The 72,089-nt window shown below is 34.2% G+C and overlaps 6 protein-coding genes across 6 annotated transcripts; 3 read left to right on the plus strand and 3 right to left on the minus strand.

The window, feature by feature from the left end:
• The first annotated feature begins 15,821 nt into the window (after nucleotides 1-15,821).
• Nucleotides 15,822-19,680, plus strand: LOC120170349 (agamous-like MADS-box protein MADS4). The gene is made up of 7 exons (XM_039178309.1): nucleotides 15,822-16,171; nucleotides 17,289-17,367; nucleotides 18,663-18,830; nucleotides 18,947-18,988; nucleotides 19,067-19,108; nucleotides 19,187-19,329; nucleotides 19,418-19,680. Exons 1-7 carry the CDS (start codon nucleotides 15,987-15,989, stop codon nucleotides 19,491-19,493), a joined length of 735 nt encoding a protein of 244 aa, XP_039034240.1. The 5' UTR covers nucleotides 15,822-15,986; the 3' UTR covers nucleotides 19,494-19,680.
• Nucleotides 19,681-35,578: 15,898 nt separating this feature from the next.
• Nucleotides 35,579-36,511, plus strand: LOC120170369. The gene is made up of 2 exons (XM_039178324.1): nucleotides 35,579-36,225; nucleotides 36,323-36,511. Exons 1-2 carry the CDS (start codon nucleotides 35,850-35,852, stop codon nucleotides 36,325-36,327), a joined length of 381 nt encoding a protein of 126 aa, XP_039034255.1. The 5' UTR covers nucleotides 35,579-35,849; the 3' UTR covers nucleotides 36,328-36,511.
• A 325-nt stretch (nucleotides 36,512-36,836) lies between these two features.
• Nucleotides 36,837-37,321, minus strand: LOC120170380. The gene has a single exon (XM_039178328.1). It carries the CDS (start codon nucleotides 37,227-37,229, stop codon nucleotides 37,020-37,022), a length of 210 nt encoding a protein of 69 aa, XP_039034259.1. The 5' UTR covers nucleotides 37,230-37,321; the 3' UTR covers nucleotides 36,837-37,019.
• Nucleotides 37,322-38,581: 1,260 nt separating this feature from the next.
• On the plus strand, nucleotides 38,582-39,479 carry LOC120170358. The gene is made up of 2 exons (XM_039178318.1): nucleotides 38,582-38,783; nucleotides 38,883-39,479. The coding sequence occupies exons 1-2, from the start codon at nucleotides 38,646-38,648 to the stop codon at nucleotides 39,309-39,311; spliced, it is 567 nt and encodes a 188-aa protein (XP_039034249.1). The 5' UTR covers nucleotides 38,582-38,645; the 3' UTR covers nucleotides 39,312-39,479.
• A 7,002-nt stretch (nucleotides 39,480-46,481) lies between these two features.
• Nucleotides 46,482-48,122, minus strand: LOC120170393 (nuclear transport factor 2A-like). Its single transcript, XM_039178335.1, has 2 exons — nucleotides 47,708-48,122; nucleotides 46,482-46,560 (listed from the first exon to the last, which is right to left on the minus strand). Exons 1-2 carry the CDS (start codon nucleotides 48,023-48,025, stop codon nucleotides 46,486-46,488), a joined length of 393 nt encoding a protein of 130 aa, XP_039034266.1. The 5' UTR covers nucleotides 48,026-48,122; the 3' UTR covers nucleotides 46,482-46,485.
• Nucleotides 48,123-48,496: 374 nt separating this feature from the next.
• On the minus strand, nucleotides 48,497-54,617 carry LOC120170340 (histidine kinase 3-like). Its single transcript, XM_039178301.1, has 12 exons — nucleotides 54,051-54,617; nucleotides 53,495-54,017; nucleotides 53,017-53,253; nucleotides 52,612-52,781; nucleotides 52,185-52,397; nucleotides 51,738-51,924; nucleotides 51,603-51,654; nucleotides 51,236-51,465; nucleotides 51,014-51,112; nucleotides 49,754-50,874; nucleotides 49,164-49,525; nucleotides 48,497-48,823 (listed from the first exon to the last, which is right to left on the minus strand). Exons 2-11 carry the CDS (start codon nucleotides 53,981-53,983, stop codon nucleotides 49,282-49,284), a joined length of 3,042 nt encoding a protein of 1,013 aa, XP_039034232.1. The 5' UTR covers nucleotides 53,984-54,017; nucleotides 54,051-54,617; the 3' UTR covers nucleotides 48,497-48,823; nucleotides 49,164-49,281.
• Between the last annotated feature and the right edge of the window lie 17,472 nt (nucleotides 54,618-72,089).

Here is a 72,089-nt window from a genome sequence, read left to right on the forward strand (position 1 = left end):
AAAAAATAGGGGTTTCCTCTTCGTTCTTGTAAGCAGAGAGATCTAAAATAAATACAAAAAAAAATTCTTCCTGTATAACTCAGAGTGATTTTCCGATTTAAAAGTCTAAATATCCATAGAGAATATCAGTGTAAGTTTTCTTTACCATCACTTTCATTTTTAGGAACCTTATTGTTTTTTTTTTGTGTGTTGGTGAAAACTAAAATAGAGTAAACTAAAATATAGAAGGGTCTAGTGTCATACCTTAGGAGTCGTTTTCGTTCTTCAATCGGGTTACTATCACCGGAGTTGTAAAGCGAAGGGTCGGTTTTATTACCTGGTGTTGTTGGTGATCTCGTCGGACAATGGTTGTTCGTCGATTGTATGTCATCGTTAGAAGCTTTAGAGTCTATGGAGTTTGCATGTTGGTTTAGGAGGTTATGGTGAGATTTTAACAAGTCCTAGGTTTAGTATAGCTTACCTTGCTGTCACGTAAACGAGGAGTAGTCACTGAGAAGGCTGATAACGACCGAGGAAGCGTTGGTTTTTCATGTGAAGGAGGCTCTCGGCCGTGAAGGAAAGTAGAAGAAGAGAGCAAAACTTAAGGCGGCTGTGCACTTTAGGTTTAGGATTAAGATTTACTAAACTCAAATAAAACATAGTATATATACTTAAAACCTTTAGGGTTAATTGTGGTACAAACCTTTCATTTTTCCTGTTTTTATAATGTAGTCCCGTATTTTGTATTAATTTTAGTTGCCATGTCTTGATTATATAATTTTATATATTGCATGTGTTAGTAAATCATGGTTTGAGTCCTCATAAGTTTATTGCATTCCTGTATTTTGGTCACTAGTTCAAATCTTTTCTTTTATTTGAATTTAACATGATATCTTTATTTTATTTCAATTTCGTTATTTATTGATTTCGAATTAATCTACTGTATTTTACTGTTATTTCATTTTAGACATTATGCTATTTCTCATTTTTCCTTGTATAATATATATGGCCGTGTGATACATTTATTGTTTTCCTTGAGTTATGGGTAGAATATGCTATAATTGGTGTATTTGGTGATTTAATATGTGTCTAATATATATATATATATATATATATATATATTGGTATTATAGCCTTTATTATGGAAATAATCATATATGTAATGCAGGATTTAAATTCCATGTTTTATAACTCACGAGATATATATATATATATATATATATATGTACGCATGATTTAAATTCCATGTTTTCTAACTCCTTAAGTTGTGAATTTTATGCTTTGGTCCTTATGTATAGCGTAGTATTTATGTTAGTCACTATTTCTCTGATTTGGAATTTAATATTTGAGGTATATTACCCATTTAATCCTTACTGCTTCGTCGTTTTAGTTTTTGGTCCCTGAATGTGTTACTATCATTTTTTTAATGCTTTATTTTCATTGGTATAATAGATAAGCATATGTTACATTGTTGTTTATTTATGAAATTCTCGAATATGAATGTTAAACTTTTTCAAATCTACATGTATGTACTTTATTATATGTATACAAGTGCATCATTATATATTAAAATTTTATAAGTTCTTTGTATGATATAAGTATTTCAGTTACATGTATTTCTTTATATTATAGTCAACAAATATTTTATAAATTTTATGTCTTGAATAAGTATAGGTATATGTCCTTGAATTTTCTATTTTTACTGTTTTAGCCTCTTAACTTTCTGTTTATACTATTTTTAATTCTTTAAATTCATATTTTTGCTATATCTCTTATCGATTATAAGGATTTTATTTTAAACAATTAATTTGAAGCAAATTAATATTCAATAAACGAATCATATTTTAACTTGATATTTGATTCAGAATTTAACACCATTTATGACAATGTATAAGCGACACAGTACTAATTTTGGGCGCTGTGGGGGTGTTAATCCTTCCCCGCGCGTAACCGACTCCCGAACCCATTTTAATTGAATCTTTGGTAAACGAAGACCAATTTTTTTCTTAAAAATGATTTTTCTTAAAATTATTTTTAAAAGATATTTTTAGGTATTCGACTTACCTAACCTAAAAAGTCGATGGCTTTTCAATTTAATTTAATTCAAAATCACCCATTTTTCAAAACTAAAAGTCGTAACTATATTTTAAACAATCAAACGATTGTCCCCACCGAGAAAACGGTTACGACAATGTCGAAACACAAATAAAATATATTTCATCCACTTCTTCTAGTATTCCTGCTAGGTCTTCTCAAGAACATGATTTCGAGCCTATAAGTAGTAAAAGGCAAAGAGTTGAAACCTCTTTTGGACCATACTTTATTACTTCCTTTATTTCTAAGATAAATGATTTTGACTCCATTTCAGATCCTATAGCTCAAATTTTTCTGTTAGATGAGGATCCTAAAACTTTTGAAGAAACTATAAGATCTATCAATGCTAGTTTCTGGAAAAGCGCTATTAATGTTGAACTAGAATCGATAATGTCTAATCATACTTGGGAATTAGTTGACTTGCCCAAGGGATTCAAACCAATCTACAATAAATGAGTCTTCTGGAAGAAACTGAGGCCAGATGGTTCGATTCAACGATACAAGGCAATGTTAGTTGTCAAAGGGTTCAATCAAAGGTTTGGTTTAGACTACTTTGATACATACTCTCCCGTTACAAAAATCTCAACGATTCGTGCATTATTTGCACTAGCCTCTATTCATAAGTTGCAGGTACATCAAATGGATGTTAAGACTGCTTTCTTGAATGGAGATCTAGATGAGGAGATTTACATGGAGCAGCCACTAGGTTTTGAAGCACCTGGTATGGAAGGCAAAGTCTGTAGACTCAAAAAGTCACTCTATGGACTTAAGCATGCTCCTAAACAGTAGTATGAGAAATTTCATAAAACTATTCTTAGTTTCGGTTTTGTTATGAATGGTTCGGATGCTTGTATGTATTTGAAGATGTTTGACACTGAATGTGTTATCATAAGCTTGTATGTTGATGACATGTTGATTTTCAGTTCTAACATTGAGTCTATTAACAAAGTTAAAAATTTCTTGTCCACTAAGTTTGATATGACAGATTTGGGAGAAGTAGATGTAATCTTAGGAGTCAAAGTTACCAAAACTGAAAACGGATTTTCTTAAAGTCAAACATATTATATAGAGAAAGTGCTAAAGAAATTTGACAGTTTTGATGTCGTCCCTGTTCGAACTCCTTATGACCCTAGCATACATCTAGTTAAGAATAAAGGAAGTAGCGTTTCCCAAACTGAATATGCTAAATTAATTGGAAGCTTAATGTTCTTAATGAACTATACTCGGCCTGATATTGCTTATGAGATGAGTAGACTGAGTAGATATACTCATAATCCGAGTGGTGAACACTGGATTGCTCTTAAACGCTTACTGAAGTATCTTAAGGGTACTTTGGATTAGAAACTTGAGTTTGTTGGCTTTCCTACGGTACTTGAAGGATATTGTGATGCCAACTAGGTTTCTGATAATGATGAGGTAAGCTCTACGAGCGGGTATGTTTTTGCTTTGGGTGGAGCAACAATCTCGTGGAAATCATCAAAGCAGACTTGCATTGTTCGTTCTACCATGAAGTCAGAGTTTATAGCTCTTGACCTACCTGGGCAAGAAGCCGAGTGGCTCAGAAGCTTGTTAGCAGATATTCCGTTGTGGGGAAGACCGACTCCTGCAGTTTCATTGTTGTGTGATTCACAAGCTGCGATATGTGTGGCTAAGAACCAAGCTTACAATGGTAAGAAAATACACATTCGCATAAGACATGAATGAGTTAGACACTTAATAAAGAATGGAGTGCTCTCTTTAGAGTATGTGAAGTCGGAAAGGAACCTAACAGATCCGCTTACCAAAGGGTTAAGTCAGAAGCTGGTCCTAGATTCGTCGAGAGGGATGGGTCTAAACCCCATTTGTTGAGAAATTCATGGTGGATACCCAACTTAGTTATCTAAGTTCCATGTGGTCAAACGAAACCATGGAAAGACTCATAGTGCACATTTCTACTGCCTATCCCTATGATGAATAATGTGCATGCCCAGGATGAGCTTAATTGCTCTTAATAAATTCATAGCCCAGGTTTTGGATGGTCTTAGTGAGAAAGACTTGATGAATTTACCGATTTTGGCTGAATATCTATTCTTAATAAGTTCATAACCCAGAGTGAGTGGGTAGGAAATGATGAACTTACCGACAAAAAGGTTGAGTTTGTTGAACTCTTAATAAATTCAAATCCAAGTATTTGGATGGTTCTAGTGAGAAGGACTTATTGAATTTACCGATAAATGAGGTTGAATATTTATTCTTAATGACTTCTTAGCCCAGAGTTTGGGTGGTTCATTTTAATGAACTTGAAGAAAGTCACCATACCCTTTGTGAGGTTGAGCTATTATAAAAGCTCTTAATTACTTCATATGTCTTTTAAGGGTGGTTTATGTCGAGATAAACTTGGTGAAATAACCTATGTAAGTGAGAAAGGTTAGTCGCCTTCTATGAAAAATGTTGGGCCATTTTTCTAGCAAACTTAATAGAATCCTGAGGTAAGATGGCCAAATATATCCTTTTGTATATATATATCTTACACATCGAGGACTCAGGTGGATGAAGGGGTTAGTTGTGTGTTATGAGTTTACCCCCATCTTAGAAAGTTCCAGACTAGTTTCACTTATCTAAGAGAATGATTGCTCATCATCACTATGTACTAGTTCCAGATACGTTCACTAGTGCTTAAGCAACTAATCTCGCTATTGCTCTTCTGGAAAGTTTGTTTTCGAGTTTCAGAAGAATTCTTTCGCATTAGTGGGGGAATGTTGGTAATGTTCAATCCCACATAGTATTGGAAACACTATTGGGAATGGGTATTTAAGGTTTGGATTTCCCACTTCCTTGTTGAGTGATAGAGAACAAGGGGGACTCTCGCGCACCATCGCCGCCGTCCGTCTCGTCTCGGCACGGTACGGCTCGGCTTGGCTCGGTTCGTGGTCGTGGTAATACATGTCTTCGACACGTCCGCGCGAATACTATCTTTTTAGAGAAAATTCTTGAGGAATTTCTCTTTGAAAGAAACAAATGGAAAATGTGAAAGATTTCAACTGATATTTATAGGCTGCTGAGGACTGTTTAAATTCAAAATGATAACAGCTGATTTATGAGTTATCAGAAATTAAACAACTCTTTTCTAAATTAAATCAAAGAACGATTAAGATGTATCTGGACTGATTTCCAGCTTTGTACAGAGGAGACAACCTATTAATATCAGGAGTTACAAGAGTTATTTGATTTAATTCCAGGGGTTACATGATATAATTTCGGAAATTATAACAACTGAATAATGATGCAATGAACCTGGACTATTTCTGAGTCAGGTTCATCTAGACGTTTCAGCCGTTACAAAGAAGAGATTTAATCTTGAAATTTTATGGATGATTTTAACCCTATTTCTAGCCTATAAATAGAGAGTTATATTCAGCTTCTCAACTCACTCTCAACATTCACAATTCACTCTCAAAGTGTTTTATACAATTGTTCTTTGTGTGCTTTCCGATCAGAAGTGCAATACCACCAACAGTCCACTCCGATTTCGGGTGTACGAAATTTGGAGCGACCGTGTTAACCTCGGGGGACGGTTCGCCTACTGTAGCGATTACACACATCGGGGCAAATTCGTTTCTAAGGCAATGGTTCTACCACGACATGGTTTACGAATCTGTTCCTTTTACATTATTGTTTATCTTTCTTGTCAGTGCTAACGGTGTGGTTTTGCAGTTTCTATTTTACCAACACAAAGTTGTCTCGGATATTTTCAATGCCCTGAATGAAATTAAAAATTAAGCCCTTGTAGTACGAGAGTATGTTATATTACTTTGAACAATTAATTTAATATTACATTAATAAATTGTAGAAAATAATTAAACTAGGGGTCTCAGTTATAAAGGTAAAAAGTTAGATCGAAAAAATAGGGGTCTTAATTATAAAAATAAAAAGTGAGATAAAAAAAGTAAGAGACTCAATTATAAAGGTAGAAAGTGATATTGAAAAAATCAGGGGCTTCAATTGTAAAGATAAAAAGTGAGATTGAAAAATAGGGGCCTCAATTATAGAAGTAAAATGTGTAATTAAAAAATTAGAGGCCTCTATTATAAAAGTAAAAAAGTGAGATTGAAAAAAAAAATAGATGCCTTAATTGTAAAGGTAAAATGTAGGATTACAAAAATTAAGGGTCTCAATTATAAATGTAAAAATAAAATTGAAAACAATTAAGGAGCTTAATTATAAATATAAAAAGTATGATTAAAAAATTAGATACTCTATAAAAAATAAAGATTCTGAGCAACTACACAGGGTGCTCCTCTATTTAGCCGGTTCTGCCCACATGACAATCTATTTCTTCATATACCTTTTTTTAATATTTTTTTTAATTTTTAATTATTTATTGGTATGATACATAAGATAAATAATACAACAGATTTTACGACGTTAACATATCGATTAAGTATTACAAATGCATATTATTATCACCTTATTAGACAAATGGATTGTTGATAAGCCATTTGATTTTTTAAAAATTAATGTCAAATCTAGTTTAAAAAATAATAAGTATTCTTATGTCTTCAATTTTTAGGGTTTCATCTATTTAGTTAAAAAGAAAAAGAAAAAATCTTATATTTAATTTTAAGAGTTATTTCATACTTCTATATAAAATTTAAAAGATTAAACGTGAGATAAATAAAATTATATATAAATTTCTTATCGTTCCACATATGATCATTAATCTCATTAAACAAAATTTTATATATTTTTGACAAAATCTAAAATTGCTAAACTTAGATTAATTTGTGGGCGATATTAAACATAAGAACACGAACATGATATGTATAATGACGGCCAATGAAAGTTAAGTAGGTGAACGTGAAATATGTAAAATGGCTGAAAGCAGTGCATTAAATTTGGAATGTGCGATCCTCGTTACTTTCTGCCCTTTTTCCCCCTAACCCATGTGCGGTTGCTGAGAAAAAATGTCAAAAAGTAAGCATTATTGATCTAAAAGTGGAGCAAGTTTACTATCCCCAAATACTCTGATTAAACCCAAAGACAATGAGATCGTATAAAAATGAACAAAACTAACTATAAATTAAATAACATATAATACATCTATTTGGATAATTAATATTTTTAGTTAAATATTTGATATATTATCAATAAATTAGATGATGATAGATCCCTGAAGGTTGGTGTAACACCCTCAGACTGATACGGGTGATCCGATTTGATGTGGGGTATCACATTAGGATCACAGGAGTGATCCAAACTGGAAATCCTGAAAAAATTAATTTTTTTGTTAATCCATTTAAAAATGTAAAATAATTTATAAATAAAATACAAGTTCAGAAAACCATTCATATATTAAAATAGAATTTATCAATATCCAATAATAAAACAAGTTTCAGGCTCAAATATAAAAACAAAATACAACCTAAATGCCCCCTAATTACATGCATCGTATTCTGCAAGCAACGCCAGTGAAACTCCTTTATTGATGCGGTAAAAGTACATGATCAAACTCTTTAACCTGAAATGGTAAGTAACAGAATGAGCTTTGGAAAGCTCAGTAATACAGAACTACCAGATGAATGCAATAGGCCATCGAGTATAAGGTAAAGTATAAATTCCTTAGCGGGACAGTCATCATTAGATTCTAGCGGTGATTTCAGATTCCATTAGCTAAGTTTTTAGTTACAAACATGAATTTATGGTTTGAAAGAAGTATTCAGAGAGAGACGGATTTAGAAAATTGAATTGGGGAGTCTAGTGTGTTCCAACAAAATAGAGAAATGAGTGCAAATCTTTTAAAATCATTAGTTGTTTAAAACATATTTTAAAACCACAACAATACCCTCCAACCGAACACCGATATACAGTTCTCCATAATTGCATCCATAAGGACTTACCCTAGGTCCATTGGGCGTAGTAGCCAACCTAAGGGAATATCTTGGGGGCCTAAGAGCTTACCCAGGGGAGTACCTTAGGGCCTAAGAGCCTACCCGAGGAAGTATATTGGGGCCTTAGAGCCTACCCAAAGAAATGCCTTGGGGACTCAGAGCCTACCCAAGGTCACCTTAGGTCCGTAAGGAATTACCAGCTTGATCAAAGTTGAACCTTCATACTCCAGAATCCTAACAAGATAGTATTTCAATAATCAGTTTATACAGTAAACAATAGATTCCATTATTCATAAATCAGGAACGATTATATTTTTCCAATGAAAACATGTTACCATAGAGCACATATCATGTAGCCATAGTTCATAAACAACAAATCAATACATCAGTAAATCTGAATATCAAATAGTTAAAAGATTCAGTAAAACAGTAATTTCGGTAAATCACATTTTAGGACATATAAAATAATCACAGCACATAGAGAACACACTAGAAGATCCAATTATTTTCCGGAGGTACTTAGTATTTATCAGGTAGGGAGCCACGAAATTTCTATAAATTGATTGAATTTAAGAACGAGGTCCCTATAAAAAGGTTATTTGATGGCTAACAAATTCATCAGTCATTTGGAAAGTGATTTATCAAGATCATAGTATTCAAATATATCAGCAAGGTGTTCAGGAATTATTGCATCAGAATTATTTAGGATTCAGACATTCCTAAAGTGGTTCAATCAATCAAACTTATAAGGGCATATTAGTCATTTACTTCATGATAAATTTGATAAATCAATTTAATAAGGGTATGCAACGATTTACATAATTCTAGATTCCAAGCATCTGAACAGGTTTTCAATTCCGATTGCACTGTACAATTCCCAGCAAAGGCGACATTTATCAATTATGCAAGTAGAGAAACTTCGCAAATATTTATTTCTTAAAACTGGTTGCACTATAGAATCGAGCTGATCACCTTCTGAACCATCTTTGGATTGATCATGAGGAGAAAAACAAGTATTTATGCAATATTTATTTACTTCTAGTATTGTAATAGTATTAGGGATGATCAACCTACTTAGGTCATACTCTAAAAACCTCAGGGGCTTTACAACATTTCAAGCTTCACCGATATCTTCAGAAGTTCTCCAAAAGCATTTGCTTAATCTAGGCCATGATGGTATTTAGATCATTTTGGTATCCGAGGTAGATTTATTCATTCCAGAGCTTAAGGGTATTCAATCATTCTAGGACTTGGGGGTATTTTAGGTCATTTCTCACTTTATGGGTATTTTGGTCATTTTACAATTTAAGGGTATTTCAGTCATTTCTTTTCATCCATTCTTTCCATTTAATTCAAAATTTTCATTTATTTCAATCATTTCAAACAATTCTGACAATAAGAGTACTTTCAATAAGTTAGCCTTCGGGTGTATGCTCATAAATCTTAAATTCTGGGTCTAGTGCATTCTTAGTGGTTACAATCTGTTTATCAGAAATCTTTCGAACAAAAGAGGAACTTAACAGTTAAATAAGGAATTTATCATATTAGATACAAATTCTCAGGGTACTTTCTCAATCAGGGTCAATTCGGACTATTTTTACCTCTCAGGGGTAATTCTGTAATTTCTTATCTAGGTATTTTCGATGTTTCAATTTTTAAAGAGAGTAATCAAATTTTAAGAGTTATGAGGTTAAATGTTTCACTGGTTAATCACGGAGCTTGGAATTGTTCCTTATAAATCTTCTAATTTCTTATATGAGTCATCAGAGTTTGATTCAGTTACTTACTTTATGTCGTATTCGAATCGAGTTTAGAAATAATTAACTATACAAATGAGACCAAACATATTCATCCATGCACTTAGCTATACCAACATGAACAGTAATGTAACATCCTCAATATCGGGTTAGAGACTAAATTGAAATATTTCAGAATTTGTTGGTCAAAGTAGATAAATTGAAAAGTACAGGGACTCTTGTTTAATTTATTATCCTGTTGCTTAATTTTTAGCCTCTTGTTTTCGGGACCATCATCGAAGCAGGCCATGTGTTTGATGTCGATGGCTATAAATGTGGATGTTGCTTCTTTTGATCCAATTATGCATCTCCAACATGGAATGTTTCAAGTTTCCATGTATTGTTTCTTATATTTTGGGATCACCATTTTCCTATCATTTTTTTGCAGAGGCGAAATGCTTGGTTCAAATAATTGGACCGGATAGATTGGTTTAATCACTGACATTTCCGGAGGTACTTCTTTGCAAGTCATAATTTCGAAATCACTTCTCTCGTTTATTGAAACCAATTGAAATTTTTAGAAGAGTTCTTTTATTTATCGAAGTCTTTGGATAAACTCTATCGTCTATCAAAGTATCTTGAGCCTTGTATTCTCAAATCAATCATAATCCTTTAACGTGACAACTATCAGACCTACAAGATTTATCATGGTCAATTTTATTATCAGACAATATTATTTATTTATTTTTTCAGCCTATGAATAACTATCATAATCTTAGATCTGACACCAACACTAACCCCCGTATAAAAGTGAGAAGATGATCTTCATTCAACTTTTTCTTTATGTGCATATCATTTATCGTCTTCATCTCGCAACTCTTTATAAGATTATCGATTATGATTTTCAATTTAAATTAGAAGAGACAAATTACTCACAACTTTTATAACCCATATTTTACCCTTAATAAATTTATTAGGTTAATTATATTCAAATACCTTGAAACTTTTAAAATACTCTAAATTATAAAAACTCAATCACCATGTATTTTGGTTATCATATGTGAAGATAAAATTAACTATGATTTAATCCATTAATTTTGTGTTTATTATTATTTTGAATTTGAATTTTTGTATGAATTGATGATATATCGTGTTCGTTTATACATAAAACTAAAAGCATAGGATTGAGCAGACGTGTGTGGTTGGTGATAAAGACTTCCAATATATGGAGAACCCCACTAGACGTGACTTCCATACTGAGAAGTATCCGAAAATGGAAAAACTTCCACGTGTCACAAAGTTGACGTCGACAGTGTCTTCCTTAAAACGGAAATAAAAATCTGACATTTGCTCACCCCATCCCTCTACCTTCAATTATGTACCTTTACCCTTTGGATTTTTCAATTCACACCTCCGATTCCTTTTAAACTGGTCCCCAATCCAACTCACCCACCTACGTTTCCCTCTCTTAAAATTTTCAAGTCCCGACTGTTCGAATCGACGATGAATTAATCGACGATTCTGATTCGGACCGAAAAATATTTACCAAGTACCGGAATACGGTGTTTTCTTTTTTAATTTACTGAAAACTTTCTCTTTCAAATGGGCCAGCGGGATTGATGATTGAGGCGATGTAATAAAGGCAGAGAGATTGGTTATATATCGCTTTCAAATAGAGGAAACTCTTTTTTTATTATAATATTTGTGCGGGACATTAGCCACGTCCCCGTTGAATATTGATGGGAGAATAGTTTTTAAAATCGGACTGGTTAATGAACCGATCATGTTATTGGTTTATTGGTTTAATCGATCAAATCGGTTTGATCGGTCGGAAGAACCGAACGACATCATAATTATTTAAAAAATTAAATAAAAATACCAAAAATATTTAATAAAAAATAATTTTTTATATCACAAGTCATATTCAAAGCAAGTCATAACATATATTAAGTTAAAAACCATAAAATCAAGTGAAACAAAATGATTCAAATTAACTACAACATAATATTTAAGGTAAATCATATTAAATAATAAATATAATTATATAACTATAATTAAAAAATAAATTTGGGGCTAAAAAAATTATAACAAAATGATATTGTTTGGTTTAATTTTTTTTAAACAATCCCACATGGCTAAGAAACATAGAAGCATCCTAAAAGTCTAAAGAGAAAATATGAAAACAAAACAATCTCACATGGCTAAGAAACATAGAAGAGCATCTCAACTAACTTCTATAAATAATAGAGGTAATTTGTCATTCAAAATCATAGATCATTTTGGTGAGCATTGAGTGAACTATTCTTTCACTTCAATCAAACTCGAATTTTAGGCTTCAATCGAGCTTCTAATTTTTTTTTTGAGTTCAAGCCTTTTCGAGTTCAAGTTTCAATATTATATTTCGAGTTCGAGTTGAACTTGATAATTTTTAACTCGTGAGTTTGAGTCGAGTTGAGCTTACTTTTAAAGTTTTCAAGTTCGAGTCGAGCTCAACAATACTCGAGTTCGACTTGGCTCGTTTAACAAACAACGTCGTTTGGTTTAATTTTTTTTTTTAAATTGACGGTTTTTTCTGGTTTTCAGCCGGTCCAGTTCGAACGGTTCAGCGGTTCCGGCAAGTTCACTAGTAGTGGTTCAACCGATGTAGATTGAACCGGATTAGACAGCGATTCTCGATTGAACCGATTGAACCAGCCGGTCCAATTCCGGTTTTCAAAACAGTGGATGGGAGAAGCATAGTGGCTGGTCCTCTAGGGGTGCATGATTGCAGCCATGGAAAAGTGGCCTCACTTTAGAATAGAAAGAGGAACCCGCATGGTCTTGGACTCTTGATTTTGTCTCTATGCTCTAGCTTTTCTATCAACCTCTCTCATGGTCCCTTTGCCGTAAATAAATTACACATATTTAAAATAATAAAATTTAAAAATAGTAAATAAATTTATAATTTATATATAATATAAAATTTAAAAATAGACCTCAACTTAATAAATTTCACAGCTATTTCTTGGATGATGATTAAAATTTTAAAATAAAAAAAAGCTAAAACTGATAAAATTAGAGAATATAAACTAGATCCATAATTTTCACATAACGAAAGGACTAATAGAAAATTTTGATCATTTCAATTCTAACAATTAATATATATTAAAGAGAAAATATTTTTTAATACAAAAAAAAAACTCAATTTCACCAGACAATTAGACTTCCAGGGGCTTCCAAATCTACCAAATTCGCAACCTCGAAGGAAGATTATCAAAGAGGGCCTCACCAATATTCTTCCTATAACTCATCGTCGCCATCGCATCTACTGTAACACTCATTTTGCATACATATAGAGTCTCCATTCTCCTTTCCAACTGCAATAACAGGCGGTGGCGTTTAAGATAGTCACGTGTTTATCTTAAAATTTAAATTTATTTTAATTAGTGATTTATTTTAACTGTTTGTTAAAAAGTTTAAATTTTGTGTGATTATTATATATGTATCAACCATAAAAATTCTAAATATGTCACTGTAACATATGCACTGTTGTCACCACGAAGTTACATTGGAATGCCTTGGATTGTTGCTTTATCATCCGATAGGCTACAATGAGATCCGTCTCAACATCAATATTTTGAAATCTCATATTTCATGCATGTTTCAAGATATTGGTGGATTCAAAAATTTAAAAATGGATGTCCAAAACTTCAATATTTTTTAAAATAATGAGTATCCAATTTTTTTTGTTAACACAATAAACTAAATTTAATTAGTTTTTCAAAATGATGGGGATGCATTTGCCCCTATGGAACTTAGTGCATCCACCCCTGCTTCAAGATATTATGTATTGCCCACAACTGTGTCTCGGTCAATGACCACACTCTTAAACTTCGAGATAACCTAAATTAATATAAAAATTATTTAATACATTGATTGTGTAAAATACAGACTCTGTCATTTTATCTATTTTAATCCTAAATTCTAACATCTAAATCCTAAACTTCTAGACTATAGACTCTAAATAAGACATATAACATTTGAAGAAATAAAGTTAGTGAGCCTAAATTTTACACAGCTTATGTATGTGTGTATATATATCATATTAAAAAGGTAATATGACTTAATGTTAGTCTCAAGGTCTCACATCATTTCGGGAGATAATAGATAGGTGCACGATTTTATGATAAGGGACGAACATATAAAATTTTAGAAGGAATTAAAATTATAAAATATTTAGAGGGATGAAAGCATATTATTAATAGAAAATACACAATAAAAAAATTAAACTATAGAATAATTTAAAAATTTTAGGAGACGACTACCCCACCCATTCTTCTTGATTAATCCTTGCACGAAATTACAAGGAAGAGTAACATGAAGATCCTAAAAAAGTCAGACTAACAGTTCCGTGGTTTCATGTAACATCGAAACCCTTACCAAAAGAAGTTTTAAAAAAAATCATTAAAATTATTAATTATCCATATGTGAAGTGAATTTACTATCACAAGTTCGTAACCCTAGCTAGCTTTCCAATAAAAAAAACATGGACCATATGGAATCGGATGCCTTAATGCATACAAGTGGGAGCGAAAATGCAATTCATGTACACAATCGCATAAAATAATTGCTGGAATACATATTAGAATATAAGAACAAAGAACAGTCTTTAAATATATTACCAATTTAAAGAAAGATGTTTATAGTTGTGTATACTCATGTTTATATTGTAAGCTTGTTAAAGTAATGTTGATTGGATTATAATGTTGTTGATGCTTGTGAAAAGTTTTTTTTTTATCAGAAAGATTTAATTATTTGAAAATAAATATTCAAACATCTTTACAGATGGCTTGTTTGAACACGAACCCACTAATAATAACAATCATCTTTTTACCACCGAGATCGCTTGAGTTGTCTAGCTAATATGAGATGTCATATGTCAAAGGTGAGAGGGCTTTGCCCCTCCAACTTTTCTGATTAAAATTTATTTTTAGTCTGTTAATTTAAAATTTAATGAAATTAAGTATTAGCCTCCATTTATCTACCTATCAATTTTGAAATTATAAAATTAATAAATTAATCCCTAATTATGTATACAAAAAATCCCTATTAAAAGACTCATCCACTGAAGTCAGGTGTACAATACAGATCGATTTAGATTAATTAGGGTAAAATCCGGAGGAATCAAGAGTACAAGAAAAATATTAAACAGTTTGAGTCACGTAATTTTATCCTAGTTTTGTCCCTTGAGTTAAACAAGTAACTAAACCATAAGGGTTTTAGATCATTTATTTGAAATTAATGTGATTAATCGGTTGCAAAAACATATACAACAATTAATCACATATACAGCATCTAAAACAAGTAATCGTTTGAACAAAACTTTGTCAGTCGCTTGCAAAATGTACAAAATGAGAGAGTCGCATTTAGCAAGTTTCTTCCTCAATTCTTTCAAATTCCCCAACCTTCGAAATAATCAATACTCATACATTTCCCTTTTCAGATTTTCTTATCTCACTCAGTAATATTTGCCTGCGTTCTAATCATGCAATTCTTGTTATTATCATTAAAGTTACCGATTTGACTCAACAACTCGTGTAATCCCAGCATGCACAGACCTCAGTAAAACAATAGCAAATTAAACTTATTATTAGTAAAAATCAAGGTTTTTGATTAATCATTTTACTATTTTAAGCGATTAAATATTAGGTTTTGTTTTTTTAACCAAATTATAATTACGTTATCTGGATTTGTTGCAAAGATATCTTTAAGACAATGATTTGTCTTAAAAACCGAAATACCAAAGACAGAGATTCGGACATGGAAAGCCGAGCCGGAGAGAACACCGAGAAGGGTAATTTCGTAAATCACATTACGAAAGGTTCACCTTCTTAAGGTTAGGTCACACGATTGCCCGAACCCTAAAATGGTCAATTGGGTCATTACCAAGCCTATCTACTTCTCCTGTCGACAAGTAGCACTGGCACAGTACGCTTTGCATTCATTGGTTAAGGTTTTCCAGCTTATTCAGTCTTTGGCTGCTCTCGTTTTCTCCACCGTTGGATCAACCATCCAACGGCTGAACGTACGAAAAAAAATAGGTCCCTTTGGGGAGATATAAAGGAAAAGAAAACCCCTTTTGTTTAGGGATGTCTTATCATTTTGTTTAGTGTGTAAAACAAAACAAAAGATTTTGGTTTTGATTAGAATTAGATTATTGTAAAAATGAAGTTGAAGAAGATAAGAGAATAAAAAGGGCAGGAAGAAGAAGAAAAGAAACATAGTCTTATTTACAGTCTGTGTTTTGTTTTTGTTGGGAAAAACGAAGAAAATGGGGAGAGGTAGGGTTGAGTTGAAGAGGATAGAGAACAAGATTAACAGGCAAGTGACTTTTGCTAAGCGAAGGAATGGGCTTTTGAAGAAAGCCTATGAGCTTTCGGTTCTTTGTGATGCCGAGGTTGCTCTCATCATCTTCTCCAATAGAGGAAAACTGTACGAGTTTTGCAGTAGTTCAAGGTATATCACCAAAACAACTAAACCCCCTCCCCCTTTCTCTCTCTCTCTCTCTATAAACACAAAGGCCTTGTTTTTTTTAGGTCATAAAACAAAGAAAGCTCTCTCTTTCTCTTTCTCTTTCTTTTTAGCTCGCTTTGAATTCTGACCTTGAAACGGTGGGATTTTTTTGCTGTTTTTAGGTGTTGAAAGTTTTTGAGAGAAAATTTTGAGGGAAAAGAGTGAAAATTTATGAAATAAAGTGATGTTTGAGTTTTTTCCGTTTCGGTGAATGTCTTGGCGTTTATGGCAGTGCCTGTGTGTTTTTCCCGTTCTTGCTGATGTTTAGATCTGCAATTTTAAAACATCTAAACCAGCATCACTGTTATATTGATTACCCTAATTCCATCTCTTTCTTCTTTCATCTTTTATCATCTGATTTTCTTCCATCTCTGATCTAACCTTTTTTTTACATGAAGTTTTCTTCTAAGTTCTTTTTTTCCATGTCAAGTTTAGATCTTCATCTTAAATTATTACAAATCATGTTTGATCAGTGTAGTCAGCTCATAATTAGGGTTTTATTTCAAAGTTTGATGACTGGTTTCATTTTATTTGTAAGAAGAAGGAAAAAAACATTTGAAAAAACAAAAACAAAACAGATAAAGAACCAATGTATACCTGTTAGAGATGTTTACAAAATCAAAACAGGAAAGACAAACAAGAGACTTCGCCACTGTCGTTTCTATTTTTCAGATTTGTCTTTTCTTTTCTTTTTTCTTACAAAAGAACTTCCTTTGTTTCCAATGGATTATATTGTATCTCTCCTTCCTTTGTTTCTGGGAATTATAATTATTACTTCAATCACTTGAAAAGTGGATGGAGACGTCTCCATGGATGCTTCTGAGTTTTTCTAGGGTTTTGATTTCCCCAAAGCTGCTTCCCCCGAAGATTAGGGTTTTCGATTTTCAATTATTTCAGGTTAAATGAAACTCTAAACACCCAAGTTTTTCTCAGATCTAATCTTTTAGGAGACTGAAAATTTTTATTTTTTTCCCATCTTTTTCCATTGATGCATCTTCCATTGTGAGTAAGAAAATTAATAAATCTTATATATTATTTAATCAATTATATGGCTATACAGCATGATGAAAACATTGGAGAGGTACCAGAAGTGCAGCCACGGAGCTCCTGAGACAAATGTTTCAGCTAGCGAGGCTCTGGTAATATGCTCATCTCTGCAACTTTTATTGCTTGATCGTCAACTCCATCATATGTCTTACCTATAAAAAATAAAATTAATTAATTATTAACTAAATTTTAAACAAATTAATTATCAATTAGAATTTATATCAACGTATAATACAGTTAAACTTGTCATTGTTTGCATCTATGTTGGATTCATATTGAAACATAGATTTTAGATCCAAACATATGAAGAAGTTTAAAAAATTGATTATATTTGTATCAAGTCAGTACTTATATCCGATTGTCACCTGAATCTAGGAATAAGGCGAAGCATTCTACCAAAAGCTAGTGTCATAGGATAACATGTGTAATGCAACTGCTTATAAATTATATATATATATATATATATATATATTAATGTAAGATTAATGTCACCAATTTCTTTAAAGTGTGATATTCTTCCTTACAAAATCTTGTGATGCCCTTGTCATGAGTTATTGTTACAGTTGTTCATCCTATTTGTCCCATTCACTGGGCCGCTCTACGTGAAACGAGTAATCCAAGGGTCATTCTAGTAACACTTGTCATGAGGTTATTACCAGGATTTTAAAAAACGGTCCCCGACCGCGATTTCGACCGCGATATAGCGGTTTCGTCGCTGTCCGAGTTACTCGCGACGGCTGCAATAGTGTCCGCAATGGCCGCAATCACGATAAATCCGAAATAACCAAAAACGCGACCGCGACCGTGATTTGAAACCCTAATTATTACACTCTTTCTAAAAAGAACATGTATGATAGAATATGCAATGCCACCACTTATAAACTCCAAGATTTTTCTTTTTTTTAGAGTCGTCTCGAATATTTTCTGGACTTTGAGCACAAACTCAAAAATGGACCATATAAAATGAAAGTATATTCTATTATCTTGAATAATTATTTTAATATTACATTAATAAACCATAATATTTGTCAAACACGTTATTTTTATTATTTTGTTAAGAAAACACCTTAAATACAATTAAGAGATAATAAAATAAATTGGACCCTTAATCATAAAGGTAAAAATTAGGCCTCGAGTAATAGCTCAAGGTGCTCCCGTATAATCGGTTCTGAATGTCTTCCACCTCTCTAAGGCGTAACACTAGCATTTTTGTTTGTATGATAGTCTAGGTAAGGTAGTCGTTAACAACTTCATACAGTAGGTATAGATGTGTTTTCCTGTAAGATTGTGCATATGTTTCTCCAGTACTTAAGTTTCCTGCAAATTTAGTGTTTAGTGGAGAACGAATCCATGCTTTAAATTTATCATTTTCATACCGTCTCTGTAGGAGCTTAGCAGTCAGCAGGAATATCTGAAGCTCAAGGCACGATATGAAGCCTTACAGAGGTCCCAAAGGAATTTACTAGGAGAAGATCTTGGCCCTTTGAGCAGCAAAGAGCTCGAGTCGCTCGAGAGGCAGCTCGATTCGTCGTTAAAGCTGATCCGATCAACACGGGTACGCTGATCAGATTGCATTTTTGTCCTTTTACGGAAATTGCAGTGAAAGAACTTTACTATTTGTTTGTGTTTCTAAATTGGAATTGATCTGATCTTTGAGTAAATCTGTTGTAGACTCAATACATGTTGGATCAGCTCACTGACCTCCAACGAAAGGTATGCCACTAACTTATTTACGTTCAAAATGACTAAATTCCTCGGCATTGCAACTATGTTTCATTCTCTTCGATGCAGGAATATCTACTTAATGAAGCCAACAGGACCCTAAAACAAAGGGTAAGTTCCTTTTTTAACTACTTTTAAGATTACCAAAGACCATATTTAATAACTTGAGAGAACCGACTGTTTTTGCAGTTGATGGAAGGGTATCAAGTAAACTCACTTCAGTTGAACCCAAACGTCGAAGATGTCGGCTACGGCCGACAACCAGCCCATCAGCCTCAGGCTGGCGATGTCTTCTTCCATCCATTGGACTGCGAGCCAACATTGCATATCGGGTATCACATTCGACACTAGAACGAATTTGAATATGTAGCTATAATAGTCTACCGTTTAAGTAACTGTCCCGATTATGTTGGATTGCAGATATCAGCCGGATACGATATCGGCCGTCACTGGGGGTCCGAGTGTGAATAATTACATGACGGGATGGCTACCATGATTATGATGATACATGAAATAAATATAAGAAAGCATGCATGGCGTACGCATTCCTTTTCATGGAATATCAGCACATTTCATCATATCTGTGTTTGCATGGTTATTTGTGTGTAATGTGGTGGATTTAATAGTGTATTAACTTTCGTGACTTTTTAATTAGGATGCCAATGCGCATCTCTCTCTGACAACTTTGATTCCTTTTTAAATAATGTGTTCTTGTTTGCCTGTACGATGATTCCAACTTTGACCTTTATCTGCTTAATTTAGTTTTTATTATCAATACAAGAAAAAGTGTTCCTTAACGTATACTTAAATATTCATATTCGTGCTTGATTTTAAACTTCAATCAAATTAAATTTGAGAACATTTCAAGTTTAGCTTTTCCTGAGCTCGAGTTTTAATTTTTTATTTCGCATTTGAAAGATAGGACTCATGTGCCTTTTGTAGATCCAGAGATTTTAGGTATTTTTAATTAAAAGGTTAGATTTGAGTTCAAAGGTAAAAAAGGATTTTAAATTTTTTTTTGAGGATTTTCGATCATCTTCGTGATAGTCAATGATAAAAAAAGACATCAAAAGACGACAATATCGGAAAGTAATCAAAATAATTTCTACTTTAAAAAAACGTTATATCGGAAGAATTCATTCGACCCCCAAAACAATGTGTTCACTTAGGTCGACTCGCATCGACCCAACTTAAAATTCGTCCTTTCTTTTTCTTTTTATTTTGGTTTAATTATAGTTTGATTATTCTAATTTCCCACTTAACTCAAATTAATTTTTTTCAACTTGAAATTATTTTTTACAATTTAATCATCAACATGATTACTTACTTACTTTAATTAATTAATGAATAGTATTATTATTGTTACTAATTGAAGACACTAAATTTTGTCCTGCATTATTTTACATATTTGCTTTATTTTATTACATAATATATATACATATTTTTTACACTTCATGTTTATATTTACATGCCCGAAACCAGGCCACACGTGGCCCAACAGACCACTCTGGTCCAACATAGACCCACATACGCAAGCCCAAACACACAAGCTTCTATAAACCCTAGCAGCTCCATCAGCGCCGCTTCTCCTCCGCACTTCACGCCTTTCACTGTCGCACGTCTCTTGCCTCCAACAGCCCGAACCATCCGGCGCAAGAATCTCGGCCTCACCAATGCCACGCACGAAGCAAGAACAAACCACAAGAGAAGCCAACAAGCATTAGGATTCTAGTTAAAATAGGATTCTAAATATAGTCTTTTTTAATTATAAATAAACATGTAACCCTCTTGATTTAGGGTTTTTGAAACCACCAAAAATCGTTTGGCCGAGGACCGGGGAGGGGTGTTTTCGAAACTATTTTCGTAGATCTACCCTTCCGATGCTATTTTAAAAAAACAAAATTCATTTTTGAAAAGAGGGGTGAAAAAGCTCTCGTGTTTAAAAAAAATCGATTTGCCGCCGATGACCGGCGGCCGGGTTCTGGAAAATAAGGAAATCCGGCCGTGTTCTTCAAAGGCTCAAGAACACTTGAGAGAAAATGAAATGGGGGGTTGATTTTTGTTTTTTGAAAATGGAATGAAAAATGTGTTTAATGTTGGCATTTATACATGGCCCGAATTGACCCGTCCGACCCGACCCGTACACGCGTGACCCGTGTGTTATCACTCAGAAATGGGAAAATCGCCTTTCTGTCCCTCAGATTTTGTTATGAACTTTTCTAGGTCCCTAAATTCGATTTTGGTCACTAATTTGTTCTTAAATTTGACCTCTATGTTTTTGATTCTTCCAATTTAGTCACTTTCGAAAGCCAATTTATTTTTTTCTTTTTCTCATTTTTATTTAAACATTGTATATTTTTATTTTTTAACGTTATTATATACATATATATATATATATATATATATTTTATATTTATTTTTTATGCTTATTATTATTTTAATATTTATTATTTTCTTATATATATATGTTCATTTTTTATTTTTATTTTTTTCACCTTCCTAGCGTTTATGAATATATTTATTTATTTATGCATAATATTATATATTTTTATTATTTTTCTTAACAATTGTTTTTACTAATTTTATTAAATACGATAACTTATCGTATAAATATTATGTATATTTTTATTATTATTTCATTTCTTTTTTTTCTTTTTTGTGTATGTTTCATTTCCTTTTTTTTTTCTTAGTTCTCATTTTATTTTTGTTTCTTTGTATGCTTTTTATTTTTATTCTTATTGTTTTCTTATTCATTTATTTTTGTTTTATGTCATGCTTATTCATTTTATCATTTTATTTGTTTTCCTTATGTTATTTTATTATCATTTTCATCTTTTTTTGTTGTGTTTATTAGCATATTATATCTTAATCCGATTCGGCTTCTTATTTCAAATTTAACATTTAAGTCTTTTTAAGGGTTTTCGTTCAGCCAATCAATGGTAAGTGATTCGGATTGTCACACCCCATAAATTGCCACTATAATATAAAAATAAATATAGAGCACTAAGAGTAAAATAATGGGGGCATAGGGTTTTAAACAATTAAAAAAATGTTAGTGGGAGATAATGGATTGATCACTATAGGATTTAAACATTAAAATAGGTTAGTGGCAAACAATGGATGATTCACCATGCTATAATGTATTTTTTTATTATTTAAAATAAAATAAGGTTGGTTTTAGTTTAAAACGTGGAGGATTATCAAGTTTGGCAGATTCATCTTCCTCGTATGTTAAACTCATTTTTCCTCATTTAAGCTAGCTTCCACCCTCCTCCTCCTCCTTGTTCCGGCCGGCGGTGGACAACATCGCCACCTCCATCAGGTGCGCCTGACCTTCGCGAATCGATCCCGACCAACCTCTCTCCGAAATCGGTCACAGTTAGGCCGAACCGAGAAGGGAAATAGACACCCAAAACTCCGATCGTTGTTTTAATTTTGTCGATTCTGGCCATTTCAACGACCGTCTTGTTTCGTCCGTCCGTCGTAGGTAAAGTCATATCGTTTAATTTGGATAATATTTCAGTGTTTAGATTGAAAACATATTATAGTTGTTGGTTTAGATTGTTGTAAATAGTTTTGAAAGAATGACTTATACGTAATTAATTTCGGTTATGGTGGTATTTTTGTAAATATTGTTAAAAAATGTTAGTTTCGTAAATATTTTGAAAAAGTGATATTTTGGTAATTATTTCAAAAAAGTGATATTTTGGTAATTATTTTTAAAAAAGTGATATTTTGGTAATTTGAAAAGTGATATTTTGGTAATTATTTCTAAAAAGCGATATTTTGGTAATTATTGTTAAATAGTGATATTTTTGTAATTATTAAAAAAAATGTTATTTTCGTAATAGTTTACTGTGGACTTTTGAGCACATTTGACCATAACTTTGAGTGGCTTTAATCGGCCATTAAACGACCTTTGATTTTGTTCGAGTATACCTATTCTGACATTTTTCGACGTCCCGAATCCGTTTCCGAAGTCTGTTTCTCCAAATTCGAACCAGAAGGCCTCCAAATCGTCAGTCAAACCTGTTGACTTTGACTTTGACTTTGACCAAGAATTCAAATTTTCAAAAAGTCATATTATAGGTTTTTCGACGCCCTGATTCCGATTCCGCAATCCGTTAGGTCAAATTCAAACTCGAAAGCCTCAGAATTAGCCCGTAAACCTGAAAATTTTATATTTATCTAAGTGTTTTAATTTAGTGAATTGAACAGAATGGTGAAGGACTAATTATAGTTATGTTAAAGGTACTCGGGGATCTCTAGACTGTTTCACTAGTCGACCCGGTTACTCCCGATCCGCTCGTTCACAAGAAGCCGTGAATACTCCTATATTTCTAAAACCCTGCTAGTTATTCTGTTTAGAATATTGTTCTGAATATAACCCTGTTCTGATATGGCTTAAGTTCCCGTTCAGTTGAAGAGCCTAGTGAAGCTGGTGCTCGATAGATCTTTCGGACTGACCCTATTATCGAGGTATGTTCCTTATGTGCAGAATAAATGTTTTAAATAACTGTTTGAAATCTTATGTGCACATGATTATTTTCTATGATTTGAAATATAATGTTTGAACTTATTTGTCTACTGAATGATTTATCTGATTTTGGATTTACTGAAATGAAAAGCATGATTGCCCGAATTCTGATTTCTGAACACTGGATTACTGAACTGATAATCTGTATGAACTCTGAATTACTGTTACTACTGGTTACCGTCTGAAAAATGTTTTCTACGGGGTACTCTGGGTTCTGGTATGAAGAATCTGGTAGGTTCAATCGCTGTTGGTAATTCCTCGGATAGGTTCAGCACCGATTGGTAATTCCTTATGGACCTAAGTTGAGCCTTGGGTAAGCTCTACGGTCCTGAGATTTTCTTGGGTAAGCCTTTGTGGCCCCGAGAATTGTTTTGGGTAGGCTCGTAGGCCCCAAGGTACTCCCTTAGGTTATGCATGTCTAGGGATCTGCACATGGCGTTCGGTTGGAGGACGATGCAGAGTTTTTAAATTAAAAACTCCTATGATGTTTTAATGATTGTGATCTGCACTGGTTTTGAAAATCATATCTATATGTTTTTATTTCTGCACTGTTGGGACACACTGAGCCTCTAGCTCACTTTTCAAATTGTTTTACCCCTTTCAGATACATTCGGATAGACACTCCGTATCAGGCACTTGGAGGATTGGTACATTTAGTTTAGAGTATTTTGTTGTAATATTCTGTTTTCCGAACTTTTTTTAATTATGGTGACATGTACCTCATTTTTGAAGTATTTATCGTTTTATGACGTTTTCTGTTGTTGTTACTGATATTTGATTTTCGATGCTCCAGATTTATTTTATGTAATATTTTACCTGGTATCTTTCATGTTTTATATTTTCGAATTTAGTTTTTATCGTTAATTATTATATACTTTTATATCAAGGTCATTTGTAACATGATTTTAAATTATTGAATAATGTTTTTTGAAAAACATATAGGCCGAGTAATCCGAATAATGTCTTTCAGAATCTTTAATGTAATCCGTTAGACTTAGCCGAAACGTATAGGCCGAGTATAGGGGGTTATATTTATTGGTATCATAGCTTTTGGTTTTTAAACCTCGGACTGTGAATGGGTCCAAACTGAAAATACGGTTTTGAAATGTTTTACAAAACATGTCAGTAAGGTCATGTCACAAAATTTTATGATTTTAATTGTGTTCGAGACTCCAAGTGCCTATCTAATCCTAGGTTTATCTTTTGTAGTAAACTCAAGATCCACCCAGATGAGTACTAGACGTGGTCGTCAAACTAGCCGTGGTCGCGGTAGAGTGGCTAGGTTTGCAGACCCGGTAGATGAGATACGTGTAGATCCCCAACCTTTGATAGATGATCCTGCTCCTACGACCCAGACGAATTTGCCTTCTGCCTCTGGTATTGGCATGCTTGCTCCGATAAGAGGAGCTACTGGTACTGAGCCCGAGTTTACCAGAGTTATATTAAATGAGAATTTTGGTAGACAATTTCTTCAGATGATTCAGGGAGCTGTCAGAACTGCTAGCATTGTACCCGAGGTTCCTATCTCTCAGTCCCTTATTGCAAATAGAGTCAAGACGTTTAGTGGCCTTACTGGTGGAAATTCGACTGAGGCTGAGGATTGGCTTAGTGATACTGAGCGACGCATGTATCAGTTAGGTTTAGATCTGCATCGACGTTATTTAGGAGAAATTTCTATGTTGGATAGAAATGCTCACACCTAGTGGGAGTCAGTGGTTAGTAGTGTTCAGACCGATCGTTTGACTTGGGATTTCTTTAGAGAGCATTTTAGGAGCCGTTTCTTGGGAGAGCGTTATTTGACTCAGAGACGACAGTAGTTTCAGGACCTGGTTTTAGGGAGATATGATTGTTTCTGAGTACGAGATTGAGTTCTTGAAATTATTGAAGTATAGCTTCAGTTTGGTACCTACCAAGAGAGATAGATGCCGAAAATTTGCTCAGGAACTTCGATTCGAGTTGCGTCGTCAGGTAGTTACTCATCAGGACGAGGTATTCGATGTTGTTGTTGGGAGAGCAAAAGATGCGGAGGAAGTCGAGGCTTCTGTACCTGACAATGATAGAGTAGTTCTAGAACGATCTAGGAAGCCTTCTGGTCAGACTGCACCTTTTTCACGCCCTGATAAAAGTCTCATACTGTTCCTCATCAGATGAGTCAGTCTGATTCGAGGCCTGCATCTCCTCCACATACTGTAGCTAGTCGAGAGGATTCTGCATATTCCACTCCGAAATTGATTTGTGAGTTATGTGGAAATCAACACGGAGGAGAGTGACGTAAGAAGATGGGTACCTGTTTTCGATGTGAATCTAGCAAGCACTTCTTGAGAAATTGTCCATATCCAACTCCTGTCGATCAGACACCTGTTCAAAATCCTATACGTTCACAGACCTCTGTTCAGACTCCAGATATGAGTCATAGTCAGGGTAGGACTTCTGGATCTGTTTCTAGGGTTGACAATAGAGCCCGATCGCAGAGTAGAGGACCAGATTCTTCTGAGGCTCGACAACCTGCTCTTGTTTACGCTACCCGAAGTTCTGGTGATCGATTTGAGTTCAATACTTCAGCAGGTATATTTATTGTTAATTCTGTTTCATGCCATACATTCCTAACAACACTCTTTCTATACCCGAGTTTCGTAACATAAGACCCTAAGACTTTGGATTAAGGCGCCGAGACCCTATTTCAGCTTCGAGTCTATTAAGATATTTTGATATTGTCAAATTAGATTTGTCCACTAAAGGATCTATCGGAGATCTAAACTTAGTTTATATATGATTCTGATGAATTTCGAGGACGAAATTTCTTTTAGAGAGAGAGAATTGTCACACCCCATAAATTGCCACTATTATATAAAAATAAATATAGAGCACTAAGAGTAAAATAATAGGGGCATGGGGTTTTAAACAATTAAAAAAATGTTAGTGGGAGATAATGGATTGATCACTATAGGATTTAAACATTAAAAATAGGTTAGTGGCAAACAATGGACGATTCACCATGCTATAATGTATTTTTTTTATTATTTAAAATAAATTAAGGTTGGTTTTAGTTTTAAACGTGGAGGATGATCAAGTTTGGCAGATTCATCTTCCTCGTGTGTTAAACTCATTTTTCCTCATTTAAGTTTTCCACCCTCTTCCTCCTCCTTGTTCCGACCGGTGGTGGACAACACCGCCACCTCCATCAGGTGCGCCTGACCTTCGCGAATCGATTCCGACCAACCTCGCTCTGAAATCGATCACAATTAGGCCGAACCGAGAAGGGAAAATACACCCAAAACTCCGATCATCGTTTTAATTTTGTCGATTCCGACCATTTCAACAACCGTCTTGTTTTGTCCGTCTGTCGTAGGTAAAGTCAGATCGTTTAATTTGGAAAATATTTCAGTGTTTAGATTGAAAACATATTATAGTTGTTGTTGGTTTAGATTGTTGTAAATAGTTTTGAAAGAATGACTGATACGTAATTAATTTCGGTTATGGTGGTATTTTTGTAATTATTGTTAAAAAAATATTAGTTTCGTAAATATTTGGGAAAAAGTGATATTTTGCTAATTATTTCGAAAAGTGATATTTTGGTAATTATTTTGAAAAAGTGATATTTTGATAATTATTGTTAAAAAGGTGTTATTTTTGTAATTATTTTAAAAAGTATTATTTTCGTAATAGTTAATTGTGGACTTTTGAGCACCTTTGACCATAACTTTGACCGGCTTTAATTGGCTATTAAACGACCTTTGATTTTGTTCGAGTATACCCATTCTGACATTTTTTGACGTCCCGAATCCGTTTCCGAAGTCTGTTTCTCCAAATTTGAACCCGAAGGTCTCTAAATTGTCAGTCAAACCTGTTGACTTTGACCAAGAATTCAAATTTTCGAAAAGTCGTATTTTATGTTTTTCGACGTCCTGATTCCGATTCCGCAATCTGTTAGGTCAAATTCAAAATCGAAAGCCTCCGAATTAGCCCGTAAACCTGAAAAATTCATATTTATCTAAGTGTTTTAATTTAGTGAATTGAACAGAATAGTGAAGGACTAATTATAATTATGTTAAAGGTACTCAAGGATCTCCAGACTATTTCATTACTCGACCCGATTCCTCCCGATCCGCTCGTTCACAAGAAGCCGTGAATACTCGTATATTTCTAAAACCCTGTTAGTTATTCTGTTTGAATATTGTTTCGAATATAACCCTGTTCTGATATGGCTTAGATTCCCGTTCAGTTGAAGAGCCTAGTGAAGCTGGTGCTCGATAGATCTTTCGGACTGACTCTATTATCGAGGTGTGTTCCTTATGTGCAGAATAAATGTTTTAAATTTTGAAATCTTATGTGCACATGATTGTTTTCTATGATTTGAAATATAATGTTTGATCTGATTTGTCTACTAAATGATTTATCTGATTCTGGATTTACTGAAATGAAAAGCATGATTGCCCGATTTTTTAGTTTTGAACACATGATTACTGAACTGATAATCTGTCTGAACTCTGAATTACTGTTACTACTGGTTACCGTTTGAAAAATGTTTTCTACGGGGTACTCTGGGTTCTGGTATGAAGAATCTGGCAGGTTCAATCGCTGTTGGTAATTTCTCGGATAGGTTCAGCACTGATTGATAATTCCTTATGGACCTAAGTTGAGCCTTGGGTAGGCTCTGCGGTCCTGAGATTTTCTTGGGTAAGCCTTTGTGGCCCGGGAATTGTCTTGGGTAGGCTCGTAGGCCCCAAGGTACTCCCTTAGATTGTGCATTTCTGGGGATCTGCACATGGCGTTCGGTTGGAGGACGATGCGGAGTTTTTAAATTAAAAACTCCTATGATGTTTTAATGATTGTGATCTGCACCGGTTTTGAAAATCATAACTATATGTTTTTATTTCTGCACTGTTGGGACACACTGAGCCTCTAGCTCACTTTTCAAATTGTTTTACCCCTTTCAGATACATTCGGATAGACACTCCGTATCAGACACTTGGAGGATTGATACATTTAGTTTAGAGTATTTTGTTGTAATATTATGTTTTCCGAATTATTTTTAATTATGGCGACATGTACCTTATTTCTGAAGTATTTATCGTTTTAAGAAGTTTTTTGTTGTTGTTCCTGATATTTGATTTTCGATGCTCCGGATTTATTTTATGTAATATTTTACCTGGTATCTTTCATGTTTTATATTTTTGAATTTAGTTTTTATCGTTAATTATTATATACTTTTATATAAAGGTCATTTGTAACATGATTTTAAATTATTGAATAATGTTTTTGAAAAAAAATGTCTTTCAGAATCTTTAATGTAATCCGTTAAACTCAGTCGAAACGCATAGGTCGGGTGTAGGGGGTTACACGGATCATATTTTTTAGCTTTTAATTTAAACTTTCAATTTTCTTATTTTTTAGCTTTTAATTTAAACTTTCAATTTTCTTAATTAAAGAAAACTGTAAATTGCGTAGTACCGAAAGGGCAGTTCAAGGGTGTTAACTCTTCTTTGGTTGTAATCGACTCCCGAATCCGACACGTCTTTGGAAATACGCAGATAATGTAAAAAATAAGGTATTCGGTCAACATATTTATTTTTAAATGAATGATCGGTGACGATTCTAAATCATTTTCATAAGTCGAAGCCTAATTCTGGGATCCACCCGAAAGATGGTTATGACACTAATACATATTATTTTCAATTTATTTCCACAGGAGGTTCCAAGAAGATTCTTGTTTGAGCGTCTTCAACACTCTCTTTTCGCCAGCTTGTCCGCATTTCTGTCACCTTCTCTATGCACTTTTCGACACTTGAATTCATTTTCTCTAATTATAAAGATATATTTCTAAAATTATCTCTTTCATATAAATTTTTTAAAAAGTGATCTTATATGTATTAAATTATACCTAATTTAAAATAATAAGTGATAACTTAATTTTATAAAATACACGATTATCTAAAAATAATTTTAACAATAAAATTTAATCTATAAGTTTAACTTTTTAAAAAATTCAAACACCATTAATGACGTTGACTAAAAGAAAGCTTACTTGCCAAGAGAATAAATATATATTTTCAACGCTTTAGTTAATAATTAACAACCATAGACTTTGATTAACAATTATTTCTTTATTATTATAAAAATCTGTATTATATATATATATATATATATATTGAAATATTATTTTTTACTATTATAATTTCAACTCCTCGATTTTCATTATAAATATTTCAAAACATTTTATACCAGTCTCTAAACTATGAGTTTCATTCTAAATTGATCTTTAAATTTTAAAGTATTCTATATTAACTTTTAAACCATCAATATCATTCTATTTTAATCCTTCAATTAACGCGACACTAATTTTACTAGTTTATAAAAATCATGAAAATTGAACTTGCAACATTCTAAAAATATTAATATATTTATGAAAGTCTTAGGAATTGAACCTGTGACCTTCTAAAACAAATTTAAATTTATTTTTAAAGGTTATGAGAAATTTGTAGAACATCGCGGGTTCAAATCCTAGAACTTTGAAAAATAATTTTTTTTAATCAATGGAGTTAACGTCATTAATAGAAAGATCAAAATGAAATAATATTGATAGATTGAGAGACTGGTATAGAATTTTTCAAAAGTTTAGGAATAAATTTAGAATGGGATCATAGTGTAGGGATTGATATAAATTATTTTTAAATTTAGGAATCAATTTAAAATAAAAACTATAATATAAGAACATAATGTGCAATTATCTCTTAATATTATTAAATCTTTAAATAATTTTTAAAAGAGACCTGTTTGATGGACAGAGAGAACGTGCGCAGAGAGATTTGAATTTGAGAAGTGGACGTATATGTTGTTTATAAGTAAAGCAAGCAATGAACTGGCCTCCTACAATATCTTTGTCACGTAAAGAAACAATTTTTTTTGTATTACAAAGTAAAAACCAAAACAAAATATTTTCTCCTTACCTTAAAGAAACATATTCAAAATTCGTTATAATTCAAACATAATATCTTTATTAAAAACAAATAAATTATTCACATTTAAAACATATCTTTGAACTGATTCTAATGAATATTTTTGTTCTCTCTTGATGATTCGGGCTCAAATAGTGTAACCTTTAAGCAACATAATCTGAATATACGTGTGAGCTTAAATTTAGATATTTAAAAAAAATGAATACTTTCCCATTAAATTTGACCCTTTTAAATTTTAAAATTCTTTCTTTCACATCTCAACTTAGGGGTCAAATTATAAATTTTTGAAACTTATAGTCAGATTTTAGAAAGTGCTGGAAATTCAGGGACATAGTCTTGAATTTACCCAATTTTGTTGGTTAATGAAAAATAAACCCCCTTCCCCGGTGAAATCCCTAAAACTAAAAAATTTCCCCTAATTGAGCAACCCCTTCGACGACCTTATCCATCAAATTCATCATCGTCCGACCTCCATAGCCGTCGCTACCACTGCAATCGAACCGCCACCTTGCCCCAACCAAAAGTCCTTTTACCCCTCACCGAGATCGGTCATCGTTCGTTGTAGAAGTTCATCACAAAATCCCGTCGAAACCCTCACTTCGCCGTTTGATTTTTCGATGACTCCAGTCGCCTCGGCTATCTTCGTGTCTCACCGCCCTTAACATTGCGTTCCCCGACCAGTTCCGATCAAAACCCGACCGGGTTCATCGCCTATCGTCGCCGTTTTCACCGACCGCCGGCGTGGGTAAGCTTTTCGGTCATTTTCTTTTATTTCAGTTGGATTGTGGCTGATGTTTGAGTTGATTACGGCTTGATATGCTGTGTTTATGCTCCAGGAAGAATCAACCGACCACCCCGAGGCCGTCGCCATCGCCACTCACCTCTGTGTGCGCGTGGGCTTCCTCTCCTGCACTGGAAATATTCTAGAACCGGTCCAGCCAGTTTGGACCTGCCCAAACTGGTCAACCCAGTCGAACCGGGTCTATTTAACCCGACCGAGTTAACCCGGATTGAGTCAACTCGTCTGAGTCAACCCGTTGACTTTGATCGTTGACTTTTCCGAAAATGTCCTATTTTATGTTTTTCGACGTCTTGAGTCCGAATCTAAATTTCATTTTGCCAAATTCGCACCCGGTAATCCGTTTTCAATATTTTATCTTTGAATTCAAGTTGGTTTCTCAATTAAGTTCAGTTTCTGACGTAAAATTTGTTTGCTATGTATCCGAGGAATTATTGGACATTGAATTTAAGTTCGAGAGTGATCGAATGAAGATTAAATGTTCGATCAATGGAGCATGAAAATCGAGGTAATACTCTACTACCTTTTGTATGCTTTTCGGAACTCATTGATAGATGGTAAAAGCATGAATGTAAATGATCAATCCATTATATGTATTTAACTATCATTGGACTTAGACGTAAATTGGAATAAATACATAACAAGGTATAAGACTCAGACGGCTCGAAAAAGAGAAACTACAAGATCGATCGGAAATAATTATAAGTTCAGTGATTCAATAATAAATGAATTGGTTTTAAGATCCGTAAATTTTAATAAATTTCTTTAAAGGTTAAATATCAGGATTGTTTGGATAAGAATGACCAAAAATAGCTCTATGGGGTAAAATTACAAAAAAGCCCTTGTATTGTAAAAGACCAAGGCTTCCCCAGATGGTGAAAAATAACCCAAAAAAGGCATATTTGACCAATTATTAGAAATAGTGCATGTGTTTGAATTAAAAAGAATTACCGAAATGTCCTCGAATGATGAAATAACTAAAATAACCTTCATTGATCAAAGGAACAAAATACCCTAAACGCTAAAGAAACAAGAATATATTCAATTCTAGTTTATCGAAAGTAATGTAACTGACAGAATTAAGTGGGATGATGATGATACGCTTAAAGTGCTAAGCACAATGGATGACTATGATAATGAAAACGACCTGAGAACCCATATCTTGATCCACTTGAACCTTGGAATTATCGATTTAAATTTTGGATCTATATTGGAATGCCCCTGAAGTGTACAATGACCCAAATAACGTCTAAGCACTGGAATAACTAAATACCCTCCAACTCTGAAATGAACAAATCAACCTCGAATACCAAATGATCAAGTTGAACTGAATGTAAGTATTGTATGTATTCGAATGTGCGAAAACGACAAATTACTCTGTAAACTCCAAAGTGACCGAAATAGACTTAACTAATAAATGGCCTAAGTACCCTCAAAGACCTAGAATTAAGGGAATGAATTAGATAAGTCTGGAAACGATGATGAACCTATAAGTTGTACTGTCCATAAGGGTGTTGAACCAAGAATCAAGTACGTGGACATTTCTTGATATTGTTGCATTATAGAAATGCAATGAAAACCATTGGAACACATGTTTGTCTCTCTAAGATCCATTCAACGAAGATTTTAAAGATGATCAGTTTGACAAAAGTTGTCAGTATTAAAGTGTGAATACCATTGTGGTGCATCGATGAGACAAGATGACATGTATCAGTGCTGGGATTTGCTCAGTTTGAGTTAACTCGATACCCTGATAAATCGATATGAATCTTAAATACCATGAATCATCGTTTTTCCCTTATTGGATTAAATTACTAATAATTCTCCAAGAACCAAATGTCTAAAATGCCCCTGTTTTGCCTGAATAATGGGAACACTCATGTTATTTCTAAATCTTCAATAATTCTAATGTAAAATATTCTGAACGCCTACTTGATACTCAATTGCTTACAAAATATATATGAATACTGTATGATCTTGATAAAGCACTTCCCGATTGAATGATGAATCAATTAGCTATCAAATCCCCTTGTATAGGGATCTTGATTCTGGACATCCTATTTAAATTACAAAAGTTTCATGGTTCCCTATATGATAAATATCAAGTATCTCCGAATATTATATGGATCCTATAGTGTGTTCCTTATGTGAAATGTAAATGATTTACATGTTTTAAACGTGATCTTCCAAAATCACTGATTTATTAGTTTATGAACTATGGTTACCTGAAATGTGTTATCTGGTTTCCTGTTTTTTCTGGAAAATATGATCATTCCTGAATTATGGATCATGGAATCTACTGGTTACTACTTGAATTGTTTTATTGAGACATTATCTGGGTAGGCTGGAGTATGGAGGTTCAGCTCTGATCAAGCTGGTAAATCCTTACAAACTCAAGGTAACCCTTGAGTAGGCTCTGAGGCCCCGAGAAACTTTCTTAGGTAGGCTCTCAGGCCCTAAGACACTCCCTTGGGTTAATCATGGGACTATATATGGTGTACGGGTGGATGACAACTATATGGTTTATTTCATTGGCATACTTATGAGATTTTACTAGATCACGATCCAGTTATTGCTGGTTACTATTAAATTTGATTTCTACTGGATAGTGTATGGGTATGATTCTAAAGTATGGAGGTTTAGCTCTGATCAAGCTAGTAAATCCTTACAGACCTAAGGAGGCCCTTGGGTAGGCCCATAGGCCTCAAGGCATTCCCTTAGGGTGGCTCACTTTTGTTGTGTGCTTAGGGTAATCCCTTATGGATGCAGTTCTAGGGAACTGCATAACAACTTTCAGTTGGAGGGTTCTACTATGGTTTTGAAAATATCTTTTAAATTGTTACTGTTTTAAAAAGATTTATATCTTTTTACTGGTTTTGGTTGGAACACATTAGACATCTTATTCCAATCTCCTGAATACATGGTACTCTGAATGTTTCTTATGAACTGAGATATTCATGACTTTTACTCGATGAAATGCCAATGAAACCATAACTCATTCTTAAAACCTGTAGACATCTGAATCAACAAGTTAATGTTATGGTTTTCCATTTATCTGCATGTTCTTCAGCATCATCTGGTAGTTTTGTATTAACAAGTATCCCAAAGCTCACTCTTTTACTCACCATTTCAGGTTAAAAGTCGTAGCAATTTAGCTATCGACTACAATAAAGGAGTTCCACCGATGTTGCTTGCAGAGTACGGTGCATGTGATTAGGGGGCATGTAGATTGTATTTTATTTTATATACAAGTCTGAAATATGTTTTATTTTTGAATATTGGTAAATTTTAATTTTGTATTTATAATTTTGTATTTATTATTTTATATGTTTTAACAAAAAATTTATATTTTTCCGGGAATTTTTTTTACGGTGGGTCGCTCCGGTGGCCCTAATGTGACACTCAGATCGGATCAGGCCACCCGCATCGATATGAGGGGGTTACAGTTTCATTCAAGATATCATATCAATCATTTTTTAGGAATAATTTTATCATTTCACTCATTTTACATAGCTTAATATATGATCAAACTTATCTCTTAAAATTATATGCTTAATCAAAAGAGTTAATTGCAACACATGTCCCCAAAGTATGATCCTCGTTTTGAATTAATCCTTAAACTTTTAAATATTTCAATTTCATCCCTAAACTATGACCATAATTCTAAATTAATCCTCAAACTTTTGAAAATTACAATTTCATCCCAAATTATATGTATATACTAATCACACCCCTTGTTAATAAAACCATTAGGCCAAGTTATATTATTATATGTTTGAAAACAAACAAAATTTAGTTTAAACTACTGTTAAAACTAACTATATATTTGAATGAATTTGTGGATGAAATTAGAATATTTAAAAGTTTGGGGACTAATTTAGAAAGAGAGTCATAGTTTAAGGATAAAACTAGAATGTTCAAAAATTTAAAGACTAATTTAGAGTGTTAGTCACACTTTGAGTATTAAATTGAAATATTAAAGGTTAAGAATCAACTTAAAATGAGGGTCATAATTTAAAGACATATAATACAATTAACTGTAATCAAAATAAGATAAAAATAATGAGAGTGAGAGAGTAATAAATATTTGGCGCGTGTACTCAAAACGGCTAGTGGATTAAAGCCACGTGGAAGCTTTAGGTACAGGCAGCTGACGTCACGCCTTAACCTTATTCCTTTCGTATCGAGCAAAGCTTCTGTTCTTTTTCTTCCTTTTCCTTTTAAACTATATTATTATTCCTCCAAGTCTAAATTAAAAAGAGAAGTGCAATCCGGCCCGGGGATTCTATTTTCTCTTCGCTATCGTCAATCGGAATTCCAGCACCGCCGCTGTCAATTTCTCTCGTAGTTAAACACCAAATTTTCCCGAGAAACATACAAAGTATTGGCTAGAACTCTCCAGTTCATTTTTTCCTCCCATGCCCACCCGAGTTTATCCATTTGCCTCGTTTTAGCAGAAGGAAAAGAAAATAAAATTATCTGATCAAATCTTTTTTCATTCTTCCTCGGATTATAGAGTTCAAGACATTCTCATCTACGAATTTGCTCGAGATAAAGAAGATGACAATCACAATACATCAGCAAAATCAGGGCCATCAATCGAGAGTTTTCGACGACCTGTCGGCGCTGATTCTGAATCTTCTACGAGTGCCTCCACCGGCGCTGTCTTTCTCCGTCCAATCACCGTACTCGGAGAGAAGGCTTTATCAGCGAACGATATCGCCGGCGGGGTTCGCATGGCTGATGCTGGGGATATCTGTTTCGTTGATGTTTTGTGGATGGGTTACTTTCTTCATAGGGTTGATGCTGATGCCTTGGGTTCTTGGTTTGGCGGTGCTGCTTTACGTTGCTGGGATTGTTTCAAGCGTTTCCATGTTAGGCCGTTCGATTCTTTGTTATGCCATGGCCCCTCTCTTGCCGCGAAAGGATATTCCTGGTAAATTGTTAATTCTTGTTGAATATCCTGTTTCAATGTCTTCTTTATTTTCATCCTCTGATTTTCAGCAATCGTTTTATCCTCATTTGCATTGCAGCATGATAAAGAGGGTTCAGTCAGAGAGTTGACATGGTTCGGAGAATCGAGCAGCGTTTTATATCTTGCACGCCTATATGCACATATGTACCTTCTTTGTCAAATAGAATACAAGGGATGGACCCATGACTGGATCTTGGATCCCATCCTATTTTTAAAATTTTATATAATTTAACTATATTTTTTTATAGTTTATGTCTTTCATTTAATTATATATCTTGAAATTATAAATTTTATGATTGCACTTTCTTGTGTGAACAGGATTACACTTTTTTTTTTCTATTTCGAGCTAAGTGAAATTTAATAATTTTAAACTTTTTAAATCAAATTAATATCGATGATATTTGAATTTGACTCGGCTGAGTTACAGTCCAGCCATGAACTCAGCTAAACTAATTGAAATCGAAGTTACTGGTGTTGTCTGCTTTTATTTTGGCATTTAAGCTTCTGGTATTCCAAGTTAGTGAAGCAAGAACAGAGGTAAAATAAAGCCCAGAGTCCAAACAAACATGCAATAAAAAGCAAAAATTTGGTTATTTCACCGATCATTTCTCTCAACTTCATTACAAACATAACCAGAACCATCCATAACTTCCCCCAGTGAAATTACATTAACAAATCACAAAGGTGTATTTAAAGGAGAGAAAAAAAATATTAAAAGCGACCAAATCTTATAAACACAAGAGTAAAGGGTGTGGTTATCCAGTGTAGATGTGAACACCAATGGCGATGAGGAAGATAGTGATGAGTCCAAAGAAGATGACAGTATGGACGAGAATGGAAACCCCACTGGTTTGCATGTTCCCGAACTCTACCACTTTGTTCCCCCCAGGCAACTGAAACAACAATCCCGGAGTTAACACCACAAACAGCACCACCGCTATCACCACCGGTCCCCAATCCGCCATGCTTTTCTTCCGCACACTCTCTTTGACCGATAAAATTATCTGGGTTTTCTTGAGAGAGAAAGATGAGTAAATTTGAAGAGCAAGAAATGAGCTTAAAAGGCTAATGAAAATAAATACATGAATGTGTGTGTCTGTCTACATCGACATCGTGGTTTCTGGAAGATGGTGGCGGTGCTATGGCGACGTGGCAACATTATGGATCGTCCACCCCTTTCCAATGACTGTGAATTCCGATCGTATGTATAGCTTTTGCTAATATAATACTCCTTCCCTTTTATTATTAACATTGATAAGGATTAATAGCACGAATACTCCTTGTACTTTGTTATTTTTATCAATATAGTATGTATACTTTTTAACTATGCAATGTGTCCCTTGTATATTGCTTTTGCGTTTTATTGTGACCCTGGGTCTAACGTCGTTAACTAGTGATGTGATAGGATACGTGACACTCTCTTATACAGTCACGTGACACTATTTTATAAGAAAAATAAAGACGCTATAAAAATAAGTGAAAGAGCATGACAATAGTTTTATCTTTTTTCACAGTAAAAGATGTTACTAATTCAGCAATTAAGGTAAACACACATATTTCACGTTTAACGTCTATTCTAATAGAATTCAACAATTAATCTCGATGGTAAAAATAATAATGTTATCTTTAAAAGTTTTAAATTCAAGCAGATGCATTCATAATATGTGTATAAAGATAATTAAAGTATAAATACTTATTAAATAAATTAATTCAAAAGATTACTATAATTAAATACAAAATAATTGATGCATTAAAAGCACCATAAACAACATAGAAGCGTAAAATACCTTCTTTCCTTTAGCAACTTTAGCGTGTTTGCATATGAAATTTTCTTTACGCAAAAGATTCTTTTTGTATTTAATAGCACAAACGATTGAATGTAGGGACTTCTTCCCGTGAAATATTTTAGGACTAAAAGTTAACATCAACATTTACAGCTTTATTAAGAAAAACTCTTCATATATAAAGAGTAGAGAATAATAAATTATTAAAATTTAAAAATTATGAACAAATCATTTAATTAATTAATTATCATAAAAGTTAAACTGACATTATATTTTTTATTATAATTTCTTTATATAATTAAGGACAGAATGATATATTTATTATAATCGATTAATTAAATATATTTTTTAATTTTAATAAATATTTATAATTTATTAATAATCAAGTTATATATTATATATTTATTTTAAAGAAAATCCACCGCCAGAATTAGACATTTTCGAAGACTATAAGATGGGCCTGTGGACTAGAGAAGCTCAGATCATTGCCGACTGACCTCAACTTTCATTGCTTTATTGAGTTTTGACTTCTACCTGTGGAACTTTCACCCATCATCCTACAAAAGTAGTGAAATTTCCATAACTCAACCTTATCCTATGGAATCCAGTGAAGATATCGAATTGATCAACCTGGCAATCCAGAAACTCTTAGAAGAAACCAGCATGACAGATATCTCTGGTGAAAAACCCTTTGGAAACGACGACAACCAGCTCCTCTCTAGATTATTCTCACAGGTGACAAAAACCCATAATTTCAAATCTTCAGAAAAATGGGTTTTCTTGTTCATGATGAAAAATAAAATAAATTAATTTTTGCTTACGGATGTTGAACAGTTAGAATCATTAAAAGATGGCAAGCTGAAGCAATCCGAACCAGAGGAGCTTAATTCTCGAAAGGGTGATGGTGTTAAAGCAGAAGCAAAAAGTGAGAACGGCAGTGGATGTGGGGGAATCGGTGTGGAAGAGTTAAGGAAAGAGATTAAAGAGTTAAAGAAGCAGAATACTATTACCCATTGTCTTGTTTCGGTCATGATCGTTATCACTTTGTTCTGGCAAGCCTCAGAGGCATCCCTCCTTCTCAAAGTTAAAGATGGCTTTGCTCACCCATTTAGTTCATTTGGAAGTTGGCTTGTTAACAAGGTGAAAAGACCCACAAAACAACAAAATAATCACCTTATTGAACATTCGGGCCACTCGGTTCAAATTCCCGAGCTTCCCCATGTTGAGTTTCCGCACCTGGGATCGAGTGGTGAAGGACACTGAGCCATTGCAGGTTTTAAAGATGGCAGCTTTTGTCCTGGCAAGAACAGAGTAAACGAGAGCCAGATGCAGACTTGCTTCTTTTAAGTTTTTGGTTATCATTTTTTTATTCTGTTAATCCTGTTGGAATGTAAGTAAAGTACGGTAATATAACACTATTTCAAATTTCAACTATGGTATAATCAGATACGTCTTTCATCAATTCAACCAACCACAACAAAGAAGTAACTGAAATATGGAGAGACGTGGAAACCATAATGAAACATGAAAAACAAAATTTTCACGTTTTCATTTAAGATTGCCTAAAACAAGCAAAAGTGTTTTAAAACTTCAACATTGTATTACCGTCCATTGATTAATCATAGTGATTTTGTCATTGTTTTGAAAACCGGACCGGACCGGACCGACAGGTTCAATCGGTTTAATAGGGAGCTGTTATCTAGTCCGGTTCAATCTAGACCGGTTGAATCGCTACTAGTGAACCAACCGGAACCGCTAAACCGTTCAAACCAGACCGGCTGAAAACCGAAAAAAACCACCAATTTTGTTTTTTTTTTTAAAAATTAAATCAAACAACGTCGTTTGTTAAACGAGCCACGTCGAACTCGAGTATTGCTGAGCTCGACTCGAACTTGAAAAATTTAAAAGTAAGCTCAACTCGATTCAAACTCACGAGCTAAAAAATATGAAGTTTAACTCGAACTCGAAATATAATATTGAAACTTGAACTCGAAAAGGCTTGAACTCAAAAAAAATTAGAAGCTCGATTGAAGCCTAAAATTCGAGCTTGATTGAAGCGAAAGAATAGTTCACTCAATGCTTACCAAAAGGCTTCATGATTTTTAAAATCAAATTACCTCTATTATTTATAGAAGTTAATTGGGATGATCTTCTATGTTTCTTAGTCATGTGGGATTGTTTTTTTAAAAAAATAAACCAAACAATATCATTTTGTTATGATTTTTTAGCCCCAATTTTTTTTAATTATAGTTATATAATTATATTTAGAGAAAATAACCTCAGTGACCAAAAATCTCATATAATATACGATTTTAACCAACTTTTTCCGGATTTGCCAAAATGACCAACAAAATCGTAATGCGATCGCTAATTCGCAACGCGATCTCCATTATCGCAAATCAGTTTCCAGATTCGCAACGCGATTATGACTATCGCAATGCGATTTTACAATTTCGCGTTGCGATTTTCCCAATTCGCAATGCGAATAAGTAAATCGCAATGCGAATTTGGAAAATCGCAATGCGATACTGACTATCGCAACGCGATAATACAAAATCGCAACGCGATACTGACTTTCGCAACGCGATACTGATTTTCGCAACGCGATACTGACTTTCGCAACGAGATTCTGAAAATCGCAATCATCTTCAAAATCCCAATCACAACCGGCTTCACCTTTTGGGACTGTTAACTTAGGTGATTTTTAAATGCAAACGTTTTATTATGTGTATTTTATGTGTGCACTTTTAACATTTTCAGTTAGGCATGTATTAGTAACTTGAGTTTGAACATTGCTATGATTTGTTCAGTTGTTATCACTTATTAGACATTCATTTGACTATCGCAACGGGGAAATCGCAACGCGAAAATGACTATTGCAACGCGAAAATGGCTATTGCAACGCGAAAATGGCTATCGCAACGAGAAAATCACAATGCGAAATGAAAATCGCATTGCGATTTTCTCGTTACGATTTTTATTTCGCATTGCGATTTTCATTTCGCATTGCGATTCTCTCGTTGCGATAGTCAGTTTCGTGTTGCGATAGTCTGTTTTGCCTTCAACATAATGCAGATTGAAAATCAACAAATCAACTATTACATTTCAATCAATTAAACAAGCACAAATAAGAATTATGTACACATCAATTAAACAAATCAACATTTACAAATCATTTTTTACAAATCAATTAAACAATCAAAAAATAATAATAATTCTTATTTCCTCATCAATTATTGAATCAATGAATCAACTTTTGCACCCGTACATCCATTTCACGCAGCTCACTTAAGGATTAACCTGCAGAAACCAAACATTTGCTCAAACAAGACTTCCTACACATCTAAAACCTACAAACAACAAATTATTGAATTCTAGGTACTTAACCAAACATTTTCAAACCAAAAGGAGTATATATGTTAACAAAACTTGCATTTGACTTACCAATTAACAATGGATACTTTCATAACGTGGATGCAGGTAGGCAGTGTCTCGAATATATCGCTCTAGCCATATAATGCCGAAACCACAAGCCTACTGCAGCTCTATCTCTATCGGTGGGAAGTAGAAACTATGTGCTTCCCGTCGTCAAACGCGCCAAGCACATGCATACGAGAGGACCACAATCCCCTCTGGTTCCCGGTGATTGTTGTGGCGCAGTTTCGTCTCTGACAACTGTGACATTGAACTTCTTTGGCTTCTTGTGTCCAGAATGAGTCCAATAATTAATCCCATCCAAGAATTTAGCCAAATGAGAGCTCCATCCCTTGATAATATCTCTCAAATCAGACAGTGATATGTAATTTATCATGCTGTCATATACTATTATCTTCAGGGATGGGAGCTAAAGTTGGACGAGAAGCCAATGACGACGTTCCAAAACAAGGATAAACAACTGCAATCATAAGTAATAATTCATTTATTTGCGCACTTATTTATGAACACCTTTAAAAAATTTTAAAAATAAACACTAACCTTATCGACCTCCCACCATGCAGGATAAAGTTTAGCTTGTCCATTGCCCAACGAAAATGATTCATCTCGTTGATTCTTCAAGTGAACTGCGTGAAAAGCCGCTGGCATTATTGTATATCGTGAATTTTTTTTATTTTTCCTAAGCTTCCTTATTATTAGAAGACGTGACACCCACGCATCGATATGCTGTTTTACAAAAAAAGACATATATTAGTTAATTACATTAATTTTTTAAAAAATTAATCAAAATCATATATAAGACAAATATAAGACTTACCTCCCCATCGAAATAGCCACTGTCTTCAACCCCTAATAACACACCCCACCAAGACCGATTAAGCAACAAATACATCTCATCGTTGAGTTTGCTTATGTCAGTGTAACACCCTTGGCTCCGCTCATGTAGATAAAAATCAACTGCGGTCTTAGCCCAAAGGGTATTATCCAGAATTGTTTCTGGTAGTTGTCTCCTCTCCACTTTAGATATCGGAAGGGTACTAGCCGGTAACTCATACGAGAGCCAACTCTCATCCATCATGTCCGGCAACGGTGGGGGTTTTTCAATAATTCGATATATTACCCCATGTGAATCGGGCTCTGGAATGGTGGGAGGGACCTCTTCAACGATGACAGTGGCCTCTTGAACGGTGGGGGGGACTCTTGAGGGATGATAGGGGCCTCTTGAACGATTGGAGGGGACTCTTGAGGGATGACAGGTGAGTTAGGCTTCTTCTTGCAGAGTCTTCGCACCATTGGGTGAACGGAGATGTAATAGCACATGCACGCCGTCTGATGTGTGAACTCCGTCGTGCAAGGAAAACTCGACAAAAAGCATCCACCTTATCGGGCCGCTAAAAAAAATTAATACATAAATCAGTAAATAAACAGACATGATATTAAACAAAGACAAATATGTTTCAAACTTGCATTGTATTCACCCAAGTCATTATTCTATCATAGTTCACAAAATGCATCAGATAACATTCCAGAAGTAAGCACTTATATAAACATTTAAAAAGACAACATATATAAACATTCCAGAAGAAGAATAGTTTACTTTCGCAACAAGAAACTTACTTTCGCAACGCGAAAATGACTATCGCAACGCGGAAATGGCTATCGCAACGCTAAAATGGCTATCGCAATGCGAAATGAAAATCGCAACGACAAAATCGCAACGCGAAACACAAATCGCATTGCGATTTTCATTTCGCGTTGCGATTTTGTCGTTGCGATTTTCATTTCGCATTGCGATTTTGTCGTTGCGATTTTCATTTCGCATTGCGATTTTGTCGTTGCGATTTTCATTTCGCATTGCGATAGCCATTTCCGCATTGCGATAGTCATTTTCGTGTTGCTAAAGTAAACTATTCTTCTTCTGCAAATTGAAACTTGAATGGATTGCATTACTTCAACCAAAAGACAAAAACAAAACCAAAAACAAATACTAACAAAAACAGTTTAGCAATATTGGCAGCAACCGAATGAATTTATTAAGCAATCTAAGTGAAATGGTTAATCTAAGTGAAATTACGAGTAAATTTATCATCAAGTTAAATATGAAAAAATCTTAAACTTACCTCGTTGCGTAGAGTATGAACCTCATTCTGCAACGATGCTACCATCTCACGTAGAGCGGCTACCTCACCGCATAAAGTAGACACCTCAATACGCCATGCACCATCGTCTTTGTGTAAAGTACCGACCTCCTCACGCAAGGCATTGACCTCAACACGTAACTCCCCTAACTCATCCCGCGGAGGTGGAGGTGGAGAACAGGGAGATAAATGTCGTGGCAACTTTGCCGGTCGCCTATCTTGCGGTGATGGTGGAGAAGAGGCTCGATGATGTGACAGAATAGGTGATGGCTGTCGTTGTGGAGGTTTATAGTCGGGTCGATAAGGTGATGGCTCTGGGTGAGGTGATAGCTCTGGGTGAGGTGATGGCTCCCGAAGTGGAGGCTGCTCATCATCCGTGCCATCAAAAAAACGCTTACTAGCTTGCCACCAATCAGTGGCAAGCTCAGCTTCCGTGGGTGTCAGCCTCTGTAATGGAGTGTTGGCCTCCTAACAATATAAAAGCTCAAACAAAGTTAAACGTGTACTAGTAATAACTTGTTTATAAACATATGGTAGTATTTATGTTAACTTACATTATTTATTGTCGTATATCGTAGTAAATCTTCCCATTGCAAGGTCCGTTTCCTCTTCCAGGAAATAGCCCTGGGAATATCATTTGAAGTTTTTATTGCATATGTCTTCATGGCGGGAAAGTCCTCAAATATCCAAATCTACAAACAATATAATAACAAACATTAGTAATTGTTAAATAATTACTTATAATTTTGGAAACATTATATAAAAATTCTTACCTTAAAGGCCCAAATAAAGCCTGTCAAAGTGTATTTGGAACCATCGCCATGCAAACTTTTTCGATCATATAAGGCAGACGATAACTTATTCCATGTAGCTTTCCATAAATACGAGCCCCACGGAAACAGGTTCCACGCATTTAGGTCTTCTACCAATTTGATTAGATTATTCGGAATAGGTTGTCTGGCCTCTCTGCCTAAAAAGCCAGCATGCAAAAGTATTAGAAGGCATACTCGGACAACATCGACGTCATCCATCAGAGTAAAACCATCTTTCTTATTCAATAATCTCGTCAGGTCTTCCACGTGTAGATTCGGCCTCTCCAGCTCAGGAAAAACCCGGGATAACCATGATGGGCGGGTAATGTGTCTAGTGTACCGACCTACATCATCGTGTCCAAAGCGTAGACCGGTGATTAAGCAAAACTCCTCCCGCCCAAAACACGTATACGCCAGTGGAAAATCAAACCATATCTCTTCATCACGATGTTGTATAGTATCTGGTAGATCGCTAGCCATGGTTTGAAGAAACAGGTGTGTCAACATCGCATCTCCACCGGGATGTTGTACTTTCAGCCATGGCCCGAAGCAAGTATCCTCAAACATTTTTCTTTGTGCAGGTGAAAGCTTCGACGCAATTGTTTTGACCAGGCTGACTTTATTTCTTAAGGTCAATTGAGCCGAATAAAAGTTCTACAAAAACAATAAACATACTAAGTTAGATATACCAAAACTACACTGTGAATATATACCAAAAACAATAATAAACATAAAGAGTAGTAGTTTATTCTTCAAACTTAAATTTGCAACACTGTGAATTTCTTATTTGTCTTTGTTTTTTTGTTGAAGTAATGCAATTCATTCAAGTTTCAATTTGCAGAAGAAGAATAGTTTCTGAAAATGAAAATCGCAACACGAAAATGACAATCGCAACGCGAATTTGACTATCGCAACGAGCGAATAAAATCGCGTTGCGATTTTCATTTCGCGTTGCGATTCTCGGTTGATTTAATAAGCAATCTAAGTGAAATGGTTAATCTATTATTGAAATTACCAGTAAACTTATCATCAATTTCAATATGAAAAACCTAATAATAATACAAAAATTTCAAAAAGAAAATAATTAAAAAAACTAACCATCGGTGGTTGATTTGGTTGATTTTCCATTTCTGATTGTGAGGGTGGCTCTGAGAGATGGAGATAGACGGATTTCGCCGGAGATGGGGACGGATTTCGTCGGAGATGGGTGAGAGAGTGAGAGATGGAGATGGGACTGATTTGTGATTTTAAGTTTTAGGTTATGAGTTGCGATTACGGGATATACTGTGGACGGTTCAGTGTTCCAATATATTAATATTCGTGTTTGGAATTTGAAAATAAAATACGTTTTGCGATACTAATGGCGCTTTGAAAATCGCATTGCGATTATGTATTATCTCGTTGCGAAAGTCAGTATCGCGTTGCGAAAGTAAGTATCGCGTTGCGAAAGTCAGTATCGCGTTGCGATTTTGTATTATCGCGTTGCGATAGTCAGTATCGCGTTGCGATTTTCCAAATTCGCATTGCGAATTGGGAAAATCGCAACACGAAATTGGAAAATCGCATTGCGATAGTCATAATCGCGTTGCGAATCTGGAAACTGATTTGCGATAATGGAGATCGCGTTGCGAATTAGCGATCGCATTGCGATTTTGTTGGTCATTTTGGCAAATCCGGAAAAAGTTGGTTAAAATCGTATATTATATGGGATTTTTGGTCACTGAGGTTATTTTCTCTTATATTTATTATTTAATATGTTTTACCTTAAATATTATGTTGTAGTTAATTTGAATCATTTTGTTTCACTTGATTTTATGGTTTTTAACTTATATATGTTATGACTTGCTTTGAATATGAATTGTGATATAAAAAATTATTTTTTATTAAATATTTTTGGTATTTTTATTTAATTTTTTAAATAATTATGACGTCGTCCGATTCTTCCGACCAGTCGGACCAGTTCTTTCGACCGGTCGAACCGGTTGAACCAATGAACCGGTAGCATGACCGGTTCGCTAACCGGTCCGGTTCTGAAAACCATAGATTTTGTCTTCACGCGTAGCTCAACCTGAATATGTCATTCAACACATAGAAGCTTCCTTCTTGTGTTGGCATCAAATGAAATATCTGAAAGCGGAATACAAGACAAGGATACATAAATTAGTGAAGTTGATAACGGAAAGTTATCCAATGCTCTTACAAACAAAACGAAACAATATCTACAACATAAAACGGTTAACTATCAACACAGATGAAACATATATAAGTTAGCTCCAAACAGGGATGGATTGCTGGGGAGTTTGCCCTCCGAAAATCTCAAATTTTTATGTAATTTAGTTTTTTTTTCTTGTATTTTCTATTTATAATCTATTTTTAATCTTAAAATTTTCTGAATTCGTCTTCTAACATAAAATCCTATTTCCTTTCTTGGCTCCAAATAGAAGATATAAACCACAAGGAAAATCATCAATGGCTCTCGATGAAGAGAGTAGGTGTCAAAATGGATTATCTTTTATATCATGCAGGGTCCCAAGAAACAATATCGAGAGAGATGGCAGATAATTGTTTAGAGTGAGCAACGAGAGTAACCTCCATCACTTAATCATGCGAAAAACATAAGTAAGAAAATGAAAAGAATACTAGCAAATGATGCTTGGCCTGGGATAAAAAACACACACACACACACACTATGAAACGGAATAAAGCTCTCGAATGCAGTCTATATAGTAATCATCGTACTGCTTGGCTGCTTGCACATTTTATACAACTGAGGCTCGAGGAATCCCCAAGGCAAGAGGATAGCAATACCGAAAAGCGATAGGGTGCAGAATTTATGATTATGAACATGTACATGTGCAGTCCTATGGTGCATAACAAAATGAAAATGCAGCATGTTCATTGGAAAGGTGGTAGATCCAAAAACAAAATCCATATCTTCCAAAACGTATTCATGCCACAATTAACTGAAATCAGGTTTATCGCCTAAATAACACTTTTTAAACCAATTAATATAGATTCAAAATGGAAAACGTACAATTCCTGAAAATGTGATCTCAAACATATCAGATGAGCATTAAGGGCTATAGACATCACAGTTTTCAGTTCCCACTTCAACTTGCGTCGGATCGAAACATCAATTTACAGGACCCATTAGTAATTGCATCGCGAAATTAAAACCGATGGACTAATCGATGATATCAACAGCGACAACATAGACTAACACAGATCAATCAGCTAAGTAAGCATTGAAGTCCTAAAAGTAGAAAAGAGACACGAATAGAAGACTATGAAAATTTAACTGGCTGAACTTGAGAGCATGATGTTCGCCTGCGAGTTGGAGGTTACCACTGACGAAGACGAGCATGCAGCCGAAGCCGGAAGACTGGCAGTCGACGGTGGTGATGTTGTGCTTACACTGCTGGAAAGGAATGCTGGTGAGCGTAGCAACGATGTTCTGGGAGCCCTGGATCTTTTGACCTTCGAAGGTCAACATGGAACCTTCCTGGTAGAGATTGGCTAAACCGGCCCGGTTCGCATCGAATGCCGAGTAGTAGTGCTCGACAAACGCCTTCGCTACTGCGTCTGTATCCATTCTTCTTCTTTTATTTAATGAATTTCAGCGGCGGCTCCAAATTCAGACGACGAAAGATATGAAACGGCAGCGGAATTAACGAACAAATGAGAGAGGCGAGCGAAGATTTGAGAGGGCTCTTCTTTTATTTTATAGGATGATTGATCAAACGGCTCAGTTTGAATTATAAAAGTATCAAAAGGGTTTTTCTTTTTTTATTCTTCTTTTATCTGTTGGTGAAGGATGAAATTCGACTGAAAATGGTATTAAACGTGTTCAAATGATTAAATAACTGATTTACATTTAATTAATAAATTACAAAAGTAATATATATTTATATACACATTTTAAACGAGAATTGATAAGTGAATTATGGTGGGACAATAACAATAGAAATGATAATGAATACAGGGGTGCAATATCCCACACAGTAGCTGAGAAGCAACTCGTCTTTCAATTCAATTGGTCAAATATGGTACAATAAATAATGTCCAGAGACAACAGCTTTCAGTTTGCAGGAGCTTTTATTACCAACACAAGGAAGATACAGCTGCAATTTTTCTATATATAGCCACACTATCATCCATTTCCATCTGGTAACTTTTTTCTTTTACCCCAAATAACTTCTTTTTTACTGCACAGACATCTTAATTCACCAACCCTGCTGAAAGGGCTTGGGATTTGGAATGACCGGCTTTACAAGCCAAGTGAAAATACATCATCAGGATCTGCTGTATTCATTGTAAAAATACAAAAAAGCTCAAACCCTATGTTCAAGCATGATTCTATGTACACTCTGCAACAAAAACAAATGTTTCCCTGCAAAAACATCAACCATTACAAAGATGTCAACAGATCGGTAAACAGAAGAAACATGACGTTTAGTTTCTGTAAAGGTTTGAGATATAATTGAATGGTGGAAAGAAACTAAATATTCATAACTAAGTTATTCAGACTCGGGTGTAAGCATCGGATTATGGTTTGTATCGAACACAAGTATGTTCAAATTTTCCATACTTTTTCGTGTATTTGGAAGGTTCTTTTTGGGGATCGGGCAAGATGTCGAGCATAGGTTCTTCAAGCAAAATCAAAAGCAAACCCCAATGAGTGGAAATAATTGAAACTTCAGGGAGTTTGAGATGAGGTTAAAGGAACTCACTGTTGGGAAGAATCTGAACTTATTTGTCCCAAAGAATGCCAGTGTAGAGGCAGTCCTACTGAAGCCAGTGGCATGTCATGAGTAGATGCTCTTCCAATGGATTCTGACCTCATATTGCCTATTGGAAAAATCGTGAAACTTCCAGGTATAATTGCTCCGCTTCAAATGGTTTTGACACATATCCGTCCATTCCAGACTGTTGGCATTGCTCGTGTGTAGCCTGGATAACATCTGCTGTCATAGCCAAGATGGGTACATGCCAGTTTGAAACATTGTTGTAAGCATCTACTGGTAGTCCTCCAAATTGAACACGATTATTGATGTTCTGCTCCACATCCCGAATTCTCCCTGTAGCTTCGAACCTGTAGAGAAAAGAAGAAAAGACCATCAGAGATAAACATGACTAAGTCTGAAAATAATCGATTGAGAACTAATGACAATTAAAACAGCAGCCGCCAAAGAAAAGCATCAACTAGAGAAAATATTTTCCACGTATTTTGTTATCATATTCTGAAGGTTTCAAAACTCAATTTCCAGATTAGAATCGCGTAAGAAAGTTCTAGCATCTAAATGCAAAAATGAGCACATACCCATCCATTTCCGGCATTTGGATATCCATGAAACAGGCATCGAATTGGTGAGGTGGTGTAAGCAGTTCAATAGCCTCTATTCCTCTTGTGGCACTAACCACATCAGCTCCGTATTTTTTCAACGCACCAGCAGCAACTTTCAGGTTCACATTGTTGTCATCTACAATTAGGATTTTTCTCCCTAGAAGAAGATTCCGCAGAGACAAGCTTGGTAACTCCCCATTACGGGGGTTCCCTTTGTTCCCAATGCCCATGGCTCGTTGTAGAGATGCCGCTAACATGCTAGCCCTCAATGGCTTTGAGATGATGGTCAAGTCACAGGCACCAGTAGTAGTATTCCCTCTGGAAGAATTGATAGAATTACACAAAAGGAATACCTTTGGAGGAGTACCATGACCTATTTTCTCCAATTTATTGATGAAGAGACCCGAACAGCTTAGATCTCTATCCCAAACTTCTTGTTCAATGAGAACCATGTGGATTGCATTATTCCCCCTGTTTATGATAGATAAAGCTTGTTTCCAATCAGAAACTATTTCAACGTGAATTCCCAGACGTTGGATATGATATCTTGACACCTTGGCCCGGACAGGTCTAGGATCCAGAACTAATGCTCTCATCCCATGAAACTCTGAGGAAACAGTATTAGACTGGCTATTGATTTGCTGGCTCTTGTGCACCTTTGAACTAGAGCTGCCACTGGAGAAAACAGCAGTAAATGTGAAGGTGGAACCAACCTTAGGAATGCTAACAAATCCAATTTCTCCTTTCATTAGACCAACCAAACACTTGCTTATGCTTAATCCAATACCCGTGCCTCCATGTGTTCGAGCAATAGAAGGGCCAACTTGCATAAAAGGAGTGAAAACACGAGACTGATCGTCTAGGGGTATTCCTAGACCAGTATCTTCAACCGATACGATAAGATTAATGCTGTCAGAGAAAGGATGCACAGGTTCTTCTTGACCAAAAGTTCTAAATCCTTTCCAGCTCTGGCGTCTATCTGCAACAGGGAAACCACTCAAGGTGTCCTTTGACGAAGATTCTGTCTCAACTTCTATTGAATCAATCACCTCCTCCACAAGATGAACAGTCACAAGGATGTGCCCTCTCTCAGTGAACTGACAACAGATACGTAAATTATAAGTTTATTGATACCAAAGCATAGTCCAGATAAAACTGAACTTAAATTAAAATAGAAAAAAATGTCTCAATTCTCAACAAGTTTTACATAAATCAAAAGGAGAACCAACCACATACTTTAATTGAGTTTCCCATGAGATTAGTGATTATTTGTCTAAACCTCCCAGGATCACCAATTAACATCTTAGGCACTCTATCAGAGATGTAAACAGCCAACTGCACTCACCCACAAATTGATTTCTCGTTAGACTCTTGGATGAATGCCATATGATGGGTAAGAGAAATAGAAATGGCAGAGGAGAGAAGGAAATGGGGGGAATTGGATAAGTCGGTGCTTACCTCTACTCCTTTGTCCTGAGACTTCCCAGAAAATAGTGACAACACATCATCCAAGATGGCTCGTAGGTCAAACTGCACTTCCTCGAGCTCTAGCTTACCAGATTCAATCTTAGCCTGATCCAAAACCTCATTTATGAGTGCAACCAGTGCCTTTCCACTAGCTTGTGCAGTTCTGACATAATCTAGTTGTGTAACATCTAAATCCGTGTCCATGAGCATATCCAACATTCCTGCAAGAAATGCATCTCATTGTTATGGATAAGAAAACCATATTATCTACAAGTTATTTAATTTAATTCTATGGAGTATAATCATAAAAAAACTTGAGATAACATCGGAGGAAAAAACAGAAATTTCCAAGACTCACCAAGAACACCATTCATTGGGGTTCTGATTTCATGGGAAACAGTAGCAAGAAACTGCAAAAAGGTCACAAATAATTAGGGAAAAACATCCATGACTGATCCGAAGGCGTAAGAGTATAAATCAGATTATCATATACCTGAGATTTGGCAATATCAGCTGCCTCGGCCTGTTTTGTGAGCTCCATCATCTTATGGCAATCATCTTCCACCTTGGCAATTCGATTGACAGTTGCATGGAAGATATGCCCAACAAGTAACGCAATTACAAGGATGCCAATTGAAGTGGTTATTGCTACCCATGGCAACGGTGGCTTTTGCTTAAACCTATAAAAAGAACAAACTTAGTCCATGTATATTCAACTTCTTTATCTTTGAAATGTTTTAAAGAATTTAGACCCTCTTATAGATTGGGTTTATGAACTAGATTAACGGTTGACATACCACTTGCAAAGCATGATTTACTAAAATCATAGGTTTTCAAGGAATGCCAAAATTTGGTCAAAAATCAACGAGAGAGGACCATATTGAAGAGAAGCTCAACCTCAGGGACCATATTAATAGATGATGCGAGATATATGGATTACCTGCAGCGCATCTCGTGCTTTCTGAAAGGATCACCAAAATTAAGGTGGCTGACGTGCTCCAACCCATCATTTGATGAATTGGAACCATACATACTGACAGGGCAAGACTGATTAGATGTGTCAAATACATTCACAAGGGTTGTTTGTTCACTTGATAGCTGTTGTAGCAACTTCTCCACAAGTGACTCAATATCGAACACCCCACCAAGGTATCTGATAGATCAATGAGATATTAGGATAACTTCTATTATCAAAGCTGCTAAAAAGGGAACATCACATTAGGGTCCTCTTGTTAAAAAGAGATCATCTTTTGTCTTCACTCTAGTGATGGGAAGCATAATGAAATCATCTTTCCACTGATTTTCATAAAACAATGAGACATTGATTAAACATTCCCTGTCTACTATTTCTTGTAGTGAAAACATACCCATCAGTTGCTTCAATCCTCTCATTCGGAGTTGCATTTGAAGGAAGATCCCTCTTGTAAACTGCAAATGTCAAAATAACTCCAAGACGATTTGTTTTGAGTAACCTAAAAGGAGCTGTTAGCACCCCTTTTCCTGATCTTCTTGCACGCAATACATTCTCACGGTCCTCCTGTATATACACAAGAAATATTAAAAACTCACAACTGAAGATTGTAATGAATTGACTAAAAATATTTTATAAAACCGGTATTAAAGGTCTTAATAGAATGAAAATTCTGTGTTCTTCCAAACTAGGAAGATATAAAAATTAACTCTTCAGTTTTGTTACGCTTAATAAAAATAAAGGTTTCTCTTCTATGCCGAAGGAATCACAAAAACTTCTATAAAATAGTAAAGGAACTCACCTTTCCTGACAGCATATCAAGAGAAACCACATGTGAAACGATATCCTGGGCAAATATAACAGGAGCATATTCTTCCTGAATTGGTGATGTTTCAAGAGTATCCATCCTCTTAATAGTCCAGCCCTGTTGCCTCTCAAACTGTTCCCTTTCAGAGTGGAGCACCCTTACAGCGTATGCCACACCACTTGTGAGGGGCCTTTCAAAATCAGTTTGCTCGGTGTACCTCGCAAAAGTCCCCTACAGGTTCTCAAAGTGAGTTTTCTTTGTCGACTAAAACACAAGCAATCATAATTCACAACTTAAACGCACAAATCTCATTGATCTTAAGCTTAAATAACCATGCTTAACTGAGCATTTTGACACTTCGATTTGAGCACAAGAAAACAACACTGAACAATAGCAGTCAAGCACTTAATTATCTATATCAACTAGTTCTAGGATTCTATCTAAAAGTTCCAAGAAGAGGATATGACTTTACCTGATCAATAGCAGATGGGGTTTTCCCATGGTGGAAAGTCGAGATCAAAATAGACATAGCCTGGATATGGTTCATGCTTACATTAAACTGATCCTGCAACATCCTAGCTCTCTCTTCACACATGCTAGCCAGCGTCTCCTTGCTCTTCTCAGTCGCATGAGAGCTCATATAATAGAAGATCCAAACAGAAGCCAAGGTCCAACCAATTACCCATGGAAACAAGAGCTTTCTCCACAAGGACTTACAAACTTTCTTGGAACCGATATACTGGTAATACTGATGGTGGATCTTGAAGCTAAAGTTGGAGATTTCATCCCAACATTTGAACCACATCTTGCTACCACTATCACCAAGGAGACCAGCCTTGGGGTTCTTAAATTCACCGTTAATGAACCAGTTCATCGAGATCATAGATGCTATCCAGCAACATAAGATCCAAAGCAGATGCCCCACCTTTAAACCAAACCCAAAAACATGGAGCAGACTCATCCAAGAAGCAGTGACTAATTACCAGCAAACTAAAGGAGATATAATGAACCCCACCCCCCCTCCCCAGCCTGAAAGTGGGTCTTACTTCCTTGCTAATTCCAGCTAGAAAAGAGAAAGAGACACCCAATTGTCAAATCTATAAAAACTGTCTAGTAAAATCCAACATCACCAGAAAATCTCAAGAGCCTTGAGATAAGAGAATAAATAAAATAAAAAACCCATCAAACTCCAAATTGACTACAAGACAGAGATTGATTAGAAGGAGTTGTATCCGTGTGGGAAAGAAAAAGGAACAAAAGATGTTATCTTATCTGATAAATGCAAGATATAAGACCTGGAATTGAGGAAGATAAATGAAAAAAAAATCACAATTACCATAGAAAAGAATAAAAGAATCTCTTAAGATTCTGATTTTCAATTTTCTAACAACCACCCAAAGTCCCAAAATTAGATATCAAATCAATGAAAAACTTAGCTAAAGATAATCTTCCCTCAAGGTAAAAGAATCTGACATGAAATCCTTAAATTCCTAAAATCAAGCATGGAAGACAACAATCAAATATGAGGATATTAATGTTTGACACCCCACAGCCAAAGAACAGCATCACCCCTGTAGAGAGATCTATGAACAGAATTCTGGAGCAAAACTAAGACTTAATACAAAGTAAATCTTCTTAGTTACTTAAAAAGGTGACACTAACCTTCAACAAGTTGGTGCTGTAGTTGAAGGGAATAAAAAGATTTTTTCTCAAGTGTCTAAACTTTTTCTCAATCAAACTTAGCGTCTAATATTACAAACATAAGCAATTTGATGAGTTTTTATTTATTTTGTTATATTAAATTAAAAGGAAAAACCTCAAATTCGAACTTTAAATCAGAATTTTTGGACTTTTTTATGCATATTAAACTCCACGTCATTACATGTCCAAAAAGGAGAATCTCTGTCGTTTAGCTTTATTTCTAAAATTATTTATCATTATTATATCAAGGTTAAATTTTTTTGATGTGTCACACTCTAACTTATGGCCTAATTGTTTTTTAAATTCTTCTGAGGCCAAAGTGAAATTTTAACTAAATTTGGAGACTAAAATGAAATTTTGATTAAATTCAGAAAGTATTAAAAATTAGAGGATCTAAAGTGTAATTTACCCATTTTCTTTTTTGGTTGGGTTTAAACCCAAAATTCAACCGTTTCCAATTTTGGAAACTCATTCTCTCTCTTTAACTTTTCCTCATTTAAAAGGAAACCTTCGATATTCGTTTCAGCGTCGACCGTTGTTTCGTTTTCGACATCTCTTGCACTATTGTGTGCCTTGTGTTGTCACGAGTCCACTGGTATTCATCTTGTCTCCGTTGTCACCAGCGTGTGAGGGGTGAGGAAGATAAAGTTTTCAATGTTTTGAAATCGAGCTCTTCACCGTTCACAGTTGTGAACCGGGCTTGGTAAGTGTCTCAAAACCCCTTAAAAAGCACGTAGGATTTTTTTCAGAAATTTTTCAACCTTAGAGGGCCCAGCATGCTCCGCCGCTGCGTGTAGGGAATTTCCATTGCCTAGTGAGATGCTCGATAATGAACCGACTCGGCCCACCTACCCAACCCAGACCTAATCGATTGACCGTTTACTGTTGACCGACGTTTACTTATTTTCGAAAACCTCCATCTTGACGTTTTTCGACATCTTGAGTCCGATTTTACGATCCGTTTTGCCAATTTATGTCTCGAAAGCCCTAATTTGAGCCTGTTAATCCGAAAATGCTTAGTATTTTTAGAATTTTTGCTTATTTATTTGAGATTTGATTATGGAATTGATTCGAAAATATATTTTTATAAAGGTACTCTTGTTTCACCCAACTGAGGATCGGTTAGATCCGATGCTTCCCATCTGTCAGATCCGCACGATCCGCGTTCCTCGAGAATTACTCGTAGGTATCTGTAAATTGTTTAAATAAGGGTTATTATTATTCATATTATGATTCGATATAGATTTTTCGATTCGTAGGATCTAGTGTTGTCGCTGATCGTGATCGGCAGACTCAGTAGTAGGCTTCCTTATCAGACTACTTAAACCGATACATGTGTGTTTCCTGATGGTGTTACATTATTGTTTTAAACTATTTATCTGAATTGTTTTAGATTTATGATAATACCAAATATTTTTACGACATGATACATGATTTTCTGAATATTTTTATCTGATATCGGATTTACTGTACATTTATGATATGATCTCTGATTTTTTATTTTCTATATCTGATTTCTGAGTGGAATATTTTTTATGTTTTAATAGATTAAACTACAGTTTTCACTCGAATATATACATGCTCATTATTGTTATTGAGGTATTATTTGAGGAAGTATATCAGACCTAGTCTATGACTTGTAAGACCTTACCGCAAGCTCCTCGGCTTTGTGCTCAAGGTAAGTCCTTACCACAGGCTCCTCGGTTTTGTGCTCAGGGTAAGTCATTACCGCATGCTCCTCTGCTTTATGCTCATGGTAAGTCCTTACTGCAGATCCTTATGCTATGTGTATAAGGCCTTTACCGGGTGTACATGTGGGTGTATGGTTTTGGGAAACCTACACATTCTAGTGATAAGATGGGGGTAGTGTTCATATTTTTAAAAGCACACTGGGTTTTTTTTATCTTATTATGTAAATTTTAACCTTTTTCAGATAGTAGCAGACCGTAGGCTAGCAAACTTGGCATCAAGAGGATTGACTACTCCTATTTTAATACCACTGTATATCTCTATATGCATTTTTTTTATACTTTGGTGACACTTGTTTTTGTTACCGTCTCGATATATCTGTATTACCGATTTTTTGTTTTGTATATGTTTTATACAATTTATATATATATATATATATATGTAAAATATATGTTTATCGTATGAACATTTCTTATGACTAAATTCATATTATACTGTTATATGGATTTTAACATTGTTTTAAAGATGAAAATAAATTCCTGAATAAGATATGTAACAACCTAGATTTGGGCATAACGTCTAGGACAGATCTAGGGCATAGCGTCTAGGACAGATCTAGGGGTTACATGATTAGTCCTTTTACTATAAATTGAATATCCAATTAATCCTTCACTACAAAAATAAGCAATTTGTTTGTGATATATCCAAATTATCAATTCAAGCAAGTTTTTGTAATAATTGATTATGATTATAGTAATTAGGATAAGTATTATGTTACTAAATTTAAAGATGTTTGTTATTGGGTATTTGAGATATTGTATATTCAATTTTTCAAGTACTAAAATAATCAATTTGTATCTCGATTCATAAAACTCAAATATTTATAAAATTTAAGTATCCACATTTTTTAATCATATGTATCCTATTTATATTTATATTTTTAAATTATAATATTTAAAAAATTATATGAAAGAAGCATAAAACTGAAAAAGATCATAATACACAATTCAAATATAGAAGTTGGAAATCTAAAATACATAGTTCAAAGATAAAATTAAAAAAATATAATATATCAACAAATCAAATATACCGAACCAGATAATTTTAAACATCCCTAATTAAATCCAACATTAAAATGTTCACTTCACCGTTTTAGAAAACATTAAAAGAGACCAAGCTCAAAAGATTCCATCTCAATTCACCGTTTAAAATTTCCAAACTTGAAAGCTGGATGTTTGATTTTCTTTTCACGAAACCCCACAAGCTTGTAGATAGAAACACATGCAATATTTTATATTAAGAAATGAAATTTTAAAATTTTAGAATGAACAAATTTATAAAATTTTACGATGATGAAAATAGATTATTAATTAAAAATACAAAAGAAAATATTTAAATATATATTAATTTAAAATTTTCAAGAAAGCGACTATTCGCATCCGCACCCTCGTGCATCCTGCTTATAGGTTTAATCAAATGCAATTTTTTAAACCAAAATTATGAATTTGTGCACCCAGCAATGTGCCAGGTAGTTTGTCACTTAATTAATTAAATAATTAAACACTAATACAAACAATTTAGATTTATTAATTATACCCAAAAAATCATAAAGGAAGTCATGTATGCATCAACAGACATTATGTCTCAATTAATTTATGGGGTCGGCAGTGGTTAGGGGAAAGGTACAATGTATTAATTAATTTATAACATAAACAAATATATTGAAACTTCAATGTATTAATTAATTTTGTAAATTAAATTAATATTAAAAAATAAGAAAATAAAAACAAAATTATGAAAATGGCTTCTTCTTCTTGGGAGGGTAAATCGTTACTCACTTCTATTATGAAAATTGGTTCGACGCTTACTTAAAATGAGACTCCAAGCTTTCCATGTGCTAACATCTGGTGTGCAGAAAATTAAGGATATTTGGCTACTGATTCAAAACAAAGGGGAAAAAGTGATGTGGCACAAACTGATCTGGTTCCCTCTCCATATTCCTAAGTTTAGTATTATTGCATGGATGGCCTTATTAGACAGACTCCCAACTAAAGACTGACTGAAACGTTTTGGGTTTGATATCGATAACAAATGTGTGCTTTGTAATGACTCGATGGAAACTAGAGATCATTTATTCATTCAATGTCCTCTAGCTATTTCTCTATGGGATGCGGTTATCATCCTCAATGGCATGCGAAGGACATCACGTACATGGGGAAATCACTTAGCTTGGGCTTGTGATGCTTGGAAAGGTAAATCCTTGCTCACTACAATTTTGAAATTAGCTTGGACAACATTTATTTACACTGTTTGGGAAGAGAGGAACAAGAGGCTATTCCAGGGATGCTCACGGAATTTTGAAGCATTACTCCATGCTGTAAAACACACTGTTGCTATCCAACTAAGGGGTAGAAGAATTAATAGGAATGATAGTGTTAATACTATGCTTTGTAATCATTGGGGTATTGAATAGCTGATATTTTGTTCTGCTGTAAGTAGATACTGTTGTATTCTTGAACAATCTGTTTTTATACAGATCTTTGGGTAATAAAATCGAATTATCCAAAAAATTGGTTCGAATGCGTTAATCTACACCAGTTGGCAATAAAGAAACAAGAGGTTTTTCCAAGGTCGTTCCTCAACAGTTGAAGCGATGTTTTATGCTATCAAGGAAATTGTTGGTCTTCAACTAAGGGGTATGTTTATTAATAGATTAGATAATGTTAATATTACTCTTTGTAACCACTGAGGTATAATTTGATTTTGTTTGATTGTCGTTTTTTGTTCAAGGGCGATATTTTTAAATTTGAACTCTGATTGTATTTTGTAGCAGATCTCTGCTCTTTGGATAATAAAATTGAATTATCCAAAAATAAATAAAATTATGGAATTTTAGAAAGATAATGGACTGAAAGTCTTCTAGATAAAATAATGGCGGAAACTATGACTGAGCAACGAAATTGAGAAAACCAAAAAATCGACACGAATCGAGTAAAACGGTTCGGTTCAGTTCGAGTTTATGTTTAAACGGTTCGATTTCAGGTTGATTTAAAGAATCAATTCTATTAATTCGGTTTGGTTCAGGTTTTCCATATGGAACCCACTTGTTCCATATTGAACCGAATAAATAATTTTTTTTAATTTATAGTTTCAAGTGAATTTTTCATTGAAAAACCGACGAATCAAACTGAACCGAAAAAACCGCATTATCGAACCAAACTGAAAAAATCAGTTTCACATAATTCGGTTTGAATTTTAAAAAAAACCGTTTATTTTAGTTCGGTTCAATTTTTAGTGAAAACCCGAACCGAACCGAATACACCTATAGCGGAAGCATGTTTCCTGATGCTTCTCAGCTTTGTCTTATTTACAATAAATAACATTTTAATCATATTTAAACACCAAAAACTTTGATAATATTTTATTAACAATAATAATTAAGAAGGAAATAAATGCAAAAGCATGTTTAATCTATTAATTAAACCAAACCCCAACATAGCTGTCCATCTCTTAGTTTATTTTCTATTTTAATCCTTCCTTTTATAGTGTTAATTCATAGGGTTTGACTAAAATTGGGATTAATTATTTTTTTAAGTAATAAGAGTTAAAATTGAAAGAAGTGCATAAAAACAAAAATGTTTAAGTAAATTTGTATTATTTATACATTAGTTTAAAATAAAAAATAATTTAATTTCAATTCTAGTGTTTAATTAGATTAGATATTTTTTAATAAAACTAAATTTTTATTAAATAAAAATTTATCGTACAATAAAGACAAGAGAAAATAACCTCAGTGACCAAAAATCCCATATAATATACGATTTTAACCAACTTTTTCCGGATTTGCCAAAATGACCAACAAAATCGCAATGCGATCGCTAATTCGCAATGCGATCTCCATTATCGCAAATTCGCGTTGCATTTCGCGTTGCGATAGTTGGAAATCGCGTTGCGATGGTCTACAGTATCGTTGCGATTTTCCCAATTCGCAATGCGAATAAGTAAATCGCAACGCGAATTGGGAAAATCGCAATGCGAATAAGTAAATCGCAATGCGAATTGGGAAAATCGCAATGCGATACTGACTATCGCAATGCGATAATAAAAAATCGCAACGAAATACTTACTTTCGCAACGCGATACTGACTTTCGCAACGCGATAATACATAATCGCAATGCGATTTTCAAAGCGCCATTAGTATCCTGGCCAAGTATTTTATTTTTAAATTCCAAACATGAATATTAATATATTGGAACACTGAACTGTCCACAGTATATCCCGTAATCGCAACTCATAACCTAAAACCTAAAATCACAACTCAGTCCCATCTCCATCTCTCACTCTCTCACCCATCTCCGACGAAATCCGTCCCCATCTCCGGCGAAATCCGACTATCTCCATCTCTCAGAGCCACCCTCACAATCAGAAATGGAAAATCAACCAAATCAACCAACGAGGGTTAGTTTTTTTAAATTATTTTCTTTTTGAAATTTTTGCATTATTATTAGGTTTTTCATATTGAAATTGATGATAAGTTTACTGGTAATTTCAATAATAGATTAACCATTTCACTTAGATTGCTTATTAAATCAACCAAGAATCGCAACGCGAAATGCAAATCGCAACGCGATTTTAGTTTCGCGTTGCGATTCTCTCGTTGCGATAGTCATTTTCGTGTTGCGATTTTCATTTTCAGAAACTATTCTTCTTCTGCAAATTGAAACTTGAATGAATTGCATTACTTCAACCAAAAAACAAAGACAAATACGAAATTCACAGTGTTGCATATTTAAGTTTGAAGAATAAACTACTACTATTTATGTTTATTATTGTTTTTGGTATATTTTCACAGTGTAGTTTTTGGTATATCTAATTTAGTATGTTTATTGTTTTTGTAGAACTTTTATTCGGCTCAATTGACCTTGAGAAATAAAGTCAGCTTGGCCAAAACAATTGCGTCGAAGCTTTCACCTGCACAAAGAAAAATGTTTGAGGATACATGCTTCGGGCCATGGCTGAAAGTACAACATCCCGGTGGAGATGCGATGTTGACACACCTGTTTCTTCAAACCATGACTAGCGATCTACCAGAGACTATACAACGTCGTGATGAAGAGATATGGTTTGATTTTCCACCGGCGTATACGTGTTTTGGGCGGGAGGAGTTTTGCTTAATCACCGGTCTACGCTCCGGACACGATGATGTAGGTCGGTATACTAGACACATTACCCGCCCATCATGGCTATCCCGGGTTTTTCCTGAGCTGGAGAGGCCGAGTCTACACGTAGAAGACCTGACAAGATTTTTGAATAATAAAGATGGTTTTACTCGGATGGATGACGTCGACGTTGTCCGAGTATGCCTTCTAATTCTTTTGCATGCCGGCTTTTTAGGCAGAGAGGCTAGACAACCTATTCCAAATGATCTAATCAAATTGGTAGAAGACCTAAATGCGTGGAACCTGTTTCCGTGGGGCTCGTATTTATGGAAAGCTACATGGAATAAGTTATCGTCTGCCTTGGATGATCGAAAAAGTTTGCATGGCGATGGTTCCAAATACACTTTGACAGGCTTTATTTGGGCCTTTAAGGTAAGAATTTTTATATGATGTTTCCAAAATTATAAGTAATTATTTAACAATTACTAATGTTTGTTATTATATTGTTTGTAGATTTGGATATTTGAGGCCTTTCCCGCCATGAAGACATATAAAAACTTGTTTATATATGATAGTATTTGTGTTAACTTACATTATTTATTGTCGCATATGGTATTAAGTCTTCCCAATCCAACATATGTTTCCTCTTCCAGGAAATAGCCCTAGGAATATCATATGAGGATTTTAATGCATATGTCTGCATGCTGGGGAAAGACTCGAATATCCAAATCTACAAACAATATAATAACAAACATTAGTAATTGTTAAATAATTAATTATAATTTTGAAAACATTATATAGAAATTCTTACCTTAAAGGCCCAAACAAAGCCTGACAAAGTGTATTTCGACCCATCGCCCCGCAAACTTTTGCGGTCATCAAAGGCAAACGACAACTTAGTCCAGGTAGCTTTCCATATATATGAACCCCACGGAAACAGATTCCATGAATTTAGGTCCTCTACCAATAATATTAGCTCCTGAGGAATAGGTTGTCTGGCCTCTCTGCCTAAAAAGCCGGCATACAAAAGTAGTAGAAGGCATACTCGGACAACATCGACGTCATTCATCCGAGTAAAACCATCTTTCTTATTAAACAATTTCTTCATGTCGTCGACATGTAAGTTCGGCTTCTCTATTGACTCATCAGGAAAAACCCTGGATAACCATGATGGGCGGGTGATATGACGAGTGTACCGACCTACATCATCGTGTCCGAATCGTAGACCAGTGATTAAGCAGAACTCCTTCCGCCCAAAACAAGTATACGCCGGTGGAAAATGAAACCACATCTCTTCCTCACCACGTTGTATACTGTCGGGTAGATCGCTAGTCATGGTCTGAAGCCACAAATGGGTCAAACTAGCATCTCCACCCGGATGCTGTACTCTCAGCCATGGCCCGAAGCAGGTTTCTTCAAACAATTTTCTTTGTGCAGGTGAAAGCTTCGAAGCAATTGTAGTGGCTAGGCTAACTTTATTCCTTAATGTCAATGAAGCCGAAAAAAATTTCTACAAAAAAACAATAAACATACCAAGTTAGATATACCAAAAATTACACTGTCAAGATATACCAAAAACAAAACAATAAACATAAATAGTAGTTTATACTTGAAACTAAAATTTGCAACACTGTTTTTGTCTTTTGGTTGAAATGAAAATCGCAACGAGATAATGAGAATCGCAACGCGGAAATGACTATCGCAACGCGGAAATGACTATCGCAACGAGAGAATCGCAACGCGAAATGACTATCGCGACCAGACAATCGCAACGCGAAATGAAAATTGCAACCGCGAAATAAAAATCGCAACGCGAAATGAAAATCGCAACGCGAAATGAAAATCGCAACGCGAAATGAAAATCGCAACGCGAAATGAAAATCGCAATGCGATTTTGGTTTCGCGTTGCGATTTTTTATTTCGCGTTGCGATAGTTATTTCCGCGTTGCGATTTTCATTCTCGAAACTATTCTTCTTCTGCATTACTTCAACCAAAAGACAAAGCAAAGACAAATACTAACTTCACAGGCTAAACAGTTTAGCAGTATTGGCAGCAATCGAATGAATTTAATAAGAAATCTAAGTGAAATGGTTAATCTATTATTGAAATTACCAGTCAACTTATCATCAATCTCAATATGAAAAACCTAAAATAATGCAAAAATTTCAAAATAAAAATAAAAAAAACTAACCCTCGGAGGTTGATTTTCCATTTCTGAATGATTGTGAGGGATTTTTGACTGTGAATGGTTGTGAGGGATTTCGCCGGCGATGGGGACGGAAATCTTCGGAGATGGGGACGGATTTCGCCGTAGAGAGTGAGAGATGGAGATGGGACTGAGTGTTGTGTTTTTGGGTTTGAGGTTATGAGTTGCGATTACTGTGGACGGTTCAGTTTCCGATTTATTAAGAAAAAATTCGTGTTTGGAATTTGAAAAAAAATACGCGTTAATACGAATGGCGCTATGTAAATCGCGTTGCGAAAGTCAGAATCGCGTTGCGAAAGTAAGTATCTCGTTGCGATTTTTTATTATCGCATTGCGATAGTCATTATCGCATTGCGATTTTCCCAATTCGCGTTGCGATTTACTTATTCGCATTGCGATTTTCCCAATTCGCGTTGCGATTTACTTATTCGCATTGCGAATTGGGAAAATCGCAACGATACTGTAGACCATCGCAACGCGATTTCCAACTATCGCAACGCGAAATGCAACGCGAATTTGCGATAATGGAGATCGCGTTGCGAATTAGCGATCGCATTGCGATTTTGTTGGTCATTTTGGCAAATCCGGAAAAAGTTGGTTAAAATCGTATATTATATGGGATTTTTGGTCACTGAGGTTATTTTCTTTAAAGACAATACAACCTCAACAGTCAACATAGAAATCTGAAGAATGTAAAGAAAATAAACTACAATATATCATTAAATACATGTTTAATATTCTACAAAAATTTAATAAATATCAATAATCTTCATATTTTTATTTTAGTCTGGTGCAATATTGATGAAGGTGTGAAGATCGAAAAAAAAATAAATTTTACTTCGCAACCAATTTTAAATACATCGAAAACTATTGTAAAAAGAAACTTAAGCAGACTAGACCGTCATTTAAGATAATTTTTTAATTCATTTAATTTAATTAATTAATTATATTTTTTTATAAAATTATTTCTTTCCTATAATTCATTGATTCTTTTATGTTCCAATCAAAATATTATTCTTAAATTCCATTCTTTGAAAATTAATCGTATAAATATATTTTATAATTTTAAATAATATTTGATTTATTAAATAATGATAAATTTGGCTAGATAATGTTGCAAAAAAAAATCTCTCGTATAGAACGTTAGATAAATTATTTTCTTACCGAGGATGAAAGCTACAATATACGTCGAAGTCACCCGTACAACACGACGTCCTTGGAAAAATGTTCATATCACTCTATATATTTGTCAAAACTATAGTTTTATCAGCTTTCAACCATGTATATAGTTTGTGAGAAAACGTCGTCCGGACTTATTCCAACGTATACTTTAGCATACACACTTCTTTAATAAATTATTTTGTCAATACCTTACATGGACAATTTTTTTTCAACATAAAAACTATTAATCGTGTTTTGTGTCACTGTGATGTCGTTTGGTAAGTTTGGCAACGTTGGTGTTCGTTGTGGAATATTAATATTGTGTTCCCTATGAATGTTAAAGAATTACTGCATGTATGAGTTTCTCAAAGAATCAGAAGGAAAGTTCGAGCATTATGGCAACTCGGATTTTTCGGTCTGATCTGGAAAATCTGGTTGTGCAGAAACAAAAGCAGGTTTAATGGGAGCTCATTTTCGGTGGATCATATTTTCTATTTAGCCATGGTTCAGATAGGGGTTTGGGCTAATTCTTTATGGTCGTCGTTGATTCCTATCTTCAATATTTCGTTCGAATCCCTGAATCTTTAGTGATTGATTGTTGTTGAAAGTGAATTCTTGTTGCTGTAAAGAGGAAAGTGTCTTAATCTTTGCTCCGTGATTCCTTTAGCTTTTGTTTCTATCGGGTAGGTCGATAGCAGCGGAGCTGCTGTCACTACGTTACTTGTACTGGAATTAGTTTTCCCAGAGAGTTGGTGGCTGCTACCAAAGCGGGTTTTGGTTCTTGTTTTGATGGGATTTCATTTATGAATGGTTTGTGGAGCTAATTTCCCGTTGTAATGGAATTTGTATATGGATCTCTACCACTTCAAGGTATATTCTTTTTCCTCCAAATTAGGCTTAGGGAGGTTTTTTAATGAGGTCATTGTGGTGTACTTTGTTTCTCTTTAATACAAAGTATCTTCTTTAAAAAGAATATATATGAGAAATTTTATCATTAAGAAATCTTAGACATATGAAATTATATGATTAAAGGAAATTATTTGAACTGGAATCAATTTGTATCATAATATTATAAATAATTATAATTAAATTTGGAGATAAATTTCAACAACTCATCTTGATTTTTTTAAATAAAACTTAAATCATTAAATAAATTCAATTTATTCGCTAATTTAATTTTTTAAATTAAGTTGAATTGGATCTAATAATCACATCTAATTATTATTTAAGAAACAAATGAGGCGTCAGAGATTACGACATCGCCACCCAAAGAAACAACTGACGAGCTGCTGTCGTCAACAGGGAGGCGGGGGAATAAATAAAAAGAGGCATCTCTCCATTTAACCTTTAGGACCCGTTTGGATCAAGGATTTGTTTATTTCCACCAGGCATATTTTTTTTCTGATTATGGATACTAATGTTTGGTTGGGTAAGATTTCCAAGTGAGGGTAATAATTCAATACCAACAGTAATTTTTGGTGTGTTTATTCCTGGGAATGTTATTCTCATATGTATCTTAGGTATTTTATTATTCCCGTACTAAGGGCTAAAATACCCTTCTTTTTCCCGTGAGTTTGCTTCTGCGATATCTTCTTTTCCCTGTAAGTTTGCCTCTGCAAAAAATTCATCGTTTTCCCAGGCAAGATTTCTTCTTCACCCATTTTCTTTTATTTTCCCAGCAATGAGAGAAACTTTATCTTTACCTTTCTTTTCTTCTCCTCAACTTTGCTGTTCGAAATGAAAGGTCGTTAAATCTGTGGATTCGGTTTTTTAAAGCTTATTGGTTGATTTGTTGTTGTTTTCATCATTTGTTTGGTTGATTGGAAAATTTTACTGAAGTTATACAGGGTTGCCTTTTAAGTTCTTTGAGTAAATTATCAAGTCAATTAACTCATTTAGTTTCAATAAATTTGAGAAAATTTTGCTATGGGATCATTTTTTTTTGTTTTATTAGTAGCTTCGTTGATTTCTGTGGGATTTTATTGCTTCTCTATTTGGTCCTTGTCCATAGAAAATAATTGATTGAGGGGGCTGATTCAAGTGATCTCTTTTAGCTCTCTGTATTTTTTAGATTATTTGGTTCCAATATAAAAATGGATTTTTTTTATGATAATCTACGGAAAAGGTTGCTTCTTGATGCAAATTTCAATCTTTGCTTTTAGATGCATAAAATTAGCATAAATATGTGCTTTGGGTTCTATCTGAAGTCCAAATTTTGTATTCCAGCTAGCATAGTTTGTAAAAACTCGATTATATGTCGGACTGTGATTCGAGTTCAGGCAATGCAATTTCTCTTTCCCTTGCCCATCTTGATGACTCTACCCAGTTCTAGAATTTGAAATTATGTGATTCTTGGTTCTCGATGAAAATAAATGTCACTTATGTAACATAAGTTATGTTGATATGAAACAGAGCCAGGATCTAACAACAATTTGGAGGAACTAGGGGAATGGTCAAAGGAGGTTGATCTGAATTGAGCAAAATTCTGTTTCACTTCACATTTCTGTTTTAATTTGGCAATGTAGAAGGGAACAGTAGAAGGGAACAATAGAACGGTATTTCTTTGTCACAATTACACTTTATTTTTTTAACTTGGGTATGTTAGGGAGTCAACTTCCTTTATTTTTTTTAACATTTACGTGGATTTCATTGTCACAATTACACTTTCAAGTTAATTGAACCTCTACTTTGACAAACCTTACACTTGTTGACAGATTGCACATTTTTATGTTAGATCAGGAAAAAAGAGATTAAACGTGCCCCAAACAATTACATGCAACATAATGTCCCAGGAAACATTGAAATCCTTGACCACCTTGTCGCCGCATGAAGATGATGTTGAGCAACCAAAATCAATTGAGCAAGATCTTGAACTTGGTTTGACAGGCAATGGGAGTTCCTTAGTTCTGGCTGGCCTTCATGCTTGCGGAGATCTCTCAGTAACAATGCTCAAGTAAATGTCAAATTATGTTTGTAAGCTATTTTTCCCCCTAGCCTTACTACTTGGATGAATGATGATAATTGTAATAGCCATCTTAAGTCTATATATTAAAATTGTTCATTCAAATGTAATAGATTGAACATGGACACACAATATGGATGCAAGACTACACTGACACAAGGACACAAGATTGCTAAAACATTAGGATATTGGTATAACAAGACATGGCAGTTAAAAATAATTTTAATAATAAAGGATAAAAATAATGTCAAATTAGGAAACATAGAACTTTTAGATTTGAAAACTTTAGGGATAGAGATGTCATTATTGGCTGGAGCATTTGATACGGGTACTGCAGTGCTGAGGCATTGAAGTTTTGACAGTAGGTGGGTCACTGCAGTGCCCTTGCTTCAAAATACTAGGGACTATTATAGAAGGACTGCTGCAATGTCATCCTCCAAACTCTTGTTTTGTGTTCCATTTCACTCCCAAATGTTGCCATTTGAATCCGGTTACCTAAGTCCTCTTCACTTGAGTTGTAAGGATCCGAAGCAGGTACCTAATGGCTAATTATGTTTTAGGACAACTAGTTTGATGCACTTTTGATGACCTTCCACTACATCCTTTTCTCTCTTCTTCGCATGGTCGTGGTAATTGCCTAGTGAAGATCCCGCTTTGGGAAAATTTTCTTTTGACATGTATTAGATTGGTTGGGAAATTTGAATTACTTATAAGATACTGCAACTTTTCCTTGTGCTGCAGCTGGCCCTTCAGGTGTAAGGTTGAACATGGATGCCTTATCCAATAAAATGTCCTTGCATGCTCTGGTAGTAGATGTCAAGGGACTCTGTCTTCCGATAAGTATTCACTTTTTGAGAAATTTTGTATCTGGATTGTGTCGTCTTGGGCTTAAACCATCGAATGATATAAATTTCCATGACATTTGGAAGGAAGTTAAACCCTATATTGTATATCTCTCCAACTCATATTTTTATGGTTTTCATATAAAAATCCAGGTTCATTTGGATTAAAAAGAGAGAGAATATTATGCAATTGTCTTTAAGTGGAACAACATGTCATGCTTAATATACTTCTAAACTTACTTTAATTTATTTCAAATTAGAGGAAATTTAACCGGCAGTGGAAGAGAATAAAGAAATATAAAATTATAGACAATATGATTTTAGTGTTATTTTTTCTTACTTTTTGAATGAATATCTATGATAAATTATTGTATATAGAATAATGTAAACCTTGTTGGTTGAAAAATACAAGAAACCTCCCAATGAATGCGTCATGTATGAACCGAAGCTAGTTTTCACAATGTAAATATTTAGTTAAATGTTGATATAAAATTTTAATATATTTTTACATAAATTATGTAAAATTTAATATTAATTAAAATTAAAATAATACATGACATATTTAAATAATCAAGTAATATATTATCGATGAATTTTTATATAAATAATTTTTATTTAAATATTTAAAATTTCACTTGTTAAAAAATATAGAACAAGGATAATTTGGTAAAATATACATTTCAGTAATCTTTTAAGGATAAATTTGTAATTTAACCTTCGTAGAATTTTTATTATTCAATGACAGAATAATAATATTTTTGAAAGAAAAAAAAATTAAGGGCATTTTAGTCCAAAACACCGGTAATCCAACAATACCTAAAGAAATGGAGATAATAATATTCTCAATAATATACCACAAAAAATCAACTATTGGTAATGTAAGATTACCGGGAATAACATTCCCGACCAACCAAACAGGGGAATATGGATTCTATTCCTATGAGAATCTCACATTCCCCCAACCAAACACACCCTTATCGTTAATCTAAAACCTCAATCATCTTCCATGTTTAAACACGTTTATTTTATACTAATCATGTTTTCTTTTTGCAAAACCACGTCAGGCTGCCGGCTCACATTTTCAGTTTTATTTTATTATTTACTCCAGATGCTTAAGTGCTCGATAATTACGTTTTTTTTAATTATATCTAAAATCCATTTTTATATCATATCGAGTAAAGGATTAATGGATGTTTTAATAGATATTATTTCTATCGATTTCTTTACTTATCAACGATTAAAGGTAAATATTTGCATGATTTAAATTGAGTGAAAAAAATAAATCAATTGAATTTATGAGTATCATTTTATTATCTAAACTTTATTTAAAGTTTTTTAATTTAAATTATAAAGTTTGAATCGAATCGAATCTAGTTTATATGTAATTATTTATAATATTTTTTATATTGATTGTTTCCAGTTTAAATAACTATCTCTAACCATAAACAATATACATATATTTATGTTTTTTTACATGAATAAGATTTATAATATTATTTAATAAATTAAATATCATCTAAAAGTATATAATATATTCATAAGGTTATTTTTAAAATAATGAATTTTATAGATAAAGTATTAAAGGGAATATAAAGAAGTCAAAAACTGTATAAATGATTACCAAAAAGAGGAATTGAAGAAAGAAAGAAATCATAGACTAAATTATAAAACAATCAAATTAATTAATTATTTAACTAAATATTAGAATAAAAGATTCACTAATGACCTAGTAGTAAAAAATATTCACGATATCTCATCTTGTGTAGAATCGAATCCTAACATTTATTTCAGAAATATAATATTCTCTCTATTTAATTAAAAAAAATATTAAAATAAAAATTTTCGATTTTTTTAATTTTCAATTATTCACTCTTTATAAATTTAAATTCGTCTTAACTCTTAAAAACATAAATTTTCTAAACAAATCAAATTTTACGCACCTCTAATAACAATAAACATTAATCAAAACAATTAAATTTAGTGTTGTTAGCGTTGTTTGAACTCGGAACATTTATCCGGGTTCTGTTGTGTTGCGGTGCAAAAGAGACCATCCGATATGCTGACGTGGAAAGAACAAATGCCGGAGAAATTGAATTATTATATTATAAGGTAGAGATTAGATTAATGAGTTAGGGGTTATATTATTATTATTTGGGTATATAACATTTCAATGGTGGACCAACGCACCCATTAATCAGTGTATTTCATAGATTGGTCTGAATTTGCCAAACCTTGTTCTCCTTTTAGTCCAAAAAGCTGAAACTATGACTAATAATAAAAATTGTAGCACCCAATCAATATATAAACTGCCATTACCTGTAGGCTTGCCTAAGCGCCGTATGGCGCCCTTTTCGGATGACTCATACCGCAATAGCTGCGCCAATCATGACCATTTCCTTCTCGCCTTCATCCAAACAATGCGGAGTGAAAAAATCGAACTTGATGGAATTTCAGGAACCACCTGCTGCTTCTTGTTCCTAAGTTCAGACATTTTTGTGCCATCATGAAATCATAGATTTAGCCCTATATAGTTGGTTGCTTTACCCATTTCAAATCTCTTCCTTCCGCACATCAAGATCTTTGGAAAACTCTTTCACAGTTAAGTCTTGAAAAAATATTTGTGAACATAGAACTCCCAGAAAAGTCTTATACTTCTTCTCGACAAGCCACAAACCTTTAACATAATTCCTAATAATTCCCACGTGATTTGTAAGAAGTTTGTCTATTTTGTCAACCTATAAGTTAATTATGCCTGCCATCAATACTATAGGTCACTAATAAAATCCCTAAGACCTTAATTTTTATTGGTCGTCTTCTCTGAAAAATAGAGAATCTCGATACTAACTAATGATTGTTTTATTAACGACTACGATTTTTCTTCCAAATCAAAAAAAAAAGATGAATTATCTATAACTATTGTCATCGATAATAATCATATCTTCTTTTCCATATGAAAAAAAATGAATTTAGAATATAAATACAATGTTTTGACAACAACACTATACACTCATTGAATAGAGAAAAAAAAGATGAATTCCTTTTTATTTTACTCGTGTCGCGGTTCGATGAACGACTAGGCACCATGGCTGGTGCAGAAGGCACTTGCAGGCTGCAGTAGTCTGTAATTCTAGCAATATGCCATAAATTAAGAACACGAGGATATTCCCTAAGTGGAAACTTGTCACTTGATGGGTCCTTATTTCTAACAGCAAAACATCAAGGGAAGTTCACATCATCCAACCTGAACATCACTGACCATGGTAGTATAACTCCAGTAAGCTAACTCAACTAGGTATCGGCTCACTTAAAAAGCAAGTAGGACAAATAACACTTGACAAAATTTAA

The sequence above is a fragment of the Hibiscus syriacus genome, unplaced genomic scaffold, assembly GCF_006381635.1.
Source record: "Hibiscus syriacus cultivar Baekdansim isolate YM2019G1 unplaced genomic scaffold, ASM638163v2 tig00003041_pilon, whole genome shotgun sequence".
Lineage (NCBI taxonomy): Eukaryota > Viridiplantae > Streptophyta > Magnoliopsida > Malvales > Malvaceae > Hibiscus > Hibiscus syriacus.

Bases quoted from the DNA above. Each gene is read 5' to 3' on its own strand.
- LOC120170340 (XM_039178301.1), bottom strand. From the start codon at position 53,983: ATGAGTCTGCTCCATGTTTTTGGGTTTGGTTTAAAGGTGGGGCATCTG. The intron at 52,782-53,016 runs GTGAGTTCCTTT...GTGTATATACAG, and splicing joins TTGATATGCTGTCAGGAAAG to GAGGACCGTGAGAATGTATT. The intron at 50,875-51,013 runs GTATGTGGTTGG...ATCTGTTGTCAG, and splicing joins TCATGGGAAACTCAATTAAA to TTCACTGAGAGAGGGCACAT.
- LOC120170393 (XM_039178335.1), bottom strand. From the start codon at position 48,025: ATGGATACAGACGCAGTAGCGAAGGCGTTTGTCGAGCACTACTACTCG. The intron at 46,561-47,707 runs GTGTCTCTTTTC...TTCCGCTTTCAG, and splicing joins ATTTTCATAGTCTTCTATTC to ATATTTCATTTGATGCCAAC.
- LOC120170349 (XM_039178309.1), top strand. From the start codon at position 15,987: ATGGGGAGAGGTAGGGTTGAGTTGAAGAGGATAGAGAACAAGATTAAC. The intron at 18,989-19,066 runs GTATGCCACTAA...TCTTCGATGCAG, and splicing joins TCACTGACCTCCAACGAAAG to GAATATCTACTTAATGAAGC. The intron at 19,109-19,186 runs GTAAGTTCCTTT...CTGTTTTTGCAG, and splicing joins ACAGGACCCTAAAACAAAGG to TTGATGGAAGGGTATCAAGT.
- LOC120170380 (XM_039178328.1), bottom strand. From the start codon at position 37,229: ATGGCGGATTGGGGACCGGTGGTGATAGCGGTGGTGCTGTTTGTGGTG.
- LOC120170358 (XM_039178318.1), top strand. From the start codon at position 38,646: ATGGAATCCAGTGAAGATATCGAATTGATCAACCTGGCAATCCAGAAA. The intron at 38,784-38,882 runs GTGACAAAAACC...GATGTTGAACAG, and splicing joins TCTCTAGATTATTCTCACAG to TTAGAATCATTAAAAGATGG.
- LOC120170369 (XM_039178324.1), top strand. From the start codon at position 35,850: ATGACAATCACAATACATCAGCAAAATCAGGGCCATCAATCGAGAGTT.